The 72,089-nt window shown below is 36.0% G+C and overlaps 1 protein-coding gene across 1 annotated transcript; it reads right to left on the reverse strand.

The window, feature by feature from the left end:
* Positions 1 to 9,126: 9,126 nt before the first annotated feature.
* On the reverse strand, positions 9,127 to 17,279 carry LOC126703796 (uncharacterized). Its single transcript, XM_050402868.1, has 3 exons — positions 16,275 to 17,279; positions 11,306 to 11,862; positions 9,127 to 10,203 (listed from the first exon to the last, which is right to left on the reverse strand). Exons 1-3 carry the CDS (start codon positions 17,203 to 17,205, stop codon positions 9,382 to 9,384), a joined length of 2,310 nt encoding a protein of 769 aa, XP_050258825.1. The 5' UTR covers positions 17,206 to 17,279; the 3' UTR covers positions 9,127 to 9,381.
* Positions 17,280 to 72,089: the final 54,810 nt, after the last annotated feature.

Genomic DNA, 72,089 nt, shown 5'->3' on the forward strand with positions numbered 1-72,089 from the left:
TGGCTAAATAGAGAGGAAGATTGTGAGAGAGATACCAGACACTAGTGGTTGTTGGCTTGGATTGGAGCCAAAAACTAGAGCCAAGCGGACGACATATGGCAGGGCGACATAACACACAGTAACAACATTTTTTTTTTCTTGATGATCTATCCTATTTTGGAATGTGTTGAAAAAGAATTTGGGTTTTGTCAGTATTTGGAGGACCACAGACTGAGGAATGGGCTATCTGATGGATATTTTTGTTTTGCCAAGTTATTTATTTGGGTTTTCTAGATTACTTAAAACATTTGAGGTGTCAGATATAAATGATTAAATTCTTTTTTTTTTTTGGTAAAAAGGGGAATTAGCATAAAACTAACAAGAAGACAAAGAGTCAAGGCAAAGCCTTTCTGAATACAACCCCTGGCTGTCAGCCACTATAAAAGGAACCAGGTCCACAGGCGGACTGGTATACAAAATAAAATCAAGACTTTGCAGTCGACCAACATTTGCTAGCCAATCGGCACACGAGTTTGCTTCACGATAAATGTGTCTAAAAACAATCTGGGGAATTTGGGCAGCCAACTGTTTGCAGTCATCAAAGAGGGGTGAAATCACAGAGTTACTAAAATCTGGGTTATTCAAGGCATCAACAAGGGCTTTTGCATCTAACTCCACAATAACATTTGACAGGTTCATCTGGTTGCACAGCATTAAACCATCCCTGAGAGCCCAAGCTTCCGCTATAAAACTATTGGCTTTACCCACTTTCCTGGTGTATCCCGCCACCCAATCTCCTTGCTCATTTCTGATCAGCCCACCCCCTCCAGCATTTCCCAATAAATCATCAAAGGACCCATCAGTGTTTAATTTCAACCAACCTAAGGCTGGTTTTCCCCACCTGATCTGCCTTATGACCATGCGACAGTTACCTTTTGGGCGGTTAATACAGAGAAAGAATTCAGTTGCTTGCATCTTAATCAGCTTGGTAAGGCACGGGTTGGGGCTCTTTTGATTAAAAACAACTTGGTTGCGTTGATTCCATATTAACCATAAAGCAAAAGGGAAAACAATGTTCCAAGGAACTCCATCAACAATGCAGGAAGCCTTGGCCTTAGCATTCGAAGCGAGCCAATCTCTGATGCCTTGAGAGTAAAAACCTTGGTTCCCTCTTATCTGCCCCAGTTGCTGCCAAATAGGCTTGACTAACTTGCAGTCACGAAGAGCATGGCTGACTGTTTCAGGCTCCGTGTGACATAAAGGGCAGTCAAGAGGGATGTGAAGCCCTCTTTCGACCAAGCAGGCCCTCACCCCCACACTGTTATGCATGCATTTCCAAATAAACATTTGGATCTTAGGAAGAGTGCAAGTTTTCCAAATCCACGCTCCCGGAAAAACATTAGCTTCTGAAGGCTGAGTAGCAAGCCTATAGGCGCCTTTGGAGCTAAACACACCTTTAGGGGCCCCTTTCCAAGCTAGTTTATCAACATTTCTAGCTGCAATTGGGAACGAGACAGCTTGGATACTCTCTTTGATCTCAGGGGGTAAAACAAAAGGGATGGCTGACCATAACCAGCCGTGGGGGGAAATGACATCTTTCACCTTGAGGTTGGAGGCTTCAAGGGGGAGTGGCCCATGGAGAATGGACCTTAAGGGACCCAAATCCGACCAGCTATCCCTCCAAAAATCAAGCTGACTGTCATGACCAGGAATCCATTTCGTGCCCTCTTTGAACACTTGTTCGCCTTTCTTCAAACCCCTCCAAATTGGAGATCTAGGCAGCTTAGATTCATCTCTGGCATTTATACGCTGTCTAGTCCCATATTTCAACTTAAGCACCTTAGCCCACATAGCATTACTTTCCGTGTGAAATCTCCAATTAAGCTTAGCTAAGAGAGCCGTGTTCCTGCCCTTTGCTGACTGGATTCCCAAGCCTCCCAATTCTTTTGGGGTGGTGACTTTCTCCCAATTAACCCAATGCATTTTCCTTGAGTTATCCGTAGACCCCCACAGGAAATTCCTGTTGACCCTATCTATGCCCTTTAGAATCTTATCTGGAAGCTGAACATTCTGCATGACATAGGTGGGTATGGTGGATGAAGAAGCTTGAATGAGAACCCTTCTACCCGCCATAGAGAGTAAACTTGCTTTCCAGCCAGCCAACTTCTTTTGACTCTATCCAAAACAAAACCAAAATCCTGACCCCTACTACCCGAATGCTTGAGGGGAAAACCAAGGTAATTGCCCAAATTCGGAGTTGTTCGAAATCCAAGGAAGTCAGCAAGATTCTTCCTTAAATCAGGATCAACATTGGGTGAAAAGTACACCCGGGATTTTGAATCGCTCACGGACTGCCCAGATTTCTTACAAAAGACCTCAAGGACCTCCTTTATGGCTTGGCAATTTACCTGATCAGCCTTTGCGAAGAAAATGAGATCATCCGCAAAGAAGATATGAGAAAAGGCAGGGCCACTTCTAGAAGCTTTAACGGGGGACCACAACTTGGCTGCACACTTTTCCTCAATGAGATAGCCCAAATACTCCATGCAGAGGATAAAAAGGTATGGGGAAAGGGGGTCTCCCTGCCTAATGCCTCTAGAGGGGTTAAAAGACTCCAGGCATCCCCCATTAAAAAGGAGCGAAGTGGAGACAGACGACATACAGCTCAAGATGAGGTCAATAATATTATCCGGAAAATTGAACTGAAGAAGCATTTCTCTAATAAAAGCCCATTCAATCTTATCATATGCTTTTTCTAGGTCAATTTTGATGGCCATATAGCCCTTTCCCCTTTTGGCTCTTCCCATGGAGTGAATGAGCTCTTGGGCTATAATGACGTTATCCGTGCCTTTTCTTCCCGGGATAAACGCAGCTTGGTAAGGAGAGATAATGCTATCCAAGTGAGGCCTAATCCGTGCAACAATCACTTTAGTAATGATCTTGTAAATCGTGTTGCAAAGACTAATAGGCCTATAGTTTCCTAGAGTTTCAGGGCCCTGCATCTTAGGGATGAGAACAATAAGGGTTTTATTGAGATAGTCCGGAACTCTGGAAGTAGCAAAAACCCTCTCAACCTCCCTAATAACAGAGTCACCCGTTATGAGCCAAAATCTTTGAAAAAACCCCGCATGCAACCCATCCGGCCCCGGGGCTTTGTAAGGTTTCATGGACCAGAGGGCACTTTTAATTTCCTCACTAGACACCATGGTACTAAGGGAGCTCTTAGCCTCTTCAGATAATCGGCCATGCCATTGGGCCAAGAGGTGAGGGATGCGGGTGGCTGTATCATGCGAAGTGGAATAAAGAGAAATGTATCCCTTGCGGAAGAATTCTGGAACTTCCCTGTCATTTGTGATCCACTCCCCCATATCATCCTTAACCGAGGCTATACAATTTCTTTTCCTCCTAGCTAAGGTAGACATGTGGTAAAAGGAAGTATTACGGTCCCCTTGTATCATCCAATTGACCCTAGATTTCAGCAGCCAAAGGTCCCTCTCTTGATCCAAGACAAGATCAAGCTCCTGGTGAAGATGGTTTTCAAGGGCTAGCAGAGAGGCCCTAGGGTTAAAAGACAGAGCCTTTTGAATACCATACAGCCTAGCTAGGATTCTTTTCTTCTTATAAAGGATGTTACCAAAGTGATTCTTGTTCCATAAAGTGGCCTCCTTGGAGAAGTAATCTATGGAATCAGCCAAGCCCCTATTATTATTCCAAGCCTTAGAGACAACATTCGGGAAGGAAGTATCAGAGAGCCAAAACTCTTGAAATCTGAAAGGCCTGGTGAGAGACAAAGCTCTGCCAGGACAAGTTTCAAGAAGAACCGGGCAGTGATCCGAGTGACATCTCGGCAAGTGCGTGATCTTAGCTTCAGGATACAAGACACACCAATCAGGGTTCATAAAGAATCTATCAATCCTTTCTAAAATTAGATTATTAAAATCTCTCTTATTTGTCCAAGTGTACCTAGGGCCCGCAAAGCCTAAATCCACCATACTACATTTATCCAAACAGTCTTTAAAAAGCAGAGACCGGTTTATACTAACCCCTCTGCCTCCAAATTTGTCCTCATCAATTAGGGGCTCATTAAAGTCCCCAGCCAACACCCAAGGTAACCTATGTAAATCAGCTACTTTGGCAAGGTTTTCCCACAAAATAATTCTTTCTTCACTCCTAGGGCTAGCATAGACAGCAGAGAATATCCAAGTAAGGTTTGAGGAGCGTACCTTAACCTCGACATGAATCTCCTGTTCCGTCTTTGCCAGGCTTTCAATCTCCACTAAGTCAGAATTCCACAATAACCACAGCCCACCAGCATACCCAATTGTATCAGTGTGGATAGCCCCGTCGAAAGGAAGACGATCAGTGATCTCACGAGCCCTATCACCTCCCAACTTCGTTTCCATAATCACAAAAATAGCCGGGTCATGGGTTTGAGCTAACTCACGGACATGATTCTGAAAATTAGGCTTCAGAGCGCCTCTACTGTTCCAGATAATAATATTCATGGGACACAAAAAAACAGGGGAGTGGACAAAACATCAGACAGCGGTAGAAGCTTCACCTCCTTCCTCTGAATCCATACGGTCTACCACACCAGCACCGATGACATCCGTTCCTCCTCCGGATTCAGCTAGAATGACCGAGTCCATCGCCGAGGAATTAACATCAGCCCCTCCACCGGATCCGGCAAAGGTGGACGCCCCGTTCTCCTTGCTTCCTTCAATAGCGAAGCAATTACTCTCTTTGCTTCCCTGATCAAGCCGACCACTTCTCCCATCACAAGGAACAGATTCACTTGAAATACCGCAATGAAGAACCCCGGCAGCACTAACACTTCCTCTTCCATCCTTGTAACCCATCTCGGCGTTCTCAGTAGATTGGAACTCAAAAGCATCATTAGAAGTTGGTTTGGAAGCAAGGTAGGTGCGAGAAAAGGAATTGGACGAAGAAGACAAGGGAGAGCTGAAACGGACATCATCTTTCTGAGGGGCGACACTACTCTTCATAATGGGGGCAGAGGGATTACCACGTGCTAGGGCTCTTTTCCCTTTTACTGAAGCAGGAGTGGATCTAGCTGGCGGCCTGGGCTTGTGTGTTGGGCTTAAGGACATTGCACCTGGCCTTGGAGACAAGTTAAGCCCGTTGGTACCTCTTGTGCCAAAATTAAAGCCTTGAGAGCTTGCTGGGCTGGGCCCTGTACCGTTTGGGACTTGGGAATTAGTCCAATGATTGGTTCCCAGCTCTACCCGATGCTTGGTTCTCTCCCCAGCTGGATGAGGTGAAATTCCCCAGGGAGATTTGCTTGACCCCACCACGTTTGGCTCCTTCTTTGTACCCCTGGCACCGTACCTTTTCCTGGTCACAACCATCCAAGGACCGTACTGGCCCTCAGCCTCCACTTCTCCAGCAGAACTTGGCGTGGTATTGTCAGATGAAGGCCGTTGGTCTTCATGCTTATTGCGTGAAGTGTCAGCTGTACCACCCTGGCCATCATCCGTCGAAGAAACCGGATCGCTGCCATGCCGAACCGTGTATGGGCAAGCCTCCGCCCTGTGACCAACTCTACCGCAGGTAAAACAAAGCTTCTGGATGCCCTCATAAGTCACCGGCTGCTCGAAACGTCCAATAAGGACTGTATTAATCAGAGGCTTGTTAGCATCAATCTGAATACATAGCCTGGCATATTTTCCACGAGCTTCCATGGCCGTATGCGCATCAATCCTCAAAACTTTGCCCAAGGACTCACCTAACTCCTTAAGAACTTCAGCCTCGTACAGTTCGATCGGTAACTCATGAAACCGAACCCAGACTGCAATGGAGGACACGCTAGCCGTTGAAGGTTTGAAAAACGGCTCCCACGGCCTGATAGAAAGGAAAAAATCACCGATGAACCATGGCCCCTTATCCAACACAAGCTCCAAATCTTCTTTAGCATAAAACCGGACCAGGAAAAAACCATGGGTAAGGTCCACGCAATCCATACGTCCTGTCGGTCTCCATAGTTGCGTGAGTTTGTTCTGCATATAGCTGAAACCCACTGACCTTCCAACTAGTTTCACGATGATGGTTTTAGACCAAGGTTTTCTGATGCGGTTTTTGGTTTCTTTAGAAAGCTTTAACTCCACCATCCCTTCACGTAGCACCTTGGGTACATCGGCAACGTCATCATCTGAGTCTTCGTCCTCATCCATTTGGTCAGGAAAGTCGAATGCTTTAGCAAAAGCCCCTGGTATAGTGCCTATGAGAGTGTCTTTAAAGGATGTTCTATTGGCATTAGGGGGGTTTGAGCAACGGACGGGAGGAGGCCTCTCGCCTGACCGATCACTTGGCCCATCGTTGAAACCCTCATGGTGCCAATCCTTAACCTTTTTGTTGCTGCGGGCTAGCTCAGCCTCTTCTTCCCTAGAGAGCGCTCTCGGTTTCATCTCTCGTTCGTACAATCGCGATAAGAATGACTTCAATGATTAAATTCTAAATTTTGCATTTTGAGGGATTAAATCCTAGATTTTGAGGGGTGCAGGGTGAGCTCAATAGTATAGGTAAATGAGGCGGTTGTCAAAGGCCTCAAAGTAGAAAAAGGCACCTAAGTTTTAACGAATAGGGTTATTTATATCATTGTAATAGTATTAATTAAACCTAAATATTAGCTAATAAATTAAATAATAATTTTTTATCAAATAGAAAACAGGGGGAAAAAAGGGGGAAAAAAAAGGAGATAAATAGCATCGACAACATTTTTCATAATAAATCTTAAATAGCAGTTGTTACTAATTTTTATTAGTGAAAAAAAAAATTCAGTTTGTAGATTCAAATTAGAATCTATAACAACTTAGTTTCTAAAAAAAAAAATGTAACAACTTAACACCTAAAATTTGTTATGAAAATGTTATAAATGTAATACTTCTCACAAAAACAAAAAACAATGCTACATACACAAAATATGTCACAACATTTTTCACAATAATTTGAGTTGGCAAGCTTTTACATTCATCACCACATTCTACCATTTTTTTAGAACCTTTATATGTTTACATTGTGTACTTGCAATTTAAATTTACATTTAATGTATAAAAAAGTGGCAAATGTTGTACACATTTGATAGTTGCCACTTTTTGTGTCTTCAGTGTAAATTTACATATACATTGCAAGTACAATGTAAACATTTATTTTTATTTTTATGTGAAATATGTTTCATTCTATTAAAGAAAAATTTAGGTCAAAATGAAATTTTTTGAAAGAGTTTTGAGATTAAAATGTGATTTAGGCAAAGTTTGGGATTAAAAATATAATTTTAGAAAATTTTCCACTTGAAAATTCTTATTATTTTATTTCTTGGGTTTTGGATTTTAATTTGAGTTGGGCTTGAGTGTCCATTTGCTTTATGTTTGGATGGGACTGGATTAAATTGTTTTGGGTTTAAAAAATATAATGGGCTTGAGCTGTGTTTTCTTCTGTTACTCAAATTTGGGCTTTTTAATTTAAGTTACGTTTAAGTGGAAGTTTGATTTAAATATGGGTAGGTTGAAGGTGTTGGGTCTGCTGTATGTTGGGTTGAGATCTTAAGCTTGGGCTTGGTCTTTATAAATTTCAAAGTTAAACTGTTTTGTTTCAATGTGGGTTTATGCAACTTATGTGGTAGAGCACTTGCATCAGCAAGTACAAAATAGAAAAAATGTTCATTGCCAACCTTTATTTAATTGTCCTCTTAGATTGAAATGCTGTATCAATTTAAAGAAGCATTTTACCTTTTAAATCAGATTCTTCAAAATAAGTATTGCCAACCTTTATTTAATTTCTACTGGAAAGTTTTAATGCATGTAACAATGATTATAGATCAATTTATGGATGCACTCATAGTTTGATGTCTGGGCAAAATGTGGATATAATGGTTGTTCTTATACCCTTGAAGGCTGACTTTAGTATGACTTTTATTTGGCAGGCTGCAAAAGAAGAGATTTGTAAGCAACCAAAAAACAGAAGGGAGGACAACCTAGAGAAGGGATTGCGAGGTGTACCTTTGATGATAGGATCAAGATGAGTGACATTGTTTTCTTTCAAGCTGCACTCCCGTTTGTGTCTTAAGTCTAAGGAAATATCTCCTAAAAGGGAGTACACTTGTAGGGGGAGGTTGCTTCAAACATTACTAGACTTTGGCACATAAATTTGGGACGTGTCAGTAAGAATGCTTTGCGAGGGTTCATGAAGTAATGCTTGTTAAAGGGACCTAATAAGATTGCTTCTGTTGGAGTTTAAGCCTGCTTGGACTTAATTGGTGTTTGTTGTTTGAATTAGCCCATAGGGGGCTTTTTTGGAGGCAATAGAGGAGTTTCATTTGTGAGATAGCTTGCACTGATATACATTTAGTTCTTTTGGTTGGGTTCTAATTTGGCATTGGCACCATCTTCGGGTGCATTTGGTGTGATCTGCATCTTTGTTTCTTAGTCATGACTCTAATTTGTTATTGGCACTTGAGACATTTGTGGTTAGACAGAAGTCTTCCCAAAGCGGAGTGAAATTTGATTAAATTTGGTGGTCGGCAAATTTTGTTTGTAAGACTTGATTTATTTCAAGCCAAGGTGGAGATTTGTTAGGTATGCCTTGAATTGTACACCTCTATCAGATTTGTTTTTTCACACCTATGCTTGACTTTCTTGCACGACATAGAGACAAAATAGAACTCTGAAAAATGTATATGTTGCACAATATATGATAAATTGATCGATTTTGCTAATCAGCCTAATCCATTTCCTGCATTTATGAACACACAAGGAGAAGTGGCACGTGCAGATCATGCCTTCCTACGGTACAATACATGTCAACTAATAATCTAGTATAAAATTGCTCATAGTTGTTTAAACATTTAATAAACAAAATTATTCTTTTTAAATGATCATTATAATAAGTCAAGTGTAAACTGATTTTTCTTTTTAAATAATCAGATTGAGAAATTAATCGACTTAAATCGCGTTGCTTAAGTGAATGTGATAACGTCAGGATGCAGGAACTAGAAATCTTATACCAAGTACGTGACAGCCCTTCAATGCTACACTTGCACGCATGTACATAAAAATGGAAAAGCTAATACCCTCTGTCAAAGATGAAAGAAATTTGAGGAGAAAATTCTCTCTTAATCAATTTATTGACCAATACAACTTTCTCCGTCCTTATATACTGAGAACGGAGACTTTGGGTACAAAAAAGGATCTGAAAAACTCACTCACTGTAACATAGCTTGAACAATAGGAAATGGGCAACTGGATTAATCAATCACGTGCACTGCACGTGTGACAACTGAAAGTACTAACAGAACTAAAACATTAAGACCGACAGGTAGTTTGCTGAAGTGCTGAGTAAATGGTAAATACGACTGTAGTTGATGATGCAGTAACTGAAACACAAAGCTTAACTTGCTGTTGATTGATCTGCATCATTCCTGCTCCTCTGAGACCCTCTAAGACGCAAAAAGCGGTCTTTAAGAGCTTCATAACATGATTCGCACCATATGATACAACTGAAAAAAGCCAAAGCAGGTACGTAGAGAATGCACCAAAGTAACCAGCTAATCATCCCAAGCACTTCATTTTCAAAAAACCAAGACAAACCTACGCTCCAAATTTCGTGCAAATATTGTGAAGTACCGATACTTACAAGAAAAAGGACGATAAAGAAGCACAATCCGATGACAGAATTGGCAATGGCAAGATTCAAGGAATGCATTAACACAGCGTATGTGCCTGTGACAAATGCCAGCATCATCGCTCCCATGGCAGATATGGAAAGGCAGAAGGCTAGTGAGGCCAGAAGGAAAGAAAAGCCTCCAATAATATTTTTGTCGAGAAACAATAGAGGCATGAATAGGTGGATAAAGGCAGCAGAACAAGATTGCACCATGGCTAAGGTATTTGTAATAACAAATGCTTTGAAAGCAGTATTTCCCGTCAGAATTGCAGAGCCTGGGTGTGGGCCACCATGATCTCTGAAACCCCCAGGCATGGTAATACCTGCTGTAAAAGCCACGGTTGCAATGAGTGTGTCCACCACCAAATGGTATTGGGATGCTTCTTTCATGCCAGAAACAAATCGGTCTTTACGGGATTTCCAAGGTTTCAAGCGCCCCCCTTCATCTACAGAATCTTTTCTCTTTGATAAGATATCATCATCAAAGCGTCTTCGAATTTTATGACGACCATCATTGCCACTAAATGCTCGGGTAATCTGCATAAACTGTGCAACATGCAAAACACTAATAATTAGGATTTGAGAAAGGGAATAGCCAGCAAGGCACAGGAATGCACCATTTTGAAAGGAAGAGGTTTGACTGCTGCCGTGAGTGCCAGAATTATTCTTGCAGCCACTAGCGTGGCAGCAACTCAGTGCTCCACCTTAATATTGACATACAGGATCACATAGTTTTAACATTTTTTTAATTTCTTTCTTTGCTAAATTACAAATGCCACCATTCAACATTAATCTATTTTTAATTTAGACTTATAAAAATTAAAAAATAAAAATAAAAAATTCACATTTCAATTTTCTAACTATAATTTATTTTCAAGTTCTTATTCAGAGTATAATTAGTAACTGTTTTTTCTCCTTACTTTTTATTTTCAAAAACAATTTTTTATTTCTAAAATTATAAGACTTGTTTGGCAATACAAAATGAACCAAAAAAAAAAAAAAAACTGTTTTCAAAATTCATTTTATGAAGAAATTAAAAACAGACAAAATGTTGTTTTCAGTTTCAAGTTTTTAAAAGCCAATTAGAACATGCACACGATTTAATAAATCCATCTCATTTAATAAAGTTAGCACCAAAATTCAAATCCTAGTAACATCTTTTAGTATTTTCTATTTTTTTTTCTTTAGAAAAATATTTCTTTTTATTTCAGCTAACCAAACAAGTTTTTAATTTCAAAAATACAAAAAAAAAAAAAAAAATTCTTTCTATTCACAAAAACAGGTTTTTGAAAATAAAAAGCAAAAGCGATTACCAAACATGGTGTTCCATCAAATCTTCCCATTAATTTAAGGATCATATACCTTGCAAAATAACATAGATTTGGCGAACTTAACGATACATATTGATATTGAATGAGTATGTAAGGGTTACATTTAAAAATTATGAAAGTTCAAAGTATAAGACTGAACTGAAAACAAGTCAAAGTCAAAAGAAGTCATTTGTAATTAACATATCTTTTATATAATATCTTGATTCATTTTTTTTAATAAATACAAAAAGATATAAATATGCAACATCAAAAATGAAAAAAAGATACAATGTCCTCCTCATAGTTTCCGTTAGAAATAAAGTAAAATTTTACTTTACCTTTTCATCAGATAATTCTTCACTAGTTAAAGCGACATCGTAAGCATTGAGGTTGCTTTTGTTGAAGGCCATCTTATCCACTCTACTATGACACATGACATCCTTTGAATAATGCAATGATTTGGAATGGTGATGGAGAGGTGTGTTCCCGCGGGCATCCTTTTCATTTAAAAGGTTGCTGAGTGATGAATATTTCTCTAGGATGTACTTCACTCCATAGTCAGAGTCAGCCCAATAACTACTAGATGAGTTCACGACAAAATGGAGTGCATTCCAGCCTCTCTCGTCAACTAGTTCGCAACAATCAGGACAATGTTCTAAAATAATATTTACAAACAACATATCGCCTCGATGAGCTGCAATGTGAAGAGCCGTCATGCCCTTTGCATCTTTCATGTATGCTATAGATCTATCAATTTCCAGCAACGGGGTTATGAGGAAATAAGAACCAAAGAATGCAGCACAATGAAGAGGAGTCCAACACTGTTTGTCAACTTGTTTAATGAAAGCACTTCGTTCTTGTTGTGCTACCCCTTCCAGAATTTCCGGTACCATTACTAAGAGAATTTAAATATGTTAGACATAAAAATATTCTAAAAGTACGAGGAAGACATTTGGAAATAGAAAAAAGCATTCATAACGATAATTGAGTGAGTTTATTATATTGAATGAAAATCCAATTTATGCTCTCTGTACTAATCGGAGTCTATCACATGTTCATTTATTTTTTCATATAAAAGTAAAAAAAATTTAAAATCCAAAAAAAATAAACCTCATACGTGATATATTATAACTGGAGCATAAAGTGTAACATTAAAAATGAGTCAAATGATTTTATTTTGGTTTCACTACTTTCTTTATATAAGTGAAATCAACAATCACACGTGCAACAATTTAACTCAAGTTATTTGCAAGTAAAATTATATGAATTTCCTTTGGTATTATACATATAGTACATGATCTTAACTGCTTAAGTACCTGTTTGCATACCGCGTTTGCTGCGTTTGTTCCGTTTCTGCGTTTTCTGCTGTTTCTTTTTTTTTTTTTTTTTTTTTTTTCACGCGCTTTCCCCCTCACAAGCGGTTACTGTTCATGTACTGTACATGAACAGTAGCCGCAATACTTTGACCAGCTTTTCATGAACAGTATATTATACACTGTTCATAGACCCACAAATTTCATTTTTTATCAATTTTTTCATTAAAAACGGGTCCCACGGTACTATTCACACATTTAAAAATTATTTTGCTACAGTATTTTCAGTTTTCAATTTCAGCAAAATAAGTTCTATTGAAACACACCCTACGTACAAAAGGAAAACGCAAAGCAAGATGACATAACGTTTAACCTAAGCCTTTAATTTGGTTGATACATAAGATTAGTACAATGGCGTATAACATCGTCTTTCACTTATCAATATCCACTAATCATATCAGAAGTTTGTAACCTTAGCATTTTCTGTTATTATATTATCCGTTATTAAGTGGGTAGACGTGATTTGTATTTAGGAAATAATTATTTTTCTTTTACCTACTAATTTATAATCAGTGGAGCTGTTTTATCCATTTTGGGAATGATGTTCTTTTTCTTTCTATTCTTTTTTTCCCAAGAACTTTTGGAAATGACTTTATGTTAAATAGATTCAAACTCAAATAACCATTAGTCATGATAATTAATTAGGACTTTTTAAAGTTCTTCCAGAGACTTTTAAGTCAAAGAACACTATCCCTCACCTTTTCAATTAGAATGTATCCAAAAGAGAGAATACGACAGTTAGAATTTGAACCAATGATGTTTGGTCCATGACAATTTCCCTTACCACAGGACACAAATGAGACTTTTTTGGTATAGGCGAGAAAAATTAATTAAGGGTGTGTTTGGATAGAACTTATTTTGTTGAAACTGAAAACTGAAAACACTGTAGCAAAATAATTTTTAAATGTGTGAATAGTGCTGTGGGACCCATTTTTAATGAAAAAATTGATAAAAAATGAAATTTGTGGGTCCATGAACAGTGAACGGACCCACTGATTGACAGAAAAGTCAAAAAAATCAGGCCAAACAGTACTAAACAGTACTCTGCAGTTGCGCTTGTCTCCTGAAAGTCTGAAACGTGTGTAGAAAAAAAAAAAAAAAAAAAGAAGAAGCAAAACGCAAAACGCAAAACTTGGACGTGGATCCAAACCCAGCCTAAGAATTTAAGGCTTAAAAGAGGTGTCATTCCCCATTATTAAAAGAGAGAATTGTGTCATGTTAGTCTCCATCGGTGACAAAACTATTATTAGACTAACAGAACCACGGTCCCCAGAATTTGAAAAAACAATCATCAAACTTAAATGTATGGTTGGTTCCTAAAATTAGTCCATGAGTAATTTTATTCCCTGATATTTAAGTGATCGCTTTTCGTTACTTAGATGACACGGTCAAAATAGAAAGAAGCAGCTGACAAATCACCCCTCTATTATGAAATTTGACTTGTTCTCATATATTTAGCAGGTTCCTTGCAGCGGTTATTCCCCTCGGCAAACACAAAAGTCAGGTTTGGTCAACGAATTACAAATAATCATTAAAACAACTAATCTTATTATCCAACTAAGAACAAAGCTCAAGGTTGCCATTTTTTAAAACAACTAACAACCAAAATCTTTGATTCTTATGAAGATAAGGATAATAAGCTCATCCCTAATATGTTAGAAATCCCAAAACAAGGAAGGGAGAATTCAATTCAACTGTCAAGTCTTGAAATTAACTCAATAACCATATTTACCACTTTACTTTGACTTGGGAAATAGTGCTTGTGTGTGTGTGTGGTGGCACGATTAGTGTCACTCCTCACCTCCCTCGTTCTCCCCACTTTGTTATGTAGCATTGAAGGCTACATGAACCAGTTGATCGATCTTTAATGGATATTCTGTATCTTTATTATGAACCTTTATCCTTGCATTTCTTTCTTTTGCATCACTAGCCTCTATTAAACACTAGAGTGAGTTGTGAGCTACAATCCCCAATTGCATCAATAGTGATTATATTGTATTTTTATATTTTGTAGGCTTAACATAAGCAATTTTTTTTTTTAATAACAAATATCTCTCACACACACACACACATAACATATGAAAGATTGGATGTAAATAAATTATAATTGACCATCCAAAAATTGAAAACTAGCATTTCTTAGAATGAAATTCATCCCAAAAATCCCAAATATAAACTAGCTAGATGACAACTTAATTATATTTATGCTTGACAGAACACTTTGCACTACAGGAAACGAGGGATATAGCCGCGGTTTCAAAACAAGAGCTACAGATGACAACGAATTGACATTTGTTTGCTATTTGGAACCCAAAATTAAAATAGTTTAGGACTTTGCGGTTTGGGTGTTATCGAGTTGTCTGATTATACATACCTAAAGAATTGTTTAGTGCTTCTAACTTTTTTAAGAGTTATCTTGTATGTGTTTAGAATTTTTTAACAATTTCTATTTTAGATTACCTACAAGACTTCAGAAATCATGAGGAAAATACTTATGACAATAAAACTTCACCATTATAAGGTTCAAATTTTCAAAGATAAAAGTTGTGCCAATGTCTGTTAAGGATTAGAAAATCAATAGTTTTTCGACCTGTTTATATTATGGTTATGCTTATACTTATACTCCTTTTATTTCTACAAAACTACAAAATGAAATTTTTTGTTATATAAGAATATTTTCTAACTAAACTAGGATTCATGAGAAAATGTTAGATGATTTTTAACAGAAGTTTTGAGTTTGTACATTCAATAGAAAATTTCCACGAAATACAATCCAAAACCAATCATAATATATTTTAGAGTTTCAAAAAACATCAAACTTTACTTTGATAGAACATGAGTGATTGAATTGAAATGTATTATGCATAGTTTTTTAGTGTTTTTTTTTAATTTGTTTTACATTTTGTTATTACTGAATTGATGTGACTTTTATTTTTAACATATTAATTTGGTTTTTAATTTTAGTATATCTCTTATTTTTGATTAGTCAATTCTTTTATTCATTATTTAACGTCCCAGACTAAAATTCTTTTTTTTTTTTTTTTTTTGAGGAATAACTAAATAAAATTCTAGTTCAATCCCATTCTTCACTTCACTTCTATAACCACATAAGGATCAATTGAAAACTTTCACTCTCATCATTATTAATAAATAGTTATAAGGTCACTGAGCGTACAGAAGTTGAGTAATCCATAACCTTAATTTGTAAATATATATTAAAAAATTGTTATGGATATATGATATAAAATTACTCCTATAACTCAGTTACAAATTCATTTAATTTTTGAATTTTCATTTAGATGATGGTACACATTCTTATATTTTAGATCTGAGAGATGGAAGTACATAATCTTTGGGTTTGTATTCATTATAAAAATATCATAAATCTTTGGCTGTCGCCTGTCGCATATCACGATTTGGTTCCACTAGTTTTTATCAATCTTATAATGGATATATATAACTTTATATTTATATATAATAGTTCCTCAAAAAAAAAAAAAAAAAACTTTATATCTATAATAATATAAAATAAAAGTTTGATTTTTATTGATTTGTTCTAACGTTTGTCAGATAAAATTTTGGAAGCCAATATTTATTCACATCATTCTATTAAATTTTTTTTTTTTGAATTACAAATAATAATAAATTATATTAATTTATATTAGTCAAAACACAAATTTGTTTTTCTTTTGGGGGGTGAAAAATATTCAATACTTACTAAATTCTTATTAAATTAGGTTTGATCTTTAAATATATTTTAATTAAATTGAGCGTGTATTTTTTATAAATTTTCAATTTGATTTTATTTATTTATTAATACTTTAGAAATAAATAAATATATTACACTAAAAAATATATGTTATCAAACTTCTTGTATATTAAAGAGGCGATAATTGACAGCAAAATTATGGCGTTACTTTCTACTCAACCATGCATGTTGGAGTATTGAAAATAAATAAATAGACATTACCGTAATTGTGTACAATTCCTGCAGCATGCAACGTTGTTCTACCAAGGGGACCATCATGAGCCGGTGATGTACAGGTTTTCAAAATGTGTAACGCCACATATATAAATCCTCTCTCCACAGCTATGTAAAGTGGAGTCTCACCAACATCATTCTGAGAATATGAAAAATCTTTGCCCTCTTTAATCAACTGTTCCACTACCCTAAGATGATTACCTCGTACAGCCTCATGCAACGCGGTATCCTTTTCATTATTCGTCATCTCCAGCATCTTTTGGACCGCGTAATTAACCCCATTTTCGGGGTCTTCTTGGGGAGCTCTTTCTCTTGCACATTTAATTAAAACATCCACAATGGCAGCGTGCCCATACCTTGCTGCAATATGCAAGGGAGTTTCACCTTTGACATTAGCTTGCATTAGCAGTAATGGACACTTCGTAAGAATTTCTTCGACGAAGGCAGTTGATGATTTTGAATCTTCTGGTTTTGAGTCTTTTGCGCGGAAGAACATAAATGCATTTTTTGATTTTTTGTCTTTTGATTCTGACTCTTTTAGGCTTGAGAGGTAAATATGAAGGACTGTGTTTCTATTTGGGGTTAGTAGTTGGTCAAGAGGCTCCAGAATATCTTTGAAGACCTCGATGTCACCATTTGCTGCACCTTCGTAGTAATCAGCCTTCATGCCAATGTTGACCTCTGCTTGAGCAGGCTCACCAGATTCTGATTTCGATTCTTCTGATATTTCGATTGGGCTAGTGAGGTTAAGAGGCTTTGGAATATCTTCTCTTTCGATTTTTGCTGCAGCGTTGTAATGAATAGGTTCCATGACAATGCTGTCCTTTGTTTGCGAAGACTGACCAGATGCTTGATCAGCTTCAGAAGAACCAGAGGGATTCATTCTCTTAGTAGCTCCAATATTTCTCTATCTAAACGATATGCCACTCTACGTTGTTTTGATATTTTTGAGAGAAAGTAGAGGGTAAAGACAAAGGCACCTAACGCGTCAAAACAGAGGGACTTTATAGATCCACCGAGCCAATTAAATCCTGCCACGTACAAACTCTTTTCTATGTTACCAGAGGCAATAAATTATAAATAAGCCTTAAATGACTCTGAAGTGAAAACTGAAGGGTGAAGAGACTCGTTCGTTGAGGATATCAGATCTTTGTTATGTCTTCCTCACCATTAGATTGGGTCTTAATTTTGATTTATAACCGTTGATTTAAAAATGGGTCTGTGTGCCACTGAAATCAGTCCTATCAAACTGAGTGGTCAGTTTCTACTCTCATCAACACAGTTGATTTTTAATTTAGATTTGAGTTAAACGGTCGATATGTATTTTGGGAATTTGTGCGAGAAAAAAGTTAACTTTAGTTTACACGTTTTCGTCTCTGAGTCTCGGATACCAAAACGCGTGGGCTGGCACTGCTGTGCTGCTCCTGGCATGTCAAATCTCTTTTTTTTTTTCTTTTTTTAAATAGTTCTGTCGGTTCGAATTGTCCCGGTGAAATGTATAGGGGTAAATTATATTAGGAGTGAGATGCCAATTGAGCTGTCTCAAATAAATGTATTACAGCTGAGTAATGATAAAGAACCTGACTTACTGATGAGTCCGACAGTCTCTCAATTACAAATTACTAGATGCCTACCAACTAAAAATGGGATAAAAAAAATATAGATTTTACTGATGTGTGCTTTTAGGATACACATTAATTTTTATTTTTTTAAAAAAAAATTTCAAAAATTATAAAAATAATGACAGTTTTTTCAATTCCCAACAAATATTTCCACAAATAAAAAACTAAATGCGTGTTATAAGGACACATATTAACCGGATCCAAAAAATATTTTTAAAGATAAGGTGTGGGATTTCTCACCAGTGAGAGAAGCACACGTAGTTTGAAAATCTTATCGATTTGAGTTTGTACTTTGCTGTGTTTCTGACAAATTTATTGTAACTGACGTTATATATTTTTTTAACGTTATTGTAACTGACGTTAGAAGGTGTAAGAAGATTATGAAAACTGGTTAATTAGGTAGATTATTAGGAATATATAAAAGACAATATGAAAATGTGGAATAGAGTACAACACTAAATACAATAAACTGAGGGATATTTTTAAATTCAACAACTTTTTTACGTCAGACATAAGAAGTACTGAAATACATCTTACAACAAAAGCTTTCTTTTCTTTTCCTTCACTCACTCCTCCTTCTTTAGAATTACAAGAGTCCTATTTATAGACCTTAGAGCTTACAGATAATGTACAATATTCATATAAGGATAAATAGGGGTCGTCCTTATGGATTTACAAGTGTCTGGATCATAGTGGTATGGCTGGATTTTTATCTTCCTCCGGATAAGCTTGCCATGGGATAAGACAATAATAGAGATCTTGAGTGTTGGGCTGGCGAACAAGTGTCAATTGAGGTAGGGGCATATCTACATTGGTGATCTTCTTCAAGCATCTTTCTGACAGGGGGGAGATATAATACTGTTGGGGGCTGTTGGGAGGCTTACGTCTGAAGACGTTTCTAGGACTTTTGACTGTCTTTTTTTTTTTTCTTTTTTTTTTGTTAAAGATATCTAGTCTCATCCATCTCTTCCTTGGAACTATTCTTCATCAACATCTTCATCAGATCATGATTATGATATTGCGAGTCATCATATCCAATAAGGGGATTTGGCATTTCCCAATGATCTTCATGTGGCCATTGTTACTTGCAAACATCCGGGCCAGTTGGAATTATTTCAAGAAAAATACCCTTATCAAGGGATTCTGCCATTGTAAGAGCATGATAACAAGATACCCAAGAGACATTCAAATGTGTGTGGAGACTTCCGTCTGAATTGGTGACCCAATACATCTCAGCAGGGTGGAAAATTCCTTGTGCTCGAATGTTATTTTTAGAATGAAATTTGGCAACCAAACATGCTGAAGTGACTTTGTGGCTGAATTTGGGGTGTTCTGTTTTAGGATACCTTATCCATTCACCATTATGAGCATCATTTTTCAAAACTTCAGACCAGAATTTATGAAAATATCTATTTCCCTGAGGGAAAATATAATTGTAAAATTCTGGTTCAAAATGAAGGCACAAGTAATATTCATTAAGCAAGTACCACATATAGAGGTAATGTGCAACCGCCCAATTGGTTATCCAAAAAGCAAAAGGGGTTTTCCATGGTTGGTCTATATCAAGGAAAATAGCAAGGAAATGGCATTGGTGTTTTTTAAGGTAATCATGGAGGGTTTTAATAATTCTTTTAGTTCTGGCTTCAAGGGTCAAGGTTTTGATTTGGTCTTTTATTTCTGAGGGAAGGTTTTCTATCATATTAAGGATATCATTAGGGTTTGCAAAGGAGGAGCCTGAGGATGATGATGGGTCTGTAATAGGATATACACATAAAGGTGGGGGGATAATTATGGTATTAAGGGCTGGAGGTTTCCTGGAAAGGTAATCAGTGATAAGGTTGTCCTTACCTTTAATGTGCTTGACTTGAAAAGACCATTGTGAAAACTCATTTGACCATCTGAGTAGCTGAGGATGTGGGAGCATTTTCCTTTTGAACTGGAGCATCATGGGAAAGGAAGACATGTCCATTTCTACTATAAAATTATGTCCAAGAAAATGGAACTGGAATTTTTCAATTCCATGCTTGACTGCAAGAATTTCTTTGAAAGTAGAATGGTAATGAAGTTCTGAGAGCTTGAATGCACCACTTTTGTAGCCACAAATATTCCTTTTGCCATCAATTTCTTCAAAAAGAGCTGCTGCCCAATACTCATCACTTGCATCTGTCTGCAGGATCCGTTTACCTAGTCCTGGAATCTATAAGGGAGGAAGTTTTTCTGATAACTTTTTCAACTGTTGAACTACTTCTGTGTGAGTAGAGTTCCATTCTAGGGGAGATTTCTTCAACAATTGAGCCAAACAATTCCTATATCTGGAGACTTTTGGAATGAAGTCTGACATGTAATTTACAATTCCAAGGAACTATTGTATTTGCTTAGTATTTGTGAGCTTGTCTGGAAATTCACCCAAAGAGGATGCTATGTGAGGCTGTAGAGTATACTTTCTATCTGAAATATTTACGCCTAAAAAGTCTATAGAAGACTATCCTATGACCATTTTCTTTTCTGAAAGCATTATTCCTTGGGATTTCACTAAATTATAGAATTCAGTGAGCAATTTGGCATGGGATTCTTCATCTTTTGAGAACAAAAGGATATCATCCACATAGATTAAAGCATTGGCTAAAAGTGGCTGGAACAACGTTACCATTGCTTTCTGGAATTGGGATGGAGCATTTTTAAGACCAAAAGGCATAACAATCCATTGGTAATGGTGGTCTGGGATGCAAAAAGATGTCTTGTATCTTTCTCTTGGATGGATGCCTAGCTGCCAAAATCCTGCTTTAAGATTAAACTTTGAAAATACTTTTGCATTTGAGAGATGCTGGAAGAGGGCACTCTTGTTTGGCAAGGTAAATTTGTCATCTGCTAGAAAGTAATTGAGATCCTGGTAATTGATTACCAGTCTGAGTTTTCCTCGAACTTGCTCAGCATGCTTATTGACATAGAAAGCTTCACATGCCCATGGAGAAGTTGTGGGTTCAACCAATAAGGCCTTCAGCTAGGAGAGTGGATAGTTCTTGAGTGGCCAAGGCTAAATGTTCTGGATTCATCCCTCTGTGACTGGCTCTTGTGGGGTTGACATCTTCATTTTTCTTGAATGGAAGGTGTATGAAAAATTTTGGGTTTTTCCACAGAGGATTTGGATTTTTAAGGAGGAATTCAGAATGGCTGTTTGCACAACAGTCACTGATAATCTGGAGTTTTAAAGAGTCAAAGGGATCTACGGTGAACAGGTAGGGTACTTGGGTCCAAGTAAGAAGGTGTTGTTATGCATGAGCCCTTTTGAAGACCATCTAAGACTTGGTATTTGATGAAGGAGATCAAATCCGATGAGAAGGTCTCTACCTGTAAGAGGGGATCCAAGGACTTGGTGTTTAATGGTTAAGGTTGGAAAGATTCTGATGAGGATAGGCTTGCTTTTTAGGGTTATAAGGTATGTTTCTCCATTAGCTGCTCTAAACATCTGGTGATGGAGTAGCCAAAATTCTTGAGGTAAAATTATGGGATGAAGGATTGTTGCTGCTGCCCCTGTATCAAATAAGATAATCACAGGAATAGGTCTAGAGTATGTGTCAAGGAGAAGGTGCACTTGGGCTATAGGGGTTGGGTTGGTCAAGGGAGCAATTATTGGTTAGGATGTGAAGATGGTTTGGATTTCTGGGTCTGAATCATATTCATTGTCTGGTTCTGAGTCTTCTTCCGAGGTAGAATAAGCCACAACTGCCAAAGTTTGAGGGGAATATTCATCATCCAAGGAAAAGAGTGACTCTATATCCGAGAAAGGAATATCTTCTGCATGGATCTGGGCTTGTTCAAGGAGCTTTGCTGCTTTTTCTTTTTTCGGGCAATTTTTAGCAAAATGGCCTGGTCTCCTGCATAAAAGCAAACTTTCGAAGTTTTGCTTTTAAACTACTTCTTCCTAAGAAACTTCCATTTCTTCTTTCTGAAAGTGTTCTTCCTTTTTCCCGCATAATGTCTTTTCTTTCCAAAATATTTTTTGAAATGATTTCTTTTTTTCTGTGGACAGGCACAATTTTTCTCATAGTACTTTATCTGCAAATCTTTTCTTCTGCAATTGTCTTTGAGTTTGCTATGGACCTTGTCAATTTCGGAAAGAAACTTCCTCTGATTGCAGAGCTTTTCCAAAGCAATAAGCACATGTTGATAAATTTCTCCTAAGGAAGCTTGTTGTAGAGTTATTTCATCCATACCATTGAAAGAATAATATCTCCTTGACATTCTGTCAAAATGCTTTTCCAAATCTTTTCTTTCAAATGAGCAACATTTCATCGAAAGGAATTCTTCTCGTGCTACCTCCGTGTAATGAGTTACGGAGCCAAGAAATTCATTATGGACAATTGTGAAAAAATCTTCCAACGTGCTGCACTGGGCTGCTTGTCTTTGTCTGTATTCTCCTAGATTGATCCACCACTCTCTTAGTCTTCCTGTAATTCTTGCTACAAATTTAGCAATTATCTAGGGCATAGTGGCATTCGGAGCTTGTAGTTCAGCAATGCACCAGCAATACATGCTAAACATCTCATCATGCCATCTGGAAGGAGGAGCATTATCGAGGGTAAACAAATGTTTTGAGTCTGTAGTTGGTGAATAAGCCAACCTTGTTTGGTTTTCTGGGATAAATGGTGGTGGGGGGAAAAACTGGTGGGGGTGGGCGAAGAACATCATCTTCCTCTTCCTGTTTTGGTTCATTATTTGTCATGAACACCTCTTCTAAGCCAAGATCAGACAAGTCTAGCTCAGAATCCTCAATTATTTTATTAAGGTAAATCAAAATGAAATACATCAATTAAATCCTGTGGTAGTTCTTCTAACCACACATCTAAATCAGCAGATAAAACTGCTCTTTTAGCTAGAGAATGAGTTAAACTATTGCCTTCCCTGTAGAGATGACCGAAGCTACAAGTTTGGAACCAAGAGCTGGCTTTTTTAATATCTTCAACAACATGACCCCACTGTGTCCTATTCTTTTGTGGGTCATTAATAGCTATAACGACCTTCAATGAATCACCCTCCACCATCACGTGAGCAAGGCAGAGCTCCTGGGAAAATAGGATAGCTCTCCGAGCAGCTAAGGCTTCGACCAAGTCTACTGAGCTAGGAAGTTGGATGTTCTAGCACATTGCAGCTATGATCATACCTTCAGCATCCCTCACTACCACCCCCAACCCTGCTCTCGTTGAACCTTCAAAGATGGCACCGTCGAAATTAAGCTTGTAAACTCCTACGTCTGGCGGCGACCAGTTCTGCCTTATGCGCTAAACGGAGGTCCGAGATGGCCTGTCCTAAATGTCCCGAAATTCTTGTAGCAGCTCCCGAGCTTGTCGCGCCGTTTCCCCTACAGCCCACTCCGGCTGCTTCTCTCTCAATTTATTTCGTCTAACCCAAATGCACCATGCAACCATTGAAAACAGAGCAGCAAAATTTGGGCTTGTATCTTCCAACACAACAGCGACAAGATCACCAAAACTTCTGAAAATTTTTTAGCGTAGGGAGCTAAATGTTGGGTCCGATAGCCAAATACTTTTGGCTCCTTCACACAGCCATAAGCAGTGAATGGAATCTTCAGGATGATCTTTAAAAAGGTTGCAGAACTAATCAGGTAAGACATGCGGTGAAAACAAGTTCAGCTTGGTAGGCAAAGACTCCCTTGAAGCTCTCCACACGAAATGCTTCACTTTGTTAGGTACCTGTAACTTTCATATTCCATTCCAAAAGTGCTTACAATTCTCTGTTTCAGATGAGCTAGGCAGAGCAGATCTGATTTCTGAGGATAACAGCTGGTAAGCGCTCTTAACCGAGTAGTTCCCATCATTGGTGAGTGGCCAAATAAGCAAATCCTCCACTGGAAAATGACTAACCGGAATGCTTTGAATACTCTCAACTTCCCATGGTAAGAAAGTCTGCTCAATAAGCTCCTTGTTCCAAACTTTAGTGCCAGGGATGAATAGATTCTTCACTGAGGACAGAGATGGATTAATATTGGGGGATACAATCTTGCCTCCCCCTGGAAAATTCAGCCACCTATGATTCCAAATGTTTATGGATGACCCGTCTCCGACTCTCCACCATGCACCCTTGCAAATAACCTCTCTTGCATGTAAAATACTTTTCCATGCAAAAGAGCTTCGTTGATTGAAGTCTGCTTCCAGAATGCTGCTTCATGGGAAGTATTTTGGTTTAAACACCTTGTACAGCAGCATACCTTTCTCATGAAAGAGTCTCCACACTTGTTTACCAAGGAGTGCACCATTAAACTGTCTGAGATCCCGAAACCCCATACCTCCTAAAGACTTAGGAGAGCAAAGAGTATCCCACTTCACCCACTGCATTCTCTTTTTATTATCTTGGTTGCCCCACCAAAACTTACGGATCATCGCCTCTATATCTTTAATTAAACCCAAGGGTAGTCGAAACACACTCATTGAGTATATGGGAATAGATTGGATCACCGCCTTGATCATGACTTCCTTCCCAGCTTGAGAAAGTAGCTTCTCCTTCCATCCTTGCATTTTAGCCCAAATCCGCTTTTTAATCTGATTGAAACATGCTTTTTTCTGTCTCCCCACAAAAGATGGCAAACCAAGATATTTTTCATAATGTTTGATTGCCGACACCCCTAGCAAGACCTGAATGTCTCGTTGGACCTCCTTTGGTGTGTTACGGCTAAAGAAGAGAGTAGTTTTAGTCTTGTTCATCAATTGGCCAGAAGCAACCTCATACCAATCAAGTAATTGTTGAATTTTTTGACATTCGATTCTGTTAGCCCTATAAAATATGAGGCAATTATCTGCAAAAAAGAGGTGAGTAATCCTCAGGCCCTGTCGGCATAGAGATAAGCCCCTAATTTCCCCATTATCAACTGCTTTGTTGAGAAGAGCATTTAGTCCTTCCGCACAAAACAAGAAGAGAAAAGGGGACAGGGGATCACCCTGCCTCAAACCCCTAGAAGGTTGAATGAATCCTTTTGGTTCACCATTTAAGAGTATGGAATAGGTCACAGTGGATACACATTGCATGATCAAAGCACCCAGGAATCTTGGAATCCCATCTTCAACATGATTTTTTCAAGGAAACTCCACTCCACTCTGTCATAAGCCTTACTCATATCGAGCTTCAAGGCCATAAAACCTTCCTTGCCTAAACTAAGAGTTTTCATATAGTGCAATGACTCAAAGGCAATTAAAATATTATCAGTGATAAGTCTATCAGCTATGAAAGCACTTTGGGCTTCAGAGACTATAGAATTTAACAACGGTTTAAGACGGTTTGCTATAACTTTCCTAATAATCTTATAAAGCACATTGCACAAACTGATAGGTCTAAACTCTGAAACACTTTCAGGATTACTCACTTTTGGAATAAGAGTAATGAAAGTATGATTAATGGATTTTAGAAGATTACCAGAATTTAGGCAAGAAAGGACAGCTTCTGATACCTCTGGACCAATATGTTGCCAAAAGGTTTGGTAAAAAAGAGGCGGCATTCCATCTGGACCCGGGGCCTTCAAAGGAGCCATTTGTTTAATGGTTATATCAATTTCTTCCATAGTGTATGGCTTCACCAACTCAGCATTCATTTCTTCTGTGACAACCCTTTTAACTCCTTCAAGGACACGGTCAAGATCATGGGGTTGTGATTGGGTGAACAATCTAGTAAAAAACTCCACAAAAATGCCCGAAACAACACCTTCATCAGTCTGCCAAGTTCCTTCAGAATCTTTTGTTCCTTTAATGAAGTTCCTTCTTTTCCTTTGGGTAGCCACTCCATGAAAGTATTTAGTGTTTTTATCTCCCTTTGCCACCCACTGTGTTCTAGCTCTCTGCCTCCACATTTTACTCTCTTTATCCAGCAAAATATTAAGTTCCTTTCTAAGATGGATCACATTCCCATAATTTCCACCGTTGGCTGCTACCTCTTCAGCTTTCCATAATAACTCCTTTGTCTTGGCTAATTCTCTCTTTACACTACCAAAGTGATCTTTGCTCCATGACTTGAGCATCTTTTTACACTTTTTGAGCTTCTTTGACACCTTAAACATGGGATTGCCTTCATGTTGAACTTCCTAGGCTCTTAGGACAATGTCACTGCATCCCCTGTTAGCCAACCACATCTCTTCAAAACGGAAAGGCCGTCGAAACCAACGTTGTGATTCACTATTGGGATCAAAAACCAGCTTTATGGGGTGATGATCTGATGAGAAACAATGGAGATGGCGAACTGAAGCAGCCGGGAATTTTGCTAACCAATCATAGTTGGCTACTCCCCTGTCTAACCATTCCCATATTAGGTGACCATATCTTCTACTATGCCAAGTAAACTCAGGTCCAGTGAAGCCAAGATCCACAAAGCCACAATCGTCTAGCACATCCCAGAAAGCTTGCATCTGGTCATGCGCTCTGATTCTACCTCCTCTCTTTTCTTCCATCCGGAGTATCTCATTAAAGTCGCCCATACAACACCATGGCAAGTGCGGTTTGGACCGCAACATCCGTAACATACTCCAAGCTTCCTCCCTATAGTTTGTATTTGGTTCACCATAAAAACCGGTAAAACGCCAGGCCTCCGCCGTCATTCTGTTCACCACAGCATCTATATGAAACTTTGAGAAACTATCCACCCGCACCGTCACTTCCGACTTCCATAAGAGAGCCAATCCCTCGCCCCTACCTTGACTAGGAATGGTAAACACACCAGCATATTTTATCTTGCACCGTATCTTTTCTAGTTGTTTTCTTCCAAATCATGTCTCTGACAAGAAAACCATCAAGGGATCTTGAGCTTGAATAATAGCTTCAAGCTCGTCCTCTGCCAGTGGGTTCCCAAGCCCACGGCAGTTCCAGGCTAGGCAACTCATTGCTCTCGGCGAGGCTGTCCCATAGCCTCCGTTATTTGGTCAAGTATGGTATCCATTGCACAAAACTTCTTCCCCGTCGCCCCTACTTCATTTTCATTTTCTTCGTCATGAACCTGGCGTTTTCTCTGCGTAGGAGTACTCTACATGGTAGTGCTTTGGGTTCCAGCATAGGCCCGTTCAGTTACTAATCTCTTCCAACCACGAGGCTTAAGTTCATTTGCATGTGGGGCCTTTAGTTTGTGACATCTCTACGTCACCTTTTGAATCATAGCCCACCGGTCCCAACTGGTTTAATTGGTTTTGGGCCTTGGATAGGCCCAAGGTAGGGACGGAAGCACTAAGCACAGAATCCACCTTAGCATTATCAAATTTTGAAATGGCGGCGTCTATCCCGCGTAACGTATCCTCAAATTCTGTTACTAACCGAAAATCCTGCACTGCATTAACTCCAACCCTTGAGATCGCGGAGATGGGATTTGCGACGATTTCCTTTCTTGTAACTGCCTGCTCACGGATCTCTTCCCTCTGATGGCGGTTTCCGACGTGCTCAAAGCTGTTGCTTAACACTTTACGACTACCTACATCTCCACCAATATCTCCGTCATCCTCCCCGACTGAATCACCATTACTATCGTCGGCCTCACCCCCAACCCTGATGGTAGAACACTTTCTCGTATTGATAAATAAGATTAGTATAATGGCGTATAACATCGTCTTTTCATTTATCAATATCCGCTCACCATACCAGAAGTTTGTAACCTTCGCATTTTCTGTTATTATATTGTTACTAGGATTATCATCATCCGTTATTAAGTAGGTAGATGTGATTTGTATTTTTAAGGAAATAACTATTTTTCTTTTACTTACTAATTTGCAATCAGTGGAGCTATTTTATCAATTTTGGGAATGATGTTCTTTTTCTTTCTATTCTTTTTTTCCCAAGAAATTTTGGGAATGACTCTATGTTAAATGGATTCAAACTCAAATAACCATTAGTCATGATAATTAATTAGGACTTTTTAAAGTTTTTCCAAAGACATTTAAGTCAAAGAACAAAATCTTTTTAACGAATTAGACATTCAGGATTTAAATTCTCCCTCAGCTTTTCAATTAGAATGTATCCAAAAAAAAGAATATGTTGGTTAGAATTTGAACCAATGATGTTTGGTCTACGATAATTTTTCTTATCACTAAGGCAAGAGGCCTAAGACACAAATGAGATTTTTTTGGTATAGGCAATAAAAATTAATTAAGAAATTAAGGCATAAAAGAGGAGTCATTCCCCATTAAGAAGGAGACATTTTTAATTGCACCCATAATAGTGAAATAATTTAAAGAGAGAGTCGTAGTCCATTGTTGTCATTTTATTAGAAATAGAAATTTTTGTACACACACACACACACACACACACACACACACACACACATATATATATATATATATATATATATATATTATTAAAAGAGAGAATTGTGTCATGTCAATCTCCATCGGTGACAAAACTATTATTAGACTGACAGGACCACGGTCCCCATAATTTGAAAAAAATAATCATCCTAAAATTAGTCCATGAGTAATTTTATTCGCTGATATTTAAGTGATCACTTTTAGTTACTCAGATGACATGGTCAAAATAGAAAGAAGCAATTGACAAATCACCACTCTAACATCAAATTTGACTAATTCTCATATATTTAGCAAGTTGCTTGTAGGGGTTATTCCCCTTGGTAAACACAAAAATCAGGTTTGGTGAATGAATTACCCGAAATAGTCATTAAAACAACTAATCTTATTACCCAACTAAGAACAGAGCTCAAGGTTGCCATTTTTTTAAACATCTAACAACCAAAATCTTCGATTCTTATGAAGAGATGGATAATAAGCTCATCCCTAATATGTTAGAAATCCGAAAACAAGGAATCAAAGAGGGAGAATTCTATTCAACTCTCAATTCTTGAAATTAACTCAATAACCATATTTACTACTTTGACTTGGGAAACAGTGCTTGTGTGTGTGGTGGCACCATTAGTGTCACTCCTCACCTCCCTCGTTCTCCCCACTTTGTTATGTAGCTTTGAAGGCAATTATATGTACCATTTGCTCAATACTTTAATGGATATTCTCTCTGTCTTTATTATGAACCTATATCCTTGCATTTCTTTCTTTTGCATCACAAGCCTCTATTTAACACTAGAGTGAGTTGTGAGCTAAAATCCCCTTTTGCATCAATAGCGATTATATTGTATTTTTATATTTTGTAGGCTTAACATAAGATATTTTTTTTAAGAACTAATATCTCACACACACACATAACATTTGAAAGTTTGGATGTAAAAAAATTATAATTGACCATCCAAAAATTGAAAACTAGCATTCTTAGAATGAAATTCATCCCAAAGATCCCAAACATAAACTAGCCAGATGACAACTTAATTATATTTATGCTTGACAGAACACTTTGCACTACAAAAAATGAGGACTATAGCTGCGGTTTCAAAACAAGGGCTACGGATGACAACAAATTGACATTTGTTTGCTATTTGGAACCCAAAATTAAAATAGTTTAGGACCTTGAGATATGGGTGTTATCGAGTTGTCTGATTCTACATACCTAAAGAATTGTTTGATGCTTCTAATTTTTTTAAAAAGTTATCTTGTATGTGTCCAAAATTTCTTAACAATTTTTATTTTAGATTATCTACAAGACTTCAGAAATCATGAGGAAAATACTTATGACAATAAAACTTCACTATTATAAGGTTCAGCATTTGTACTTCAAAAAATTTTCAAAGATTTTTTAATTGTGCCAATGTCTGTTAAGGATTAGAAAATCATTAGTTTTTCGACCTGTTTATAATATGGTTATGCTTATACTTACTCCTTTTATTTCTACAAAACTACAAAATGAAATTTTTTGTTATATATGAATATTTTCTAATTAAACTAGGATTCATGAGAAAATGTAAGATGAATTTTAACAGAAGTTTTGAGTTTGTACATTCAATAGAAAATTTCCACGAAATACAATCCAAAACCAATCATAATATATTTTAGAGTTTCAAAAAACATCAAACTTTATTTTGATAGAACATAAGTGATTGAATTGAAATGTATTATGGCATAGTTTTTTAGTGTTTTTTTTTTTTTTTTTTAATTTGTTTTATATTTTGTTATTACTGAATTGATGTTACTTTTATTTTTAACATATTGTTTTTTAATTTTAGTATATCTCTTATTTTTGAATAGTCAATTCTTTTATTCATTATTTAACGTCAGAAACTAAAATTCAAGTTTTTTTTTTTTTTTTGTTTTGAGGAATAACTAAATAAAATTCTAGTTCAATCCCATTCTTCACCTCACTTCTATAACCACATAAGGATTAATTGAAAACTTTCACTTTAATCATTATTAATAAATAGTTATAACGTTACTGAGCGTACAGAAGTTGAGTAATCCATAACCTTAATTATATTTGTAAATATATATTAAAAAATTGTTATGGATATATGTTATAAGATTACTCTTATAACTCAGTTACAAATTCATTTAATTTTTGAATTGTCATTTAGAAGATGTTACACATTCTCATATTTTAGATCTGAAAGATGAAGTGCATAATCTTTGGGTGTTGTATTCATTATAAAAATATGATAAATCTTTGGCTGTCGCCTGTCGCATATCACAATTTGGTTCCACTAGTTTTTATCAATCTTATAATGTATATATAACAGTTCCTCAAAAAAAAAAATTATATCAATAATAATATAAAATAGAAGTTTGATTTTTATTGATTTGTTCTAATGTTTGTCAGATAAAATTTTGGAAGCCAATATTTATTCACATCATTCTATTAAATATTTTTTTTTTTGAATTACAAATAATAATAAATTATATTAATTTATATTAGTCAGAACACAAATTTGTTTTTCGTTTGGGGGATGAAAAAAATTCAATACTTACTAAATTCTTATTAAATTAGGTTTGATCTTTAAATAAATTTTAATTAAATTGAGTGTGTTATTTTTTATAAATTTTCAATTTGATTTTATTTATTTATTAATACTTTATAAATTAATATATTACACTGAAAAATATATGTTATCAAACTTCTTGTATATTAAAGAGGCGATTATTAACAGCAAAATTATGGCGTTACTTTCTACTCAACCATGCATGTTGGAGTATTGAAAATAAATAAATAGACATTACCGTAATTGTGTGCAATTACTGCAGCATGCAACGTTGTTCTACCAAGGGGACCATCATGAGCCGGTGATGTACAGGTTTCCAAAAAAAAAGCATTTTTTTTTTAATACAAAGAATCCAATAAAAAAATTAGCATATACCCATAGTCCATCCAAGTACATACGGCAAATCATTTTTTTTTTTTTTAATTTCCAAATACAGAAAAATCCCGCCCAAAGAAAATCCTTACTCAATATGAATATATAGGCGTAAATGCATTTTGATCCTTACATTTTTGCACTTTTTTTTTTATTTTAGTCCTTACATTTTATTTTTACCATTTTTAGTCTTTAAACCAATTAACATCTTACATTTAGGTCATTTTCGTCACCCAACTAACAACAAAAGCTGACATGGCTGACAGAGAGAATTAAAAATCATTTAAAAACCTAAAAATAATAATAAAAAGTTTTATTTTGAAATTAAAAAATACCAAATCAGGGTATAAATTTAAAAACAAAATTAGACCCGAAAATCACAAAAATTAAGATCTAAAAAGTATCTTGAATAAAGTTAAAAAATAAAATATTCGAAAAATTTTCTTTTTCACTAAAATATTCGGAAAAACATGTTTTTTCCCTAATCTGGTTGGAAACATGTTCAGACCATCTCTTTCTTCCAATTCCATTTCCAATTATAATTCCTAACTAAAACCAAACAAATCCTTATAAACCAGTTTCTCTTCTCCACTTATCAAAAAAAGAAAAAAAATTTATATTCTCCTCTCTCTAAGCTATTCCACGGTCCCCATCAAATCTCTCCAAACCTCTATCTCTACCTCTCAATCGCACTCTCTCGACAAGGGTGATGACAACCTTAAGCTTCTCCATGACAAGACTGTTAGTTTTTAGACCCCTTAAACAATTGTTTAAACCTAGGTAATTAGCCAAGTTGTTACTTAGTCCAATTAAACAAGTCTAGGTTATCACAATAATAAAGATCAAATCATGCAAAGCAGCGGAAAATAAATAACACAAGATATGATCACCTAGGAAACCAAACCGGTAAAAACCTGGGGAGGATTTAACCTAACTATCCTCAAGGTAAAAAGCAAATCCACTAGAAAGAATCGAAGTTCATACAATAAGACTTACAAGCCCCCACGCTCGACTTCTTAATGCTACCAACCAGTAGAACTTACTGACACGACCACGTGCAAGCTCCGAATCCACGGACTCCTTCTTTCTTTGGCCTTTGCAAAACACAAACACCCCCGTTTGTGACTTTGAGATCCCACTCAAAGGTTTAGCAACACAAACTCTCCTGTTTGTGACTCCAAGACCACCCTTGAAGATTTAGATCATCAACACCTTTGATGACAAGAGAAGGCAGTAACTTCTACAATACCGGATCTTGAGATTCAACAAGGAATAGTACCGGTAGAAGACATAAGAGAGCTTTTGGGTACAAAACCCTAGATATATAAAAGAGGCACAAGATGCACTCTAATCTCTCTAAAAAACTCTCAAAACCCTACCTAGGGTTAGCTTATAATGTCCTTTAAATACTGGAAAAAACGGCTCGCGATTTGGGCTTCAAACGAATAAGTTATGGCTTTTTTACGTTTTGCAGATTTTGCTGATATGCGATTTTCAATCAATCGAAAATCCCTAGCAGCAATCGAACCAACCAGCAGGTAAGTTATTTGTTTTTTTCCTGAACTTGAGTTTTTTGTCTTGGGCTTCAGTGTAGACCATTCTAAACTAATGAGACTTAGTTTTTGTCATGTTTTGTCATGGTTTGTCAACATTACAAACTCAAAACCTAACAAAGACCGTTCTCGAGTCGACGCCATAGCTTGAGGGGTTCGAGTGGAAAGAAAATTTATGGGTTTGTGTTTAAGTTTATTAGTTGGGTTTGTGTTTATGTTTGTTGGCTAGGTTTGATCGGTGGAGGTGGTGGCTGGATTTTTCTGTGTTTGGGTAGAGAGAAAATTTATAAGTTTGGGTTCGAGTGGAAATAAAATTTATGGGTTTGTGTTTTTGTTTGTTTGTTAAATGTAAGTTTTTTTAGTATTTAGTTTGAAAGAAAAACTTGATTTTCTAGGGAAAATGTTGATGATTGTTCAAGAAAAATTTATGAGTTTGGTTGGGTTTGTTGTTATCGAGAGCCAAATTGGCTGGGTTTGTGTGCGTATGTTGTTTTATAAGAAAATTTATGGTTTTGGGTGGAAAAAAAATGTTATGATGCATCAACTTTTTAGATGTGAATTTTTTTAGTGTTTGGTTTGAAAGAAATTTTATGGGAAAGAGTTCTTTAATCTAGGTTCAAGTTCTTTGGTTATGGGTTTATGGGTCGATTTGTTGGATTTATGGGTTTGATTTACTAGAGGTTTCAATGTTGAATGTGTTAGAATTTTTTGTGTTAAGATTGATTTTGAATGTTGGCCGGTTGGGTTTGTCTTGACTTGGTGAAGAACATGAAGTTCATGTTCTGAAGAAGAAGATGAACATGAAGATTATTAACAATCATGTTCTTCCCAAAAACTAATGAGTTTTTTTTTTTTTTTTTTATTAATTTTATTTATTTATTTTAATATTTGTTTTTAATTTAATTAATTAATGTATGTGATTATATTATTTTTTTTATTCCACCATCAGCCATGTCAGCTTTTGCTGTTACTTGGGTGACGGAAAGAACCTAAATGTCAGACATTAGGTTGAGTTTGGTTTAGCTTTTTGAAACTAGGCTTTTTGAAAAAGTGGGATTTTCAAAAAGTGCAATATGAAACTGGGTTTTTTAAAAAAACTGTTAAAAAATGCTTTTTGAAAAAACTGAATATTTGGTTAGCACTTATAAAAGTGGAGGTTTGAGTTATATATTACCAAAAATGACAAGATATATATATATATATATATATATATATATAAATGAGAATTATTTGTTTGAATTATCTCTCTTAATGCAAGTTATGGACACAACATTTTTACAAAAATTTCACAATAAAGTCTATATGACAAATTGTTAATAGTAGATAAAAAAATAATAATGTCACTAATAGGTCCAAATGAGAACCAATAACAACTTACTGTGTAAAATTTATTATGAGATTGTTATGAAAATATTGTATCAATAACACTATTTTTTTTTTTCTAAAAAAAATAGCACTAATTTAAAAAGTCCAAGATACAATAAAATGTGACAATATTTTTACAATACTATTTGTTTTTAGTTGTGGTCAATCCTAGTCAAATAAGGGTCCATTTGGATGGAGGAGTGGAAAATTGGGAGGATGGAAAATTAGTGGGAGGATAGAAAATATTTAGTTTTTCCTCGTGTATGTTTGGTTGGAGGGATGGAAAAGTGAGAGGGTGGAAAACTCTTTTGTTTGGTTAAAAAGAAAAGTGAGAGGATAGAAAATGTAGTTTATATAAATTGACTATTATACCCTTGTTACATAATAGGTAAGAAATAGATTTATTTCTACTCATTAAATAATATAAAATTTACTAACAATTATATTTTTTAATGAGAAGTGTTACGTCCACAACATTTTTCGCAATACTTTCACAACAAAATTTATGTGGAAAGTTGTTACTAGTTCTAAATTGAACCCACTATTGAAATTATTTTTTTACTCACCAATATTAACCAATAACAATCTATTACTTAAAATTTATTGTGAAAATATTATGATAACATTTCTCAAATAGGATTTTTTATTCTTTATATTATTTATCTTTTCTCTTTTTTCATTTCATCCATATGTTTTTTTTTTTTTTCTACGCTATCTCCTCCACACACGTTGTGTCTCTATCCCCACCCCCTTCTTTTTCTCCCTCATTCAAATCTCCAGCACTCCTACCTTCTTCAATAAAAAAAAAGTCTCCAACACTCTCTCTTTTTTTCTCCAGTTCGCTCTCTCTAGCTTTTTTTTTTTTTTTTTTTTTTTTTTTTTTTTTAACTTGATTCCAGAGGGCATTATGGACAAAGTCTTCTTCATAAGTTTTCCACTCAAGCTTTTCCTCCCGATTTGGAGAGACGAAATTTGTGAGCCCGGGAGAGAAAATTTTCTCCCAGGTTTTCCACTCTCCCTATTTTCCTCTCTTTCCCAAATAGTGGAAAACACTATTTTCCACTCAATTTTCCACTCTATGTTTTCCATCCCCTAAAATCACCCCAACCAAACACAGTGTAAAAGATTTGATACCTCAATTGTTTTGAAACTTTTGTGATAATTTATTGTGTCCTAATACAGTTGTAATTTTCAATTTGTAAATTTCCTTGCATGGACACATATCCCACCTTACCTTTTACATTTTATTTTTTTTCTCAACCACACGTTTCCTTTCACCCTTATCTTCTTCCACCTTTATTTTCTCCTATCCTTATCTTCTTTCTCTGCTTCTCATCTTCTTTCTGGTTCTCATTTTCTCTAATTTCATTAAAAATTAATTAAGGTGAGTTTTGTAGCAGAGCAGCACAAAGAGGACCTTCTTCCACCTTTATATTCTCCCATCCTTATCTTCTTTCTCTGCTTCTCATTTTCTCTAAGTTCATTAAAAATCAATTTAGGTGAGTTCTATAGCAGAGCAGCACAGAGAGGACCTTTGTAGCAGCACAGTGGGCAATTTGGTAATTTAACACTGCCTCCAACGGTAATATTCATAAAACGCACATTAGCTTTTACAAAAGGCTCCAAAGAGCTACCCACTACCAAAGTCCTCTTCAAAATTTCAAAACACAGCTTTTAGCTAAAGCTGCTTTTAAAATCTAACCAAACGCCTATATTATTTTTTAGGTTTCAAAAAGCTCTTTTTTCCTTTCTGAAAGTGCGAGCACTTAATTGGTTTAGAGATTAAAAGTGGTAAAAACAAAATGTAACTACCAAAATGAAAAAAAAAAAGTGTAAAATATAAGGACTAAAAATGCATTTATGCCAAATATATAACTCATAGCTTTCCTTTACTTAAAAATAATCTCCCTATTAGAGCATTTTCATCAGCTATTTTATAAAAAATGTCATTTTGACACATCGAAATAATATTTACAACATATTAAAATAATATATTCACTCCTCCCACCACCATCATCATCAACAACCACAACGGCACAACCACCATTGCTGCCAACAACAACCACTGCCGCAACAACATCGACAGCCACCATCAACACAAACCCACATCCACCAAGACAGTCTTAAAAAAAAAAAAAAAAAAAAAAAATCCACTACAACCCAACACATTCACAAAGCTAAAAACTCATCCCAAATCAAACAAACCCACAACCTAGCTCCAAAATCTCCTTCCTCACGCTCTCCGCAATGGTTGTTGAAAAAAATAGCATGGAGTGAATAAGAAATTGATGTTTTCTATGTTCACTTGACATTGGATTATAAGTGGTGAAAATCCTTGAGTCCCACATTGGAAATAATAGAAAATATGAGTTTTGGGCTGGATATTGGGTTGGGTTTTAGGCATGTGTGGACTAGGCCCACTTATCCAATTAATAATAATATTTATTATTTTTATTATTGAGTCAGTTAGTCTGTGCACAACAGTTATCTCTGAAACAGTGTTTCAGTTTTAAGTTACGTATAGTTTCATTATTCCTCATTCATGAAAAAAAAAAATTTAGAGAAAACTCTCCTAGTGAGAATAATTTTTGTTCATTCATTTTGTGTCAAAGAGAGAGAAAGAGGCATTGAGTAGTTCGTAGAGCACGACCTTGAGTACTTCGTTTTCGTACTGTTTGATCATTTTATCCTGGGAGGCAGACGTTCACGAGTCTCAAAACACCACAGTAATTGTGTGAGGGGCGAAATCTACTGTAAGGAGATTGTGTAAAACACAAAACTTGATCTTAATTGTTCATCCTTGCACACATTGTTCATCCTTTCAAACATCTGGTCTTTGAGTCTTCAATTATTTGCAGATTTCTTATTATATATATTTAGTATTTGTTTATTTCTTTTACCTATTATATCTATTTGTGTTATTGTTTAATTTTAGATTTATATATTGTTCCTTTTACATTATCACATAAATAAATTATTAAAATATATCCAATAATCTAAGAGCCGATTTAATTTACTCTTGTGATTTACAGTGAAAGGAATTTTGTATTTGTTGAAATACGTTAGTCGGCAATAGTTTATTTACTGGGTTTGAAATCTATGGGTTTATTGTTTATTGCATATATCTATCTTTAACTTTTAAAGTGAACTTGTGATATTTGGTTCTCTGATAACTTCGGTTTTCGTGTTTGACAATTGAATCTTTTAGTCTGACTTGTTAGTATAGTTCATAGACTTTTCAAGTATTTGTCTTCTTGCATAAATTATATTATAATAGGCTAATTTGTCTTATATGAATCATTGTTTGGCTGCGGTTTATTTGCTTTTGTTCACTCTTTGTACAAATTATGCCTGCAATTTGGTATTTTAAATATTAGGGTCTGTTTGGATAGAACTTATTTTGCTGAAACTGAAAATTGAAAACTGAAAATACTGTAGCAAAATAATTTTTAAATGTGTGAATAGTATTGTGGGACCCATTTTTAATGAAAAAGTTGATAAAAAGTGGAGTTTGTGGGACCCGTGAACAGTGCACAAGTGCACTGTTCACAGCTGACCGGGTCAACAGTTGCGGCTGGGAGAAAAAAAAAAAGAAAAGGAAACGCAGAAAGAAAACGCAAACGGGCAAACGCCCTATCCAAACTGCACCTTAGTTGGATAAAAATAGGCGAAAAACACATTTTGGTCCCTACATTTTCAGCCGATTCCCGTTTTAGTCCCTAAGTTTTTTTTTTTACCGCTTTTAGTCCCTCTCCTAAAAAACAGTTCCATTTTGGTCCTTACCGTTACATCATAAACGGATATTGCTGATGTGGCAAACGACATTGATAATCAATAATAAAATAATGTCTACAGTAACCTGACTTGCCACTGTTAGTTACTCCCCGCCCTTAGTAGTCACGTGCCACTCACGTGACAGTCCCTAACCCAAGCAAAACCCCAAATCACCCAAATAGAAATCCCTAACCCCCAAATTTCCTCAGCTCCTCGCTTATCAGTCACCACACGGATTGAAGTCCCTCACTAGTCACGAACTCAAAAACACCTTCAAATCAATTGCTCCTCACTCACCACACAGCCAAAAACCATCTTCAAATCAACTACTTTCCATGGATTCAAGCTCGATGTCATCGAGTGGAAGCTTGAGGAAAAGGGGCCCAGCCCGATGCTTCTGCTCGGAGAGACCTGTTGTGGTCGTTTCGTGGACATCTGACAACCCTGGAAGAAGGTTCTACGGTTGTCCAAATTACTGGGTAAGGTAGTATCTCTCTTTGTAATGTTTTTAAATTTCTGGGTTTTTAACTTTGGAAGCACTTTAGGTTCCCTTTAGCCTTTCTGTTTTCCTTCTTCATTTTCGTTTCAATCTTGCAATCCCCTTTAGTCTAAGTCTAACCCCTCTCTCTTTCATTTACAGACCTTTTATTTCTCTTAGTTTTCATTATTGTCTCGCTAAGACCGTCATTTTGATCTTAAACCAACACAGCTTCATAATATTTGACAACCAAATTTTTTTTGCTAATTCGTAGAGAAAACCCAAGTTGGTTTTCTTGTCTTGGGAACCTAGAATTTCTTTTCTTAAATAAATAAAAATTTTAAAAAATTTAAAGGAAAAAAAAAAAACTCAGCTTGTTGCTGACAATATAAATTGTGCTAATACAAGAACATTGTGCTAATACTATTTTAGTTTCTGGTAAGGTAGTATTTGCTAATACTATTTGTTATTGTTTTTCATGATTTTGGTTGTTCATTTAACATCATTTATCTGGCCCTTGGGTGTCAGGTTGGACGCAAGTGTAAATTTTTTCAGTGGCTTGATGATGAAATCTGCGAGTGTGGCAAGGTGCTGATTCCGGAGTAGAGGCAACGGATTTTGACCCTTGAAGCTGCCATTGTAGGCTACAGGAAGAGAGAGAAGAGGCTGCTCATTTGCCTGGGGCTGTCTCTGGTGATAAGTGGGATGCTACTTTGTTTGATACTTCTTCTGGTTGGCTAAATAGGTGGGGGGGGGGGAAACGGGTCATTAGGTGGGTAGGTATTAGTGGAAAAAGGCCTGAATTTTGTTGTATGTATTAGTGGCAAAAGACCTGAATTTTGGTGTATGTATTAGTGGAAAAAGGCCATAATTTGTGTTGGAATGTGTTGGTATGTAGTAGTGGGAAAAGGCCGGATTTTTTGGTGTAATTCTCTTTGCAATCCAAGACTTTAGCAATGGAATATGGTCTTTTTAATTAATCTATGATTTGTGTACCAATGTATTACATTGTTGTTAAGTGTTTGTGCCAAAGCAGTTTGTGATATTAACTGTGCATCAACTGTCAATTTTGATATTAACTGTGCAATTTGAGAAAGCATCCTGTTTTAGACAGCAATTTGACACAACAATTTGACACTGCAATTTTGAATGGAAACAGCAATTTGACATAGCAATTTGATACTGAAATTTGACAGCAATTTAGAGAGCAACTGGTTGCAAAATAAAAGAGGCAGCTCTTTATGTATTAAAGGAGATGGCTGCAAAATATTTAGCATCACTCAAAATGAAGGAGCTGACTGTAACATATTTAGCACACCAGCAGCTTGCATAATTTACCAAACCTGTATAATTTCTGCATAACTTACCAAACCTGCATAATTTCTGCATAACTTACCAAACCTGCATAATATACATTTATTCATACATCATTATATCATTACACATTAATTCATACATCATACATCATTACACATTAAACTAGCTACTGCCCAGCACATTAAACTCCAATGCTCACCAAACCTGCATAATCACCAAACTGCCCAGCAAAGCTAAAAACTAGCAAATTTGAGTTTAAGCCTTTTAAAAACTAAAGCTAAAAACCAGCAAATTTGAATAATGGAAGCTGAATCATCATAACAATGGGAGAATAATTACAAAATATTTAACACCAATGATAGTTTTTGGTGTACCACAATAATTACAAAATATGGGACAAAGTCTACCAAGCACATTCATACAAAAAAGGACTTGGTCAGCCCATAAACATATGCCAATTGTTCTAGCAGTTACATAAACATATGAAAAGTGCTTCAACATATAGCACAACAACAAAAAAAAGGTCCTGCTTCAGTTTGCTATCTTTTCGCAGATCTCATTGCTGCCATATATCTTGCTGCATTCCCAGTTGCATTCAAGGTCTCAGTAGTGACTGCACTTCTCTTCCTCTGTCTTTTTGGTCTTGGATTGGACTGGTTATCAGTGGGGGGTGGAGGTGCACTTGTGGTCACATCATCATTAGAACTTGGTTGTGCCCTATGTACTGTTGGCTGAGCATCCTTGGCTGCCTGCAAGCACAAGCACAATAACAATTAATAGTTTGCCAACTGAAAAACAAAACAATGAGGATATCTAAGTCAAAGTGTATATTTACCCTTCTAGTGGTCCTACTGGCTTGGGATGCACTCCCAAGTAAGGAGGAGTTCCCTCCTACTTCTCCCTTGCAACTCCTCTTGTTGTGTCCTAATTTCCCACATAACTTGCATTGTTTTGAGATGCCTAGGCCTCTATTTTTTCTGTGACTTCTAGGTTCATCAGGCTCCAGTGCCCTCTTCTTCTTAGGCCTCCCAGGAGGTTTCCTCTTGATAGGGGGTTGCACTGGTGGCAGTCCACTAGGTCCCCACATATTCTGGCCATTGATGGGCTCTATAATGGGTTCATAGCAATTAATGTAGGTAGTCTTTTTGTAGCAAGCATTGACATATTTTTCAGCATCTTCTCTGTTGAAAAATATACAAGAAATGGCATGGCAACATGGTATGCCAACTATGTCCCACTTCCAATAGCTGCATTTCTTCTCTTCCAAGTCCACAATAAAACTCTCAAGCCCATTCTTCACTTCAAACTTCATACGACCAGCCCAACATGCTATCCACTTGCTGCATGCCAACTTGTCCTTGTACAGCCTCTTCCTTATCTTAGGACACAACTCAGATTCCACCTTCATAATCATTTCTCTGTTTGCTTGAAATCTAGTCATCAGATATAGCCTAATACACTCAAGTTGCAAGCACATAGAGAGAAAGGGAGAATTAATCATTCATGAATTACATAGGTCTATGGATCATAATGCACATGAAAGGGAGAATTATGCATACCATGGTGATTATAGGTTTGCTCTTGAACTTAACTATCGTGCTGTTGAAACTTTCACACATGTTGTTCAAGACTGTGTCACTCTGGCCATCACTTTTGAACATGTGCCTAGCCCAGATAGTTGTTGACTGAGATTGCAGCCATTTGAATGCATCTTCATCCACCTCCTTTAGCTCATTCATTGCCCTCTCAAATGCTTGCCGATAGGTAGCCTTGGCTGCTTTCCAAAAAAGGTCTCTAATAAAGACACCAGGATGATTTTTCCTCAAATTTTGGTATAAATGTCTGCAGCAGATCCTATGCTCGTACTGTGACCAATTGTCAACAAAGGTGTTCACCAACCCCTGCAAAGCACAATCATTTAATTCAACAAGCAATGAAGCTACCATTAACTACAATTAATTCAACAAGCAATAAAGCTACCATCATACCTTCTGCTGGCCAAATATGAACACCCATTTGTTGTCATCTCCTATGTCAGCAAGCAATAAATTAAGAAACCAGGTCTAAGTGTCCTTTGTTTCAGCCTCTACTACTGCATATGCGAATGAGAAGTATTCATCATTGGGATCTCTGTCAACAGCACACATCAGCTGACCACCTATCTTGGTCTTCAGATGGCATGCATCTAGACCAATGATTGGCTTGCACCCTGCCAAGAAGCCCTTCTTGCAACCTTCAAGGCAAATGTAGATTCTTTCAAAATATGGCAGCCCGGTTGCCAATTCATGCTCAGCTGCCAAATCACCATCATCATAAGTATGCACCTTCATCAATATTGTGCTCCCAGGACTGTACCTTCTCAACTCATCACAGTACTCCCATAGTTGTTTGAACTGTGCAGTGTGGGTCCCATCAACAGCATCTTGAGCTTTCTCTCTAGCCCTACTTGCCTTGCCTACACTTATGTTAACCACATACTTCTCATGCACAACATCCTGAATATCCTTAAGCTTTATGCCAGGTTGTCTCCTAGCCCTCTTCACTAACTTCTTCCCAATGTATGATGCTGTGCACCTTGGATTTCTATAGCTTCTGATGCATGTGTGTTCCATGTTCAGTGTTTTCAATCTAAAACTCTTCTCCCTTGGCACCTTTGCAAGGTAGGCAACAAACTTGCACCCTGGCTGGCATCGGGCTCTCACTCTCACCAAGTCATTTTTCACAAATTTTATACCCCACCCACCATGGATTGCATAATCAGTTATAGCATCTTTAAATTGTTTAGCTGAGATGAACAACATTTCCTTTTCAAACCTAAGGTTCTCAGCTTTGGCTACTGGCCTAAAGATTGGATATTTGCTGCTCCTAATAGAATTGTCAACCTCAGCAACAGGGATGTCATCATCACTTGAATCATCACCACCCTCATTGCTTGATGATGATTCATCAAGGCTAAGTAACTTCTCACTCTCATAGTCAGAATTCATGACACCACCACCCATTTGTCTTGCTTCAACCTCAGCATCTTCAGCTTGATTGTCCCAACTATCAGGACTATCTTCACCAATATTCATTGGTTGCATTTCTGGCTCTTCTTCTAAGTCACTCCTCTCATCCTCACTACCCTCACTACTCTCCTCAACTTGGTCATCAACAACTGGTGCTTTGCCAGCCCTCCTAGCACAAACTTGCTCATCATCTACCTCATGTGGCTCACCATGGTCAACATTAACAAATTCAGCATTATCATGGCCTCCAAATTGTGAAAAATCAGGTCTGTACTCTTCATTATCATTTTGAAGCACACTGTCACTAGTAAAAACCTCTACGACTACACCTTCTACTTCACTACCAGGTACTCCAGTAGCTAAGGGATCAAAATCCTCCATTGGTAACTCAACTGGTTCATGCACTGGATGCTCCACAAAGACATGAATCTCCCCATATCCCTTCACCAAGTCAGTCATGAACATAACAGTATCATCATCAACCACCTGATGGAAATTTGACCGCTCTAGGTTCACACTAGGCATTTTATACCATAGCTTATCTACTTCAGAGTAGCCAAAATCCCTACATATACTCTCAATCTCTACTTTTGACCACCTATCTGGGTCACAATTATCCACTATATCAACTGTCCCTCCTACATACACTTGAAGGTTCCACGTGAAATGCCCACCATGGTGGACATGCAGAGTAAAAAGCTCATTCATCCTGCATGCAAGTCATGGGAAGAAAATAGAATGAAAATGAAAACAGATATTAATAATACTTTGTTAGGCTAATAAACAAATAAAAAAGCATATAATACCGACAAAGGGATCACATGGACCCAGCCACTTCTTGAAAAGCAAGACACAATACAGACAATCAATGCAAATACCAACACAAAGATTCCATGGTTTATCAAAGGTCAATATAGTGGTCCCTGATAAACAATAGTGACACATAATACAGACAAACAATGCAATAAGCAACAAAAATACAGTCAGTATTGTGGTCCCTGATAAACAAAAGTAAAACAAAAAGTAAAACAAACAGAGCCGCAAATAACAAAAGTAATACACAACAGCCAAACAATGCAAATCCCAACAATATTCCACTATCACGGTTAGTATTATGTCCACTACAAAAGCTATAAAGGGAGAGAGGAAGAGAGAGAGTGAGAGTGAGACACAACGAGAGAGAAACAGAGATAGATTGAAATTTCAAAGCAATAACAAAACACAACATCTCAAAATTCCCAAATTCTCAAAACCCAACAACTGAGATTCAAACCCAGAACGATTACCCAACACTTAAAATGGCATTCATAACATAACGAGAGAGAGAGAGAGAGAGAGAGAGAGAGAGTTGGAGAGAAATACAACCTTCACAATCTGCTCAGCACAAACACACTGAAGCTTGCCGATTTGTGGGTTTTTTGTGTTTGCCGATTTGTGGGATTTTTGTGCTTGCCGATTTGTGGGTTTTTTGATCGGTCTTGTGATGAGCAACGGGTAAGGTAAGAGATTAGGGATTTTCAGCAAGTTCGCCGTTAGGTCTATTTCGGTGATTTGGGGTTTTGTTTGGGTTAGGGACCGTCACGTGAGTGGCACGTGACTACTAAGGGCGGGAGTAACTAACAGTGGCAAGTCAGGTTACTGTAGACATTATTTTATTATTGATTATCAATGCCGTTTGCCACATCAGCAATATCCGTTTATGATGTAACGGTAGGGACCAAAATGGAACCGTTTTTCAGGAGAGGGACTAAAAGCGGTAAAAAAAAAACTTAGGGACTAAAACGGGAATCGGCTGAAAATGTAGGGACCAAAATGTGTTTTTCGCTATAAAAATATTATATATATATATATATGCTTATGACCATACAGTGATTCACGTGGCTCCATAATCCCTTTTTCTGGGTTAGCTTTGTATTGTCTATAATATAAAAGTGATTGTTAGACTCTGATTTGTTTTTAGTACAGATTTAGGGCTCGTTTAGTATATGTGTTTAAAAACTGAAAATTATTCTTTAAAAATTTTTATGAAAATACATGTGGATAAAAAAGTATAATAAAATTCGTGAAATGTTGTTTAAAAACTGAAAATTGTTGTTTAGAAATACAGACCAAACACTCCCTTATGTTCTTGAATTTTGATTTTATTTGTTTGGTACCTGTGTAGAACACCTTTACTATCTAAATCCTTTGTATATTCTGACATTACTCAGAGATTAGATAGCTTATTAATTGTTATATAATTTTGCTTTAAAGTAATACTTGAATGCAGTGCCGTGTCAATTTTTTCTACACTGTTGTGTAATATAAAACAATGCTTCGGTTGGATTTTGAGAATTCAATTTGATGGAGTTTTGTTTTGACAGAAATATGGAATGAAATTGTGTCTGTGCCTGTTGCTGCGCCTATTACTGTTCCTGTTAATCATGGAGAAAAGTTAGAGAAATTCAATGGTACTGAGTTTAAGAGATGGCAACAAAAAATGCTGTTCTATCTCACGATCCTGAATTTGGCAAAAATCTTGTATGAGAATGCTCCAAAACTCAAGGAAAATGAGATAGATAGGCAAGTGGTTGCTATTGTGGAAGCATGGAAACATGCTGATTTCCTCTGCAAAAACTATATTCTGAATGGATTGGACAACACATTGTATAGTGTGTATAGTTCAATCAAGACAGCAAAAGAGTTGTGGGATTCCTTGGAAAAGAAATACAAGATAGAAAATGCTAGAACTAAAAAGTTCATTGTGGGCAAACTTCTGGATTACAAAATGGTGGATTCCAAAACTGTGCTTAGTCAAGTGCAAGAGCTATAGGTAATCTTACATGAAATACATGCTAAGGGTATGTCTGTAAGTGAGTCTTTTCAAGTGGCTGCTATCATTGAGAAATTGCCTCCATTTTGGAAAGATTTCAAAAATTACCTGAAGCATAAGCACAAGGAGATGCGGCTAGAAGATTTGATTGTAAGATTGCGAATTAAGGAAGACAATCGTTCTTCAAAAAGAGCCGTAGGGAATCACTACATGGAATCTAAAGCAAACATTGTGGAGCATAATAAGAATAAGAGGAAGTACTCTGCTGAAAGCTCAAAGCAAGGAATTAGTGGGGGTAACTTTACAAAGTTTAGCGGAAAATGTTTTGTGTGTGGCAAGATGGGGCATCGTGCTAAGGATTGCCATAAGCGTCAAGATCAAGGGACCAAGAAAGGCTCTCAAGCCAACATTACTAAAATGGAAAATCTTTCTAAAGATGTGGATGATGTTGACCTTTTTGCAGTGATTTCTGAAGTGAACTTGGTAGGAGGAGATACCAAGGAATGATGGATGGACACTGGGTCTACTCACCATGTATATATATATCATAATCTGTTTTCTTTATACCATACTGTGGACAATGGAGAAGAAATATTCATGGGGAATTCCTCAACCTCTAAGGTTGTAGGAAAAGGAAAGGTAATATTGAAGATGACTTTAGGCAAGAAACTTAGTTTGAATGATGTGTTGCATTTACCAGATATTCGTAAGAATCTTGTTTCTTGCTCACTGTTGAGTAAGAATGGTTTCAAACTGGCCATTGAATCCGACAAGTTTGTGCTCACAAAGAATGGCATGTACGTGGGAAAGGGTTATATGAGCAATGGGCTATTCAAAATTAATATAGAGTGAATCTGGATTATTGCAAGTGTGGATTTGGTTTGTAATAACTTAAGTGTGTTACTGTATTGTAATAACTTAAGTTACTGTATTGTAATAACTTAAGTCTGATCTATCCATATATATATATATATATATATATATATATGTATATATAAAATATCGTGTACGTGTCAAGTTAATTTACCGCTAAAAAGTACCCGTATGTTCAGGCAAATTTATATCACTTGTCGACTGATGACAAATGCAGGTTACAACGGCAATTTTATTTACAAGCTGCATTAAAACTTAGAAAAATTCTACCACCTACCCCGGCTAACCTCCAACCACCACCATAAAACTAAGAAAAATTCTACTTCTATAATTTTTTGTGACATATCTTTGCCAAAACTTTAATACAGTAGAATAAAAATAGTAGATCTATTTAAAAGTGACAAATAACTAGTTACAATTTAACACATAAAATAGTTGTGAAAAAAAAGTAAAAAAATTTTGATTCTATAAAAACTCTAAAACCTATGCATAGGAAACTGGTTTGTAAAAATTTAAGTGATATATTAGACATATTAGCATAATAGCATAGGTTCAAACTCATCCTATTTTGTGTACAAGACAAGTCTACTACTTAAATTAGAAATCTAGGGTTTAGCATATTATATATTGTTATATACTCATGTTATGGTTCTTTTATTTTTTTTTTTGCTAAATTAAAAATGGGTAGGGTGCGACTTGAGTAAACTAGCTTGTAAAAATTTAACACATGATTTGTACTGCACTTTCATATAATAAAAATGTATTTCTTAAGGGTTTTCTATGTGGATATAGGCTGTTAAGCTAAACCACGTAACCCTCGTATTCTTATGTTCTCTATTTTATGATTTCACTTCCACATCTATTTTAGTATATTCAACACTACCCATAGGAAACTGGCTTGTAAAAATTTATGCGATTATTTTATTAAATCCATTATAGTTCGTGGATGAATCTTTACCACGGAACTCTAACCAATGCCAAAAAAAAAAGGAGGAGAATTTGCGCTCATTTTGTCCTACAACGTTAAAGGGGGTTATGTGTGACTATAAATTTCTCCCAAAAATTAGTTATCATACTATATAATTTTTTTTGTTATCACATTGATTTATGCTTAAAAATTTTAGTTTTCATTTGATGGATTAAAAATTTTATGCATCTTATTCAATATACATATATATATATATATATATATATATATGCTTGTAGGGAATTTAACCAAAATCCCAACCTGTGAGAAACAAAACATATAGAGAAAACACACGCCAAAAGAAAACAATCACAGGTACAAGACAATATTTACGTGATTCGGCAATATACCTACGTCCATAGAGTTGCAGGGATTTCACTACTATCAGGGAAAAATACAGAGTACAACTTGCAGATATAATATTTCTCTCTCACCCACAAGACAAGAAAACACTATTCTTTCTTCTTATGCGGCTGCTAGGTTATTAGGAATTATCTCTCACAGCTACCCTTAATCTCAAACCTAATATATATATTTATATATATATGTCAAAGTTGGCTGTACTAGGAATTATATTCCTAGTTGAATTCGGTCAACTTGGGCTTGTAGCAATTCAAGCCACACGAGCCCACTTCAACAATGCTTAAATCTCCCCTTACACCAAAGGATGTGCAAATCTGCTCCAACCATAGCTCACCACTTTGATTGGTTGTTTGTTATCCATTCAAATCTGCCCCTTGCCATACAATCAGCTCTAGATGATCTAACTCCCTTCAAACATGACGTTGTGCCGCTTTAAGCCAATGGTATCTCTTCTACCTGAGCTGTATGATTTAATTCGAACACCCTTTCCAAATAACAATAAATATCAAAAAATTTAGTTAGTTGTCACGTTTCAAAACAATGCTGAAAAGTAGCATCTCGAGTGTCTAAAACTCGAGTTCCAAGAAAAAACTCGAGTTTTTAAGTCTCGATTTGTAAGCGGATGGGTCTGATGTGGAAAAAATCCACGTGGAAATCGAGTTTTAAAAACTCGAGTTCCATAAATTGTAGAAAAACGCCGTTATAGGGCTTTAAAACATCACTATAGGGCTTAAAAATGCCACTATAGGGCTCCCTGAACCTGGTACGGGATGATCATACTTATAAAAAAAAATTTGCAGGAAAACGCCGCTATAAGGGTTTAAAACGTCACTATAGGGATTAAAAACGCCACTATAGGGCTCCCTGAAGTGTGGGGTGAACATATAAATTTTTTTTGCAGGGAAACACCATTATAGGGCTTTAAAACGTCACTATAGGACTTAAAAACACCACTGTAGGAACTCGAGTTTCTAAAACTCGAGATCTATGTGGCAATTTCAGTCCAACTCATCCAGCAAAACACTCGCAAAGCGAGTCTTTGGGACTCGAGTTTTAATATGGATCTTGAGTTTCTAAAACTCGATATGCTACTTTCCATTATTCTTTCAAACCTTGCCTAACTTACTACATAGTTGCTCCTCACACTGCTAGTCTGCCCATTCCCCTGATTTAATTATGTAGTTGTTTCCATAAGCTAGTAAAAGTTTAAAAAATCATATCTTTTTAGGCCAGTGGAGTACAACTTGCTCACACTTGACTAAAGATTTTTATTTTCAATTTTTTTTTTAAGTAATAGAGATGTTACTGTTTACTTTTTCGTTAGTTTCATTTGAAGTGACCAAATAAAACAAAAATATATTAAAGTGTTACTGATAGATAAAGGAAATTAATCAATTATACAGTGATTTTATATAAATTCTTGGTGCTAAGCCTAGAATCAGATGTTTTTATCTCATTTTTTTCAGTAAGAAAATGTGGGTATTTTTTTTTTTTTTTGGTTGCTTCTATCATGCCTGTGATCAATTATTTGATATCACGTCTTTATTTTTTTAATAAATTGGTCTAATAATTGAAAACAAATCACATCTTCACTCTGTTTGCCCGCAATAAAAATAAGTAAAGATTGACATAAACACATAAATTGGAACATATTAAAAAAATTTAGGAAAAAAAATTTTTTTTTTAGAGGGAGTTTCAACCTATGACGTCCGCTCTTGATGATTGCTCTTTACCATCAAACAATATTTTAGCAATTTTTTTTATTTACTTAAGAACCTTATTATATTTAATTTGGCCCTTTTTGAAAAAAATTTCTAGCTTTGTCATTGTCCACACGGTTTTTTTTTTTTTTTTTTAATCACTCACATTTAGTTGCCTAGAATAATTACAATGGGAAAGAGTGTGACAAGGTTATGATAATAAAATTAGGAAAAAGTTAACCAATGTCCTAGAGATATCGGTTTAAGAAATTTTTTATGAAAAAAAAAAGTAACTAACTTATTTTACATTATTATTTTTATATATATTTATCATAAATGTAATATTAAATTTTTTTTTACAGTTGCCCATTAACAAATGTTCTAAGAGTTATCCCAGCTTGTTTTATACTCACTTTATTACCTCATTTTGATTTTTTGAGAGACAGGAGAGAGAAAAGATGAATGTAACTTTTGTATTTTTTTGAGAAACAAACTAACTGCTAAACACATATACACTTAATTATACTCCGTAAACAAGGTCAAATTTATTACTTAATTCAAAGTATCATTACAAAAAGGTCTAACTCTTATAGTTGTAGAGTGAGACTTTAACAATGGAGTCTTTTGGCCGAATATTGCTAAATCCGGAGTTTATTTGCGTTATAGGCATTGTTCCAAGTTATTTAGGGAATTGAGGAAAGAGAGTGAATTTCGACAACGGTGTTGTCGAAATTCAACAAAAGTATGAGAGAGAAAGAGAAAAAGTGGGAGAAAGAAAATTTTGAATTTCGGTAATCACATTACCAAAATTCCTGCTGCCCAAATCAATTGTGGCAATGCCATTGCCGAAATAGGGGAAAAAAATATGTTGTGGCAATTGTGGCAATGTCATTGCCGAAAATGGGAGGAAAAAAATAAATAAATAATGGTTGCCGAAATTTGGGGAGGAATTAAAAATAAAAAATGCTACATCCACAATATTTTTACAACATTTTCACAACAAATCATAGGTGATTAGTTATTATTAGTTCAAATTTGAATTTAACACTGAGATTACTTTTTTAATCCAACAATAACAACCTGCCACTTAAAATTTGTTGTAAAAATTGTGTGCACATATCATTTCTTAAAAAAAAAAAAAAAAAGTGGAATAGATTTGTGGCAATGGCATTGTCGAAATAGGAGGGGGAAAAAAAATTTCCCTCCTATTTCGACAATGCCATTGCCACAAATCCATTCCACTTTTTTTATTTTATTTTAAGAAATGATATTTGCACACAATTTTTGCAATATTTTTACAACAAATTTTAAGTGGCAGATTGTTATTGTTGGATTAAAACAGTAATCTCAGTGTTAAATTCAAATTTGAACTAATAATAACTAATCACCTATGATTTGTTATGAAAATGTTGTAAAAATATTCTGGACGTACCATTTTTTTTTTAATTCCTCCCCAGATTTCGGCAACCATTATTTATTTATTTTTTTCCTCCCATTTTCGGCAATGACATTGCCACAATTTTTTTTCCCCTATTTCGACGGTGGCATTGCCACAATTGGGTTTCGGTCAGCAGGAATTTCGGTAATGTGATTATCGAAATTCAAAATTTTTCTCTCTTCCACTTTTTCTCTTTCTCTCTCATACTTTTGTTGAATTTCGGTAACGTCGTTGCCGAAATTCACTCTCTTTCCTCAATTCTCTAAATTACTTGGAACAGTACCTATAATGCAAATAAACTCCAAATTTAACAATATTTGGCCAAAAGACACTTAACAATGAAAAGGAGTTAAATTACTCAACAAACGGACATAAAATTTAAAAGTACCAGAAGCCAATTTTTTGTTTTGATTAATAGGAGAAGCCAATTAAACCATGCCACATTAAAACTCTGATCTATCCATATATATATATATATATATATATATATATGTATGTATATATAAAATATCGTGTACGTGTCAAGTTAATTTACCGCTAAAAAGTACCCGTATGTTCAGGCAAATTTATATCACTTGTCGACTGATGACAAATGCAGGTTACAACGGCAATTTTATTTACAAGCTGCATTAAAACTTAGAAAAATTCTACCACCTACCCCGGCTAACCTCCAACCACCACCATAAAACTAAGAAAAATTCTACTTCTATAATTTTTTGTGACATATCTTTGCCAAAACTTTAATACAGTAGAATAAAAATAGTAGATCTATTTAAAAGTGACAAATAACTAGTTACAATTTAACACATAAAATAGTTGTGAAAAAAAAGTAAAAAAATTTTGATTCTATAAAAACTCTAAAACCTATGCATAGGAAACTGGTTTGTAAAAATTTAAGTGATATATTAGACATATTAGCATAATAGCATAGGTTCAAACTCATCCTATTTTGTGTACAAGACAAGTCTACTACTTAAATTAGAAATCTAGGGTTTAGCATATTATATATTGTTATATACTCATGTTATGGTTCTTTTATTTTTTTTTTGCTAAATTAAAAATGGGTAGGGTGCGACTTGAGTAAACTAGCTTGTAAAAATTTAACACATGATTTGTACTGCACTTTCATATAATAAAAATGTATTTCTTAAGGGTTTTCTATGTGGATATAGGCTGTTAAGCTAAACCACGTAACCCTCGTATTCTTATGTTCTCTATTTTATGATTTCACTTCCACATCTATTTTAGTATATTCAACACTACCCATAGGAAACTGGCTTGTAAAAATTTATGCGATTATTTTATTAAATCCATTATAGTTCGTGGATGAATCTTTACCACGGAACTCTAACCAATGCCAAAAAAAAAAGGAGGAGAATTTGCGCTCATTTTGTCCTACAACGTTAAAGGGGGTTATGTGTGACTATAAATTTCTCCCAAAAATTAGTTATCATACTATATAATTTTTTTTGTTATCACATTGATTTATGCTTAAAAATTTTAGTTTTCATTTGATGGATTAAAAATTTTATGCATCTTATTCAATATACATATATATATATATATATATATATGCTTGTAGGGAATTTAACCAAAATCCCAACCTGTGAGAAACAAAACATATAGAGAAAACACACGCCAAAAGAAAACAATCACAGGTACAAGACAATATTTACGTGATTCGGCAATATACCTACGTCCATAGAGTTGCAGGGATTTCACTACTATCAGGGAAAAATACAGAGTACAACTTGCAGATATAATATTTCTCTCTCACCCACAAGACAAGAAAACACTATTCTTTCTTCTTATGCGGCTGCTAGGTTATTAGGAATTATCTCTCACAGCTACCCTTAATCTCAAACCTAATATATATATTTATATATATATGTCAAAGTTGGCTGTACTAGGAATTATATTCCTAGTTGAATTCGGTCAACTTGGGCTTGTAGCAATTCAAGCCACACGAGCCCACTTCAACAATGCTTAAATCTCCCCTTACACCAAAGGATGTGCAAATCTGCTCCAACCATAGCTCACCACTTTGATTGGTTGTTTGTTATCCATTCAAATCTGCCCCTTGCCATACAATCAGCTCTAGATGATCTAACTCCCTTCAAACATGACGTTGTGCCGCTTTAAGCCAATGGTATCTCTTCTACCTGAGCTGTATGATTTAATTCGAACACCCTTTCCAAATAACAATAAATATCAAAAAATTTAGTTAGTTGTCACGTTTCAAAACAATGCTGAAAAGTAGCATCTCGAGTGTCTAAAACTCGAGTTCCAAGAAAAAACTCGAGTTTTTAAGTCTCGATTTGTAAGCGGATGGGTCTGATGTGGAAAAAATCCACGTGGAAATCGAGTTTTAAAAACTCGAGTTCCATAAATTGTAGAAAAACGCCGTTATAGGGCTTTAAAACATCACTATAGGGCTTAAAAATGCCACTATAGGGCTCCCTGAACCTGGTACGGGATGATCATACTTATAAAAAAAAATTTGCAGGAAAACGCCGCTATAAGGGTTTAAAACGTCACTATAGGGATTAAAAACGCCACTATAGGGCTCCCTGAAGTGTGGGGTGAACATATAAAATTTTTTTGCAGGGAAACACCATTATAGGGCTTTAAAACGTCACTATAGGACTTAAAAACACCACTGTAGGAACTCGAGTTTCTAAAACTCGAGATCTATGTGGCAATTTCAGTCCAACTCATCCAGCAAAACACTCGCAAAGCGAGTCTTTGGGACTCGAGTTTTAATATGGATCTTGAGTTTCTAAAACTCGATATGCTACTTTCCATTATTCTTTCAAATCTTGCCTAACTTACTACATAGTTGCTCCTCACACTGCTAGTCTGCCCATTCCCCTGATTTAATTATGTAGTTGTTTCCATAAGCTAGTAAAAGTTTAAAAAATCATATCTTTTTAGGCGAGTGGAGTACAACTTGCTCACACTTGACTAAAGATTTTTATTTTCAATTTTTTTTTAAGTAATAGAGATGTTACTGTTTACTTTTTCGTTAGTTTCATTTGAAGTGACCAAATAAAACAAAAATATATTAAAGTGTTACTGATAGATAAAGGAAATTAATCAATTATACAGTGATTTTATATAAATTCTTGGTGCTAAGCCTAGAATCAGATGTTTTTATCTCAATTTTTTCAGTAAGAAAATGTGGGTATTTTTTTTTTTTTGGTTGCTTCTATCATGCCTGTGATCAATTATTTGATATCACGTCTTTATTTTTTTAATAAATTGGTCTAATAATTGAAAACAAATCACATCATCACTCTGTTTGCCCGCAATAAAAATAAGTAAAGATTGACATAAACACATAAATTGGAACATATTAAAAAAATTTAGGAAAAATTTTTTTTTTTAAGAGGGAGTTTCAACCTATGACGTCCGCTCTTGATGATTGCTCTTTACCATCAAACAATATTTTAGCAATTTTTTTTATTTACTTAAGAACCTTATTATATTTAATTTGGCCCTTTTTGAAAAAAATTTCTAGCTTTGTCATTGTCCACACGGTTTTTTTTTTTTTTTTTTAATCACTCACATTTAGTTGCCTAGAATAATTACAATGGGAAAGAGTGTGACAAGGTTATGATAATAAAATTAGGAAAAAGTTAACCAATGTCCTAGAGATATCGGTTTAAGAAATTTTTTATGAAAAAAAAAAGTAACTAACTTATTTTACATTATTATTTTTATATATATTTATCATAAATGTAATATTAATTTTTTTTTTACAGTTGCCCATTAACAAATGTTCTAAGAGTTATCCCAGCTTGTTTTATACTCACTTTATTACCTCATTTTGATTTTTTGAGAGACAGGAGAGAGAAAAGATGAATGTAACTTTTGTATTTTTTTGAGAAACACACTAACTGCTAAACACATATACACTTAATTATACTCCGTAAACAAGGTCAAATTTATTACTTAATTCAAAGTATCATTACAAAAAGGTCTAACTCTTATAGTTGTAGAGTGAGACTTTAACAATGGAGTCTTTTGGCCGAATATTGCTAAATCCGGAGTTTATTTGCGTTATAGGCATTGTTCCAAGTTATTTAGGGAATTGAGGAAAGAGAGTGAATTTCGACAACGGTGTTGTCGAAATTCAACAAAAGTATGAGAGAGAAAGAGAAAAAGTGGGAGAAAGAAAATTTTGAATTTCGGTAATCACATTACCAAAATTCCTGCTGCCCAAATCAATTGTGGCAATGCCATTGCCGAAATAGGGGAAAAAAAATATGTTGTGGCAATTGTGGCAATGTCATTGCCGAAAATGGGAGGAAAAAAATAAATAAATAATGGTTGCCGAAATTTGGGGAGGAATTAAAAAAAAAATTGCTACATCCACAATATTTTTATAACATTTTCACAACAAATCATAGGTGATTAGTTATTATTAGTTCAAATTTGAATTTAACACTGAGATTACTTTTTTAATCCAACAATAACAACCTGCCACTTAAAATTTGTTGTAAAAATATTGTAAAAATTGTGTGCACATATCATTTCTTAAAAAAAAAAAAAAAGTGGAATAGATTTGTGGCAATGGCATTGTCAAAATAGGAGGGGGAAAAAAAATTTCCCTCCTATTTCGACAATGCCATTGCCACAAATCCATTCCACTTTTTTTATTTTATTTTAAGAAATGATATTTGCACACAATTTTTGCAATATTTTTACAACAAATTTTAAGTGGCAGATTGTTATTGTTGGATTAAAACAGTAATCTCTGTGTTAAATTCAAATTTGAACTAATAATAACTAATCACCTATGATTTGTTATGAAAATGTTGTAAAAATATTCTGGACGTAGCATTTTTTTTTTTTAATTCCTCCCCAGATTTCGGCAACCATTATTTATTTATTTTTTTCCTCCCATTTTCGGCAATGACATTGCCACAATTTTTTTCCCCTATTTCGACGGTGGCATTGCCACAATTGGGTTTCGGTCAGCAGGAATTTCGGTAATGTGATTATCGAAATTCAAAATTTTTCTCTCTTCGACTTTTTCTCTTTCTCTCTCATACTTTTGTTGAATTTCGGTAACGCCGTTGCCGAAATTCACTCTCTTTCCTCAATTCTCTAAATTACTTGGAACAGTACTTATAATGCAAATAAATTCCAAATTTAGCAATATTTGGCCAAAAGACACTTAACAATGAAAAGGAGTTAAATTACTCAACAAACGGACATAAAATTTAAAAGTACCAGAAGCCAATTTTTTGTTTTGATTAATAGGAGAAGCCAATTAAACCATGCCACATTAAAACGCTGATCTATCCATATATATATATATATATATATATATATGTATATATAAAATATCGTGTACGTGTCAAGTTAATTTACCGCTAAAAAGTACCCGTATGTTCAGGCAAATTTATATCACTTGTCGACTGATGACAAATGCAGGTTACAACGGCAATTTTATTTACAAGCTGCATTAAAACTTAGAAAAATTCTACCACCTACCCCGGCTAACCTCCAACCACCACCATAAAACTAAGAAAAATTCTACTTCTATAATTTTTTGTGACATATCTTTGCCAAAACTTTAATACAGTAGGATAAAAATAGTAGATCTATTTAAAAGTGACAAATAACTAGTTACAATTTAACACATAAAATAGTTGTGAAAAAAAAGTAAAAAAATTTTGATTCTATAAAAACTCTAAAACCTATGCATAGGAAACTGGTTTGTAAAAATTTAAGTGATATATTAGACATATTAGCATAATAGCATAGGCTCAAACTCATTCTATTTTGTGTACAAGACAAGTCTACTACTTAAATTAGAAATCTAGGGTTTAGCATATTATATGTTGTTATATACTCATGTTATGGTTCTTTTTTTTTTTTTTTCGCTAAATTAAAAATGGGTAGGGTGCGACTTGAGTAAACTAGCTTGTAAAAATTTAACACATGATTTGTACTGCACTTTCATATAATAAAAATGTATTTCTTAAGGGTTTTCTATGTGGATATAGGCTGTTAAGCTAAACCACGTAACCCTCGTATTCTTATGTTCTCTATTTTATGATTTCACTTCCACATCTATTTTAGTATATTCAACACTACCCATAGGAAACTGGCTTGTAAAAATTTATGCGATTATTTTATTAAATCCATTATAGTTCGTGGATGAATCTTTACCACGGAACTCTAACCAATGCCAAAAAAAAGAGGAGGAGAATTTGCGCTCATTTTGTCCTACAACGTTAAAGGGGGTTATGTGTGACTATAAATTTCTCCCAAAAATTAGTTATCATACTATATAATTTTTTTTGTTATCACATTGATTTATGCTTAAAAATTTTAGTTTTCATTTGATGGATTAAAAATTTTATGCATCTTATTCAATATACATATATCCAAGACCCTTAACCTTATTTATGCCAAAACCCAACATCTTAAGTACCTTGGTAAAGAACTAAGTTACAAAAGAGTGGATGAGCAATTAACTTGCAAAAGTTACCAATCAGACATTAGAAAGTTTGAAGAAAAACTCAAGCAAGAAGTCTGTTCAGACCTTCCCACAGCTTTTTGGCATAGGAAAAGGCACGAAATTGCACTACCTTATGTCAAAGATTTCCATGAAAAGGACATCCCTACCAAAGCCAGACGTATCCAGATGAGTCAAGAACTTATGGATACTTGCAAGGCAGAAATGGAGGATCTTCTTAAGAAAGGAATCATCAGAAACTCTAGGTCACCATGGTCATGTCCAGCCTTTTATGTCCAGAAAAACGCTGAGATTGAAAGAGGTGTTCCTAGACTTGTCATTAATTATAAGCCCCTTAACAAAGTCTTAGAATGGATTAGGTACCCCATCCCTAACAAAAGAGACTTAGTTAACAGGCTTAGCAAGGCAATGGTTTTCAGTAAATTCGACATGAAGAGTGGTTTTTGGCAAATACAAATCGGAGAATCTGATAGGTACAAAACAGCCTTTACCACACCCTTTGGCCATTATGAATGGAATGTAATGCCCTTTGGTCTTAAAAATGCACCTTCTGAATTCCAAAACATCATGAATGAGATTTTTAATCCATTCTCCGATAGAATCATGGAAACCACTGTTTGCTTTCGGCTGAAAAGTTATTCACCTGAAGGTAAAAGCATTTCACCTCCCGTGATTCCAGGGGTCTCCTAATCTGATCCAAGGTTCCCTCCTGCTATAAAAGGGACCCTTCTCCTCAGTCTTCGGCAGGCTCAGTTTTCACAACTACCTCAGAGCTCTCTTTTACTTTGTACTCAGAAATACTTTGTAAACCAGAATGGCTCATTTCTCCTCTCCCCTAGTTTACACTTGTACTAGAACTACACTTGTAACCTATTTATGCTTCCGCCCCCAATGCCCTCTGAAGTTCAGTCAGTATCATAGCCAGACAGATAACCATCATAGGGATCCCAAGAAGGGTCATAATCATAATTGTGTTCATGATATCTGGCGAATTTGTCACAAATGCCGCAGAACAGGATAGGTTCATAGTCTGCTTGTCGCAGAATTATCTGTCCGGGCTCAATGTAGTCGACCCTTTCGGTATGGATAGCTTCAGAATACGGCCTGGTGGTAAATACTGTAATTCTTCCAGTATTTCCAACAAAGTGGTAATTCTGCCAGAGTTCGCTGGTGACATCTAAAATTTCATTGTTGAAGTAGCCACTCCAGCATCTTGCAAGAGCTTCGGGGTCTTCATCATGGAGATAAGAGTCTCCTTCATACCAGGGACCATTGTGAGTGTACCCATTGATGAGTACAAGATGGTGTGCAGGTTGGACAATCATCCAGTTGTTCCTGTCCCATTGGGGGAGAGTACTCCAGCATCTGATGGAGACAAATGGACTCTTGATTTTTGAGACAACCTGTCGGACGATCTGTGGGAACTGGTTGATTTGGTCATGGCTGGTTAGCTTGATGAACTGGACGAACCCATATTCAAACATTTGGGAAAGCCAGCTTGGATCTTCTTCAACGGACCAATCTTCATAATTAATAATTAGACCGGGGAAGGGATGTTTCTTTTCATAGATCCTTTGGCTGCTTCCGAAGTACTTTTCCCAGGTTGATAGGATGAAAGCAGCATCTTCTGATTCATCGTATACTGGAAAATGGGTGATGACCATGATTTTGAAATGCTTGAACCATTGGTCACATGATTTAGACATAGCCTTGCTTCTAAATATACGCTCTTGTATATCAGAAGGCAAGTTGGCAACATCACTTCTTAGCTGGTTTTGAGTCTTAAGACTTAACCTAGCATAATCGGTGCCCATAATAGTCGTTTTATCCATTGAATGGATATCCTCTTTGCCAAAGAGTTGACCAATAGAATTTCTTCCAATCTCAATTTCTGTCTCAAGATTTACTAGGTGCAATTCTAGTGCTCTGAGGGTTCTTTGAAAAAGGCGATTGTTGTTTTGGGTAAAGGCTCTTTGAAGATTATCGAGGATAATTTTGATGGAGGGTGGAAGTCCTGTATAAACTCCATTTGAAAATTGAAAATTCCTGGATAAAACTTCATGCAAAGTGACAGTCCTATTACCATTTGAAAATGTTATTTGGAGTGGAACATGTTCCAGAAGGGATGTTACTTCCCTGGGTTCTGAACCAGAAGAAGCGCCTTCATGCTTTCTAGAAGGAGAACCCTGAACAGGGGCTTTCCCTTTGCTCCTGCTTGAAGAAGCCATTTTCCACTTACTAGTGGTGCTAGAATAAAAAGATACTTGCTTTATTTCGTGCCATGTATTAACAAAATGGTTATTTTTGAAAACATGTTTGTTAAAATCGGGAGATGTCATGGAGCAAATGCTTTTATATGCAATGTGAGGGGATGATAATTTATGAGGTTTATGGGGACTCAATGATTTATCAAGTATGGTAATTTGATCAAGGTTCTGGGCTTGATTTGATTCAAATGAGGAAGTTTTGGCTTTGATGAGGTTAAGATTTTTAGAAACAGAAACTTTTTGGAGACTCTCAATCTCTTTAGGTTCAGGGTTTCTAAGAAACTTAAACTTGACTGGTTGGCCAAAAGGACAGGTAGTAATTCCTTCACTATCCGTGGTGAAAGGATACAGCAGACACATGAATGGGTTTCCTAAGATGACCCTATCTGTTATATTATTGACAAGAACAAAGGTGGTTTTGAAACACGCATTGTCTTGGCATACCTGGGCCTCTGGGATGTTGAATTCAATCTGCATTTTCCCACCGCTTGCGGAGGTTAACCTTTCTTTGGTTCTCCGAAAGTATTTAGAGGGAATGATTCCTTCTTGGATGCAGTTGAGATCAGCGCCTGAATCTATTAAGGCGATTACCTCAAATTGAAAATCCTTTATGACAATCCTGACTTTGGAATGCCATTTTTGAAAGTTAATTCTACTAATGGTTTGCAAGAACGATCCAGTGGATGGTTCTGGCTCCATATCTGCAGTAGGGTTAACTGTTTCATCTACTTCATCATTAGAAGGGTTTTGTAATGAGATTCTGTCCTCATTGCCTTGATGAGCAGTAAACTTTAGGTTTTTGACTCTTAAATCTATTAGACCATGATCAACCCTAAGGATGGTTAACTCCTGCTTAAGGTTTCTCATTTCTGTTTTATGATCTTTGATCTCTCTCTGGAGATCTTGGATGGTTATCTCTTTTTTGGATTTGGTAAACCTATTGTAGATTTTTTCCAAATCAACTTTGGGTTCCTGAAACCTAGGTTTGGATGTACTGGCTTCCTTAACTAGGGTTTTGTGGAACTCACTAAGTCTTTGAGCTTTTTCTTCTGGATCCTTGATCTGTTCTATGAGATCTAGGAGTAGTTCTTCTTGCTTTGAAAGAACATGGATAGTCTTGTTTCTACAACAACTATCTTGGCAGGCTAGGATTTCGTCTGAGTCACTAGAGGAACTAGAGGATACCCTAGAGGTTTCAGAAGATGTCCTATATAGCTGATGCTTTTCTTCTTTACTAGACTCACTGCTTAGGTGATCGAGTTCTAAGAGTTTGAAGATTTCATCCTTGTTGGCTTGGTCACTAATGAGTGTGTTGATAAGGGTTTTGGCCTTAGCTTGACAATCTTTTTTGAAATGTCCTTTCTTCCCACACTGATAGCATGTTCCTGATGCTTTAGGTGTGAATTTGACTGTGGGTTGGGACCTAGATTGGGATCTGCCTTTCTTATAGAAATCATCAGTATTGAACTTCTGTTTTCGATAATGTTTGGAGGTAGGTTTCTTCCTATGGAACTTCTCCGAGGGTTCTTCGCCTCTGTGTTTGGATTTCCTTTTGGAAATGATTGAAGGTAAGCCATATTGGGTACAGAAATTTCCTATTTCGTACTTGGCTTTGCTCTTGTTGGCTTGGCTCTGGATCTTAAGGTCTCTACACATCTTCATCCCTTCATTTCGGATTGTGCTAGAGATGTCTCCGTAAGTTAGGTTATCATAATCTATGATACCTAAAGAGCCGGCAAGAGTTTCTTTGACCTTCTGTCCAAACAATGTTGGTAAGCCATTGATAAACTTTTCCTTCCAAAATGGAGAGTTACAATCGCTTCTATGCATGACACGGGTGGTGAATACATCCTCATACCACCGGTATTCTCCAAGGTTTTTACATCTAAGGTTACTCAACTGGTCGTAAATCCTTGATGTGATATTGCTGGGTTTACCTATGAAGTGTTTCATGATCGTATAGATCAGGGTATTGACTCCATCGGGAACTCCTCTTCCTATGCGTTCGTCAAAGATAGGGTTCTCATCCGTATCTTTTTGAACAGCATGTTTAATATCTTCTTTGGAGGCATTTTTTAAGCAATTGTTCCATCAAAGTAGCAGTTTTCCAGTAAATCCTAAAACAATGAGCTCTACAACCTCAGTATTTGGAATACCATCATTTAGATAGTTATTGGCTACCATGGTTATATGCTGGATTTTGTTTTGGATTTCTTGTTCAGATAAACCATCTATGTTCCATTCATAGAGTTTAGCTCTGGAAACTGTGAACTGAGTGGTCCTTTCCTCATACTGGAGGTCAGGGGGTGTTGGTCTGGGGTACCAATTTTTGGTAAGGCTGGTTGGGGTTACCTTGGATTGGTAAAGCCTATTTACCTGTAAACCTTGAAATTGGTCTTCTATATGTTCTATCTCCTTTTCTGTTTCTGAGGAGGTTCTACTAGAATTGCTAGAAGTTGTATGGGCATGCAAGGTTATTAACCTTGAATCTCTGCTGGTTGAATTGGGATCTAGTGAAGGGGTGACTGGTTCCTTTTTCACTAGGTCTTCAAGTTTTTGGGCCACTATTTTTAAGGCTGTTTGGTCCTTAGGTTTGAGGCTAGCTTGTCTAGTTGTGGGGAGCTTGACAAAAGGTTTTTCTAGAGTCTGGATTGGTTTGCTAGGGTTTCCGGGTTGAAGGAGAACCTTGTTATCAATACCATCTTCTATCCTATCAAGCTGTTTTCCAATGACTCCTAAACACTGATTGGTATAGTTGTTTTGCTCTATTACCTTCTTGACAACATTTTCCTCTGGGGTAATTGCACATTTGAAGGGAGAGGCAATGACATTGGTACCACGGTGGTTGAAGAGTAGAGCTTCTTGGGGAGGATGGCTAGACCTAACGATTTCTGGTTTGCTAGAGCTTGGTGCATCCTTTTTTGGTAGAAGCGTCCAATTAGTTTTGGAAATGACATAGTTCTTTTTATGCCATTGGAATGCCATTTCTGGAAGTTAATCCGACTGATGGTTTGCAAGAACGATCCAGTGGATGGTTCGGGTTCCATATCTGCAGTAGGATTAATCGTATCATCTACTTCATCATCAGAAGGGTTTTGTAATGAGATTCTGTCCTCATTGCCTCGATGAGAAGTGTACTCCAGGTTTTTGATTCTTTGGTCTATGAGACCATGATCAACCTTGAGGATGATTAAGTCTTGCCTAAGGGTTCTTACCTCGGACTTGGTATCCTTAATCTCTTTTTGGAGATCTTGGACAGTTACCTCTTTTTTGGATTTGGTAAACTTATTGTAGATTTTTTCCAAATCAACTTTGGGTTCCTGAAACCTAGGTTCGGATGTACTGGCTTCCTTAACTAGGGTTTTGTGGAACTCACTAAGTCTCCGAGATTTTTCTTCTGGATCCTTGATCTGTTCTATGAGATCTAGGAGCAGTTCTTCTTGTTAGAAAGAACTTCGATAGTGTTGTTCTTGTAACAACTATCTGCGCATGGAATGGTTTCATCAAGACTGCTAGAGGTGCTGGGCAAAGTTCTAGGAGAGGATGAATTTTGGTAAATCTGACGGATTTCTTAGTCAACACTTTCAGATACTAAGGAATGGGTAGGGGATTTGCTTAGACAATCTTTCTTGAAATGTCCTTTCTTTCCACACCGAAAGCATTTTCCTTTTGCTTTAGGTTTGAGGCATTCTATGGTGTTGGGGTTTCCTTTCTTATAGAAGCCATTGTTTGTCAATTTCTGTCTTCTATATTCCTTGGAAACAAGCTTCTTCCTATGGAAATCTTTGAAGGCTGGGTTCCCTCTGTATTTGGATGTCCATTTTTTAGGAGGAAGTGAGGGTGTATCCCCAAGTTGGTTGTCTAGTGGTTCTTTCTCCTTTTCACTTTCTGAGGAGGGTTCATTAGAACTGCTAGAGGATATATGGGCTTCTAAGACATTTACTTTTGGTGAAGGAGAGACTGGCTTCTCTACTTTCTGTGATGAATGTCTAGCCTTTGTTGGTGGAAGTCTGGTTTTGGACATGACATAATTCTTTTTATGCCAATTGAAATGTTTCTCAAAGTATTCAAAGAAAGGATAATCGGCTTTTACCTCTTTCATGAATATCTTCCATTTCTCCAAAACTTCAATCTTTTGTTCCTTGGTATGGTTGGCTCTATAGGCTTCTCTTTTAATCCTGTTCTTTTCAGAATTAAATTCCTTTTCAAGAGCTTCCATATCAGGGATGAATTCCTTTGTCAACATTAGGAGCTGATAGTCATATTCAGTTTCCTGCTGAATAGGATTCTTAAAATCAAATCCTGATGGTGAAGGGGGCTTAAGACTATCCTGACTAGTGCTGTCTTCTTCTTGATCAACAACTGAGTCTTGTTTGGTTGTGTAACAAGGGGTACTAACCTGGGAGTGGTCTTTAACACCTTGAAACTGTGGATCTAAGTCTCTTCTAGAGGTAGGAGCTCGTGTTCTAGACGAACTACAATGGGATGCAGGTCTATCTTTTAAAAGGATAGTTGGCTGCCTAAAGGGTTGGCGTAGATCTATGGATCTAGATCTATGGTGTAGATCTATGGGAGATCTGGGTACATCATATTCTAAGGGTGACCTAAACCTAGACTGATCAAAGCTTAGTCTAACCGTTCCGTCGGCTAGCTGCTGGATGATATCTAGATCTGGGTTCCTAACAGGATTCTGGACCTGTAGAGGATAATTCTCATTTTCTAAAGTCCATTGTGCTGGAAATGTTATTTTAGACCATTTTAGGGTTTTAGGTACCTGAACAGTGGATCTAACATCCGAGGTTTGGATAAGAGTAGTTTCTCCTGGCTTTCTCTTATCGAATGCTTGAATGGACATGTTGGTTCTCATGCACTTATAATACACCCTGTATATAAGAGCAATCTGTCTGGTACCATGTAACACAAGGTTTCCATGGGTTTTGATGTTGAGAGTGAGGACCTTCAAGATGTGAGGGTCGTCAAGTGCAACTGTGAGGTTTGGGTAACAGTCGAAGTGTACTGGACCATTACTCAAACTGGATTCTATGGTTCCTAGGAGACTATCATTAAACCTGATGAGGCGGGTGTCTCTAAGGGCCATAAGGATTGAGTTGTTCAACCCTTCTCTGATCAATGGTTTTACTCCAACTTGGACAAGTCCTATATGGAGGAATTTATGATCTTTTTCCCTGTGAGCTTTCACGGCTGCAGGGGACAACAAATAACAGGTTTCATATTCCTTGTTAATGCTGTAAACTTGTTCTATAGTCCTAACATGGTAGTCCGTTCTGAAAGACTTTTTCAAGGACCATGATGATGACTTATAGACCTGGGTTGTGGGAACTTTGGGTATGTTCCAATCTCCAAACTTCTGATCTAGATCTGAAAGCTGGTACGACTCTGAGTTGATTGTTCCATCTTCTTGTGGAATCTCAGGAGGGTTTGTACTGCTAGATCTAATGGAAGTGGAAGAGTCACTCCTTCTAAACATCCTATTTATCATTCTGGATTAGAAGCCTAAGAAATCAATTACAACCTGGACTACCTTTATCTTCCAATTTCTGGATCTATCCTGAGATCTGAAACAGGGAGTGTATGGACGCCTTCTATAATATGTTACCACTTACCGCCGCTCGGAGGCCTTCTGTGGTGTTTGCTAGTACTAACCGCCGCTTTTCCCTACTATTGGTGTTTACGAACCCTATCGCTCATACCCTCAATGCCTAACGCTCACCTGGCTAACGGCTCACACGGGACTTTACTGTTTGACGCGGGTTCACACTCAACCTCGGTACTCTAGTCTTACTGGGTAGCCACCTGCCACAAAACCGGGCCTATACCTAGACTTACAGGATAACATTTCTTCACAGAACTTGGCTTAGTACACATCTGCAACAAATTGTGGGGAAAGAAACAAAGACAAGAAGGAAAAGATAACTGGGAAGCAAAGGATTAGCTTAAACAGGTAATCACAAAATAATAAACAGTTTGAATGAACAGGAGGCTCAGCCTACCACCAAAAGAAAGAACAGTAAAAACTGGCTAAGATGAAGTAGTAGATGAACAATGCAACATATGGGAGTGGAAGTGCTATCAGAAAATAGATGTAAAACAAAATAATGTTTGTTAGAGATAACATACTTCAAAGTAATATATAACCACAAAATAATGGATAACTATGGCGGTATCACCTTGTAAGGAATTTAACCAAAATCCCAACTTGTGAGAAACAAAACAAATAGAGAAAACACACGCCAAAAGAAAACAATCACACGTACAAGACAATATTTACGTGATTCGGCACTATGCCTACGTCCACAGAGTTGCAGGGATTTCACTACTATCAGGGAAAAATACAGAGTACAACTTGCAGATATAATATTTCTCTCTCACCCACAAGACAAGAAAACACTATTCTTTCTTCTTATGCGGCTGCTAGGTTATTAGGAATTATCTCTCACAGCTACCCTTAATCTCAAACCTAATATATATATTTATATATATATGTCAAAGTTGGCTGTACTAGGAATTATATTCCTAGTTGAATTCGGTCAACTTGGGCTTGTAGCAATTCAAGCCACACGAGCCCACTTCAACAATGCTTAAATCTCCCCTTACACCAAAGGATGTGCAAATTTGCTCCAACCATAGCTCACCACTTTGATTGGTTGTTTGTTATCCATTCAAATCTGCCCCTTGCCATACAATCAGCTCTAGATGATCTAACTCCCTTCAAACATGACGTTGTGTCGCTTTAAGCCAAAGGTATCTCTTCTACCTGAGCTGTATGATTTAATTCGAACACCCTTTCCAAATAACAATAAATATCAAAAAATTTAGTTAGTTGTCACGTTTCAAAACAATGCTGAAAAGTAGCATCTCGAGTGTCTAAAACTCGAGTTCCAAGAAAAAACTCGAGTTTTTAAGTCTCGATTTGTAAGCGGATGGGTCTGATGTGGAAAAAATCCACGTGGAAATCGAGTTTTAAAAACTCGAGTTCCATAAATTGCAGAAAAACGCCGTTATAGGGCTTTAAAACATCACTATAGGGCTTAAAAATGCCACTATAGGGCTCCCTGAACCTGGTACGGGATGATCATACTTATAAAAAAAAATTTGCAGGAAAACGCCGCTATAAGGGTTTAAAACGTCACTATAGGGATTAAAAACGCCACTATAGGGCTCCCTGAAGTGTGGGGTGAACATATTAAATTTTTTTGCAGGGAAACACCATTATAGGGCTTTAAAACGTCACTATAGGACTTAAAAACACCACTGTAGGAACTCGAGTTTCTAAAACTCGAGATCTATGTGGCATTTTCAGTCCAACTCATCCAGCAAAACACTCGCAAAGCGAGTCTTTGGGACTCGAGTTTTAATATGGATCTTGAGTTTCTAAAACTCGAGATGCTACTTTCCATTATTCTTTCAGACCTTGCCTAACTTACTACATAGTTGCTCCTCACACTGCTAGTCTGCCCATTCCCCTGATTTAATTATGTAGTTGTTTCCATAAGCTAGTAAAAGTTTAAAAAATCATATCTTTTTAGGCCAGTGGAGTACAACTTGCTCACACTTGACTAAAGATTTTTATTTTCAATTTTTTTTTAAGTAATAGAGATGTTACTGTTTATTTTTTCGTTAGTTTCATTTGAAGTGACCAAATAAAACAAAAATATATTAAAGTGTCATTGATAAATAATGGAAATTAATCAATTATTATACAGGTTTATCAAAAAATTAATCAATTATACAGTGATTTTATATCAATTCTTTGTGCTAAACCTAGAATCAGATGTTTTTTTCTCAATTTTGCTAGTGATTCAGTTCGAAATTGTGGGTATTTTTTTTGGTTGCTACTATCATGCCTGTGACCAATTATTTGATATCATGTTTTTTTTACTAATAAATTGATCTAAGAATTAAAAAAATCACACCATCATTTTGTTTGGCCACAATAAAAATAAGAAGAGATAAGATATTGACATAAACATATAAATTGGAATGTATTAAAAAAATTTAGAAACGAAAAATAAACATGTTTTTAGAGGTAGTTTCAATCTATGACATTCTCTCCTAATAATTGCTCTTTATAATCAAACAATATTTTAGTAATTTTTTTCTATTTTATAAATTCTCAAATTAATTTTTATTGGTTAGTATTTATTAATTAAATATATTTTATCAAATTTTCTAGTATGTTGCACAGGCCGGTTAACACAACAAACTTTATGGCATTATTACTCTCTTTAGTAAATGGTAATGTTGAAAAACTAAATAGTAAAATAGGTATTATCATTATCGTTCCAAAATCCAAATTACTGCGGCATGCACCTTTGTTCCACCAAGTGGGCCATCATGAGTTAGTGATTCGCTGTTGTTTAAAATGTCAAACACCACCTTTTTGTAATTTCCCTCAATATTTTTAAAAAGTTATTACGTAAAATAAAAAATATAAGTTTTATAGCAAATTAGACCAAAAAAAAAAAAAAAATTGCATTGGATGATGTGAATGATTTAAGAGACTTAAACTTTTCAAAAAAAAAAAAAAAAAAAAAGAGACTTAAACAAGATGTCACTCTACCCCATTTTGATATTTTAAAAGAGAGTAAAGATACTTGGATCAGGTGATTATTGATAGTAGCTAGGTCCATACACTTCTTTCTGTGCATATGAGATGTCATGTTCAAATGCTTATCAACGTTAAAATGTGGTAACAATTACCTTTGCCAGATGCTTGATCAGCTTCAAACAAAGTGGAGGCATCCATTCTTTATTATGGCTCTGATATGTCTCTCTTTAAAACATATGGTCCTTGGATGAAATGGAAGTTCCAACTTCCTAGTTCCTAGTTGTCATTTTATACTCAGTACTTAACCTCGTTTTGAAGTTTTTGAGGGATAAGAGAGACCGACGAAGAGAAGATGAAGGCAACTTACGCGTCACGACAAAGGGGCTTAAAAATATGAGAAGCCAATTAAACCATGCCACATTCAAAATCTTATCTATCCATATATTTCTGTCTATCCATAAATCTTACACCAATTTCACATAACATGTTTATGTGTCAATTTGTGATTGGAGTTCAACACTTACATAAGAGATCATCATAGGTACTTGCTAAAAAAAGAAAAATAAAAAAGAGCACCAATTATGATATAACACTTAAGTATATTGTTGAATAAGAGATTTGAAATTTAATTCTTACCTATACCAAAAACTAATCGGTATCTTGATCTCATGATAAAGAGCTATCATAAGACTCTCTTAAAAAAATATAAAAAATATAAAAAATAAAAAAACTTAAACATATCGTGAATTTGAGTATATATATTCCAAGCATTTCTTATTTAATATAAGAAATGCTACGTCTACAACAATTTTACAACATTTTTACAACATTGCTTACCTGTCACTGCCAAGTCACAAAATACAACTTAAATAATCTGACTTGGAAAACTTAAATAATCTGACTAGGAAAAGGAAACAAAAAAAATAAAAAGATTAAGAAAACAAAACAAACGATTAGATGAAATTCAGAACATAAGCAGATTTAGGGGTTTTGTAGAAGGAAGAATATTACTCTCACACACCGGAGGCAGAGGTGGAGGCGGAGACGGAGGCAAACGGCAGAGGGCAGAGGCGGAGGCAGAGGGCAGAGGGCAGAGGGCAGAGGGCAGAGGCGGAGGCAGAGACGCTCACTTTCTTCTCCCCGCCGTCGCACATCGCCGAAAAATGGGATTACGACAGAGAAGTAATTTTTCTCTTTCTGTTTTGTATTTGTTTTGTGGGTTTCTGATGGGTGAAGTGTTAAGAATATGAATCCTAGTAAATCACCATCTGTTTTCAAACTAGACGAACACTATGGTCGGGAATGATTTTATTTTTTATTTTTAGAACCCATTTTACTGTTGCTTGGGTATTTTTGCTTCTTAGGATGCAAAATGGTGAAAAGATTAAAGATTTCATCATTCATTTTCATTTTTTGACAGTAAAAGTTAGCCAAATGGGTTGAATTTCTGTAAAATTTTCTGGCTGTGATTTTCTCGCAAAGTGTTTGATACAATGCCTGAAAGAAATCTTGATGAAGCCTTGATCAATAAGCATAATAGAGATGGTCAATAATTGATCATTTTGGCTAGCTGGTAATGGTCGAACCCATAGAAATTTGTTTTGCCCAAACAGAATAAAAATTTTTCTTTATCAAAGACATGGCTTGCTGAATTTGGTGGTTCTGGTCAAGTTGGGTTGAGATGTTAGCAGCATAGAACATCATCTCACGCTAGGTGGTTTGGTGCTTCCACTTCAATTTATCTCCCTTTCAAATTAAGGTCCTGGTCATATAATCACAATACTTCCCCTCTATGCATTAAGCAACATCATCACATGAAGTGACAATCTGTTTGTGATGAAAATATAAGTGGACAATGTAGGTGCTCCCACTTCAATTTATCTCCCTTTCAGATTAAGGTCCTGGTCATATAATCACAATACTTCCCCTCTATGCATTAAGCAACATCATCACATGAAGTGACAATCTGTTTGTGATGAAAATATAAGTGGACAATGTAGGCCTCTGTTGCTTGCTCAGTATTTTATGACCCCTTTTGACAAATGTCCTTTAATAGTCCCCCCAGTGGTACATTTCCCCTTAACACTGTTTCCAGTTGACATTGCTGGCCACATAATAGATACATTTCACATTAATGTACTTAAGACCAACAAATTCTAGTGGTTTTAATTTTGGAAATCTTATTTTGGACATTTGTCAAAAGGGGTCATAAAATACTGAGCAAGCAACAGAGGCCTACATTGTCCACTTATATTTTCATCACAAATAGATTGTCACTTCATGTGATGATGTTGCTTAATGCATAGAGGGGAAGTATTGTGATTATATGACCAGGACCTTAATCTGAAAGGGAGATAAATTGAAGTGGGAGCACCTACATTGTCCACTTATATTTTCATCACAAACAGATTGTCACTTCATGTGATGATGTTGCTTAATGCATAGAGGGGAAGTATTGTGATTATATGACCAGGACCTTAATTTGAAAGGGAGATAAATTGAAGTGGGAGCACCAAACCACCTAGTGTGAGATGATGTTCTATGCTGCTAACATCTCAACCCAACTTGACCAGAACCACCAAATTCAGCAAGCCATGTCTTTGATAAAGAAAAATTTTTATTCTGTTTGGGCAAAACAAATTTCTATGGGTTCGACCATTACCAGCTAGCCAAAATGATCAATTATTGACCATCTCTATTATGCTTATTGATCAAGGCTTCATCAAGATTTCTTTCAGGCATTGTATCAAACACTTTGCGAGAAAATCACAGCCAGAAAATTTTACAGAAATTCAACCCATTTGGCTAACTTTTACTGTCAAAAAATGAAAATGAATGATGAAATCTTTAATCTTTTCACCATTTTGCATCCTAAGAAGCAAAAATACCCAAGCAGGAGTAAAATGGGTTCTAAAAATAAAAAATAAAATCATTCCCTGCCATAGTGTTCGTCTAGTTTGAAAACAGATGGTGATTTACTAGGATTCATATTCTTAACACTTCACCCATCAGAAACCCACAAAACAAATACAAAACAGAAAGAGAAAAATTACTTCTCTGTCGTAATCCCATTTTTCGGCGATGTGCGATGGCGGGGAGAAGAAAGTGAGCGTCTTTGCCTCCGCCTCTGCCCTCTGCCCTCTGCCCTCTGCCTCCGCCTCTGCCCTCTGCCGTTTGCCTCCGTCTCCGCCTCCACCTCCGCCTCCGGTGTGTGAGAGTAATATTCTTCCTTCTACAAAACCCCTAAATCTGCTTATGTTTTGAATTTCATCTAATCGTTTGTTTTGTTTTCTTAATATTTTTTTTTTTTTTTTTTTTTTTTGTTTCCTTTTCCTAGTCAGATTATTTAAGTTTTCCAAGTCAGATTATTTAAGTTGTATTTTGTGACTTGGCAGTGATAGGTAAGCAATGTTGTAAAAATGTTGTAGAATTGTTGTAGACGTAGCATTTCTCATTTAATATCCAATGTTTCAAGTTGATTCATCAGTGAAAGTACCTCATATATTCAATCAAATTTATATCACTCATTCACTTGTGGAATAATGACTAATGCACGTTACAAAGACAATTCTATATACAAACTACAAAGTCGCAAGTTTCAATTTAACAATCAATAAGTATAGAGTTATTGGCTAGAAAAAATGTGTTCTCAATGGTGGAATTAAGTCAAAACTAGTTGTTTATCAACAAAAAAAAAAAGTCAAAACAGGTAAAAAATATGAATTTATTATGAAAATTATTGTCTTACATATAAATTATTGTGAATTGTTATGGATTTAACATTAGTACATTACTCTTTCACTATACAAAAAATCTATAGACCTAATAGGATTTTGTTAACAAATGTGCAGCAGTTAAAATGCATTTAATACTTTATTAAATAATATTTGAGAAAACTTAATGAATGTCCTAAAGATATTGGTTTAAGAAATATTTTTAGAAACTTT

The sequence above is a fragment of the Quercus robur genome, chromosome 10 (assembly GCF_932294415.1).
Source record: "Quercus robur chromosome 10, dhQueRobu3.1, whole genome shotgun sequence".
In the NCBI taxonomy this organism is placed as follows: Eukaryota; Viridiplantae; Streptophyta; class Magnoliopsida; order Fagales; family Fagaceae; genus Quercus; species Quercus robur.

Coding starts and splice junctions, on each gene's coding strand:
- LOC126703796 (XM_050402868.1), bottom strand. CDS start 17,205: ATGAATCCCTCTGGTTCTTCTGAAGCTGATCAAGCATCTGGTCAGTCT. Junction 11,863..16,274: donor TATTTTCAATACTCCAACAT/GCATGGTTGAGT, acceptor AAATTCTCTTAG/TAATGGTACCGGAAATTCTG. Junction 10,204..11,305: donor AAGAATTATCTGATGAAAAG/GTAAAGTAAAAT, acceptor CATGTTGCACAG/TTTATGCAGATTACCCGAGC.